The 72,089-nt window shown below is 44.5% G+C and overlaps 1 protein-coding gene across 2 annotated transcripts; it reads left to right on the forward strand.

The window, feature by feature from the left end:
* Positions 1-2,459: 2,459 nt before the first annotated feature.
* Positions 2,460-48,560, forward strand: PIN1 (peptidylprolyl cis/trans isomerase, NIMA-interacting 1). 2 transcript variants are annotated; one of them, XM_084836455.1, is made up of 4 exons: positions 2,460-2,538; positions 13,747-13,947; positions 29,579-29,689; positions 47,044-48,560. In XM_084836455.1, exons 1-4 carry the CDS (start codon positions 2,481-2,483, stop codon positions 47,151-47,153), a joined length of 480 nt encoding a protein of 159 aa, XP_084692581.1. In that variant the 5' UTR covers positions 2,460-2,480; the 3' UTR covers positions 47,154-48,560. The 2 variants fall into 2 exon arrangements, with proteins under 2 accessions (XP_084692581.1, XP_084692582.1); XM_084836456.1 differs by lacking the exon at positions 2,460-2,538 and adding an exon at positions 5,371-5,493 and having other exon boundaries at positions 47,044-48,554.
* Positions 48,561-72,089: the final 23,529 nt, after the last annotated feature.

Here is a 72,089-nt window from a genome sequence, read left to right on the forward strand (position 1 = left end):
CAGATGCTGGAGGCAAAACACAAAACAAGGGATGGCTAGAGCTGTGAAGGCCTGAGAAGCCCATTTCTCTCCCCACCCCCCCTCCCCCCTGGTCATTTCTGGGGGTGGCTGTTGCCTCCATGAGCTTCTACCGGGAAGTAGGAGGCTGCTCTTGGAAGTGGTAGCAGGAGAGTAATTCAGAGCCAGGAGCCTCCATAGCCTATTGTCATAGGAATGATATTTGTACAGGTAATGCCTGAAGCAGTCTGGTATTCAGTAAGAACTTGCTCAGAATTCATTGCTCCCTGCTGGAGCTTCCAGTAAATGTCCTGCTTTATATGGGCCTACTCGCTGATCCGCACTCATCCCTATTGCACCTTTCCTGCTGTCACACTGGTCTTTGCCACAATTTACAAATTCTGCTAAGTTTAGTTATCACATTCAGGATAGTTTGTTCAGTAGAGCATGCAAAACAGCAAGCAACCACAAAGCATGCAAATTTGCAGTCATTTTACTGAGGTGCATAATTTGATGGGCAGCACGTCCGGGTGGGTTTTTTGGGTAATGCAAAGTTGTATCGGCATTGTAATCTACTTCCTACACTTCTGCCCAAGACAGGCCTTTTTGTAACAAGAGCATCATTCTTGGCTCCCCCCTCCCCTTCCAAATGTACTCTACATGTTCTGTGGCCCACAGTAAAGAATGGGATCCAAAGACCTGCCTACAGCATTGTGTGCATATCCAGGCCTTCCCTTCCTACAGCTGCCCCTCTAAAAGCTGGTTCTGAAAGTTGCTGCCTCTGTTTTGTCACACTGGAATGTGGGGCCAGAGGACAGGCAACCACACAATGGTGAAGACAGCAGTAAAGGAAGGCACTGCTTTGTCCTGTTGCTGCCTAGCAGGGGAAGCTGGTACGCTTCTGGCTAGCCACTCAGCTGAAGGAAATTGCAACTGCTCAGCTGCTGATAGTTGTGCTGACCCTCCTTCATTCCCCCCCCCCCCATGAAGGTCTTGTGCACCCACAAAAGCCTAGACCCATCCTTTTGAGACATGCTGCTCTAACAGGAGTAAAGGCTCAAAGTCCAAACAAGCCAGAAACTAAGGTTGTGCAATACTTCTCTCACCACTGTGCAGTAGCCAAAGCCCAGTTTCACACATACACTTGTGGGTCAGGGCTTAACTTGTAGGACTAAAAATTGAGGGCCCCAATTCCCATCAGTCCTAGCCAGTATAGCCAATGGTGAGGGATGCTGAGGTTTGTAGGCCAAAACATCTGGAGGGCCACAAGTCGCTCACTCCTGCTGTAAGAAGGAGATACTGAGCTTCCAAGTCAAAGTATTTCCCAGCGGGGTTGGCCCCTTTTCATGTGAGGGGAGGGCTTATAGAATATGTGCAGAAGGCTCCACCTTCAGGGACAAGTCACAGGGCTGGGGGAAGGTTTTTGCTCCAGTAGACAATACCAGTCCAGAAATGGTCTGATTTGGGACAATACAGCTTCGTATGCTATTTAGCAATGAGCCACTGGGAAGGGAAGATGCTGGGGGCATCAGCCATATTAACCTCTCCTTTTTCATGGTTGCGCAGTGCCCGCCCAGCTGGGATCAGCAAAGGCAAAAAGCTCCAGTGTGTGTTTGCTTTTAAGTGAGCGCCCCCACCCCAGTTCAACAAGGCCTCGTTCAGTCGTGTCCGACTCTTCGTGACCCCATGGACGATAGCACGCCAGGCCTTCCTGTCCTGCGCTCTCTCCCACATAATGGTGCACCAGATTGCAGCCTGAACTGCAGTAAATTCCATTACGCCTGCACTGCAGTATTCGATTTCGTCCTATGTAGTTAGTTCCCTTAGAACACAATCCTATGCATGTTCAGACAGAAAAAAGTACTACCCCCAGCATTCCCTAGCCAGCATGGCTGGTTGGGAAATGCTGGGAGTTAATACGATTTTTTCTCTCTCTAAACACGGATAGAGTTGCACCCTCAACTGTAGCCTGGTCTTCCCAAACTGGTGCCCTTCAGTTTTTTTGGACTACAATTCCCAGCATTCCTGACCATGCTGGCTTGGGCTGATGGGAGTTGTAGTTCAACACGTCTCGGGGGCACCAGGCTGGGGACGGCTGTTCTACACCGCATTACACCCGGACATGTGCGCGCTTTCAATGAATCACAGGTTCTCCGGAGGCTCGTCCCCCCACGGCCACCCTTTTCGTCCCTCCGCGGCCTCCATCCCGCCTTTTCCCTGCCAATAGGTTCAATGAGACTCACCTCGCTGGCGGGTTGGACGCCCCTTCCCTGGGCGGGACTTCCCCCCTCTTTCTTGCCTATAATTTACGAGGCTGGCCAATAGGCGCGCGGCTTCTTCGCCGGAGCGGCCAATCGCGAGAGGAGCGCTACTGCCGCGAGAGACGCCGGTGAAGCCATTGTGCGCGTGCGGAGGCGGTGGCGGCGTTGCCAGGAGAAGTGGGCGTGGCTGGCTCTGCGCTTGCTGCTGTGAGAGGAGGAAAGATGGCGGAGGAGGAGAAGCTCCCCGCGGGCTGGGAGAAGCGCATGAGCCGCAGCTCCGGTACCCGCCGCGGAGGGAAGGGGGCGGGTGGCCGAGTGGGGGTCCCGGACGCTGGGTCGTGGTGGTGTGTGCCTGCCTGGCGTTGAGAGACGAGAGGGAGCCAGGAATGGGAGCCCCGTACGTGGTTTGGGGGTCTGCGAGGCCCCTTCGCCCGAGGGAGTGGCAGCCCTTTTGGACATGAAGAACCCCCGGGCTTTGCGGGCGGCGGGCAGGTCTCTGGTCTCGCACAGGGGATCTAAGGCATTGAGGTCGGGGGGAGGGGGTCCGCTGTGCGAGATCATGAAATAAGGGGGGGCGGCGGGTTGCTTTGAGGCTGCTGCTCCTCATAAAAATACTGCAGTGGGTGTTTTTAATTGCTCTTCTCACTCCCACATTTTATTTATTTCCATGCCATTTTTCTTCTCTCCCTGCACCCCCCACCCCGTGGCCCCCCAAAGCCTGAAGGCCCAGGGCGGCTTACGATGTTCTTTAAAACTTTCTCCCCCTCAGCTTGTTCCATCCTTTTCCTTACTCTTTCTATAACTATGCCTTCCTATCCTTTTGGCAGTTTATTTTTAAACAATAAAGACAAAATTCCAATAAGTGTTCTCCTTATTCATCTCACATGAAGAGAAGAACTCCACATTTAGCCACCCACAACAAGCTCTCCCTCCCCTAAGCCCACCCTCTTCCCATAGACCCAGGATGGGAAACCTGTGGCCCTCCAGGTGATGTTGGACTACAACTCACATCATCCGTACCCATTAGTGATGGTGATTGGGGCTCATGAGAGTTGGAGTCCAGCAACATCTGGAGGTCACTAAGTTGCTTACCCCTGCCATAAACCATTTTCACACATGCCTCTTATTTCCTACAGTACAGCTCCAGGATGTTGCATATGGACGTAACTGCACTTTCTTTTAAGGGTGCAATCCTATACAGGTTTTGACAGAAAAGAGCCTACAACTTCATTATGCTCCATTCAGCCATGGCTGGGGCATGTTGAAAATTGTAGGACTTTTTTTTCTGTCTAAACATGCATGGGATTGCACCTTAAATCTCTTACTTAAATTTTTTGAACTAGAGCTTTTGTGTTGATCTGTGAGGTGGATGGGGGTCAGTGGGCTGCCCTCAAGACCTGCTGGATCAAACCATGGTTCCTTGAGTCCAACACCCTCTTTCTAAAAGGGGTTGGCCAATTGTCTGGGAAGCTCAACAGCAGGGCGTGAAGGCAACAGACTCCCCCCCCCCCCTCCAGCAATTGACATTCATGTAGCATACTTACTCTGAGCATGGAGGTTCTGTTTAGCTACCTTGGCAGATAGCTGCTGATTAATCTGTCTTCCATGAATTAGGCTGGTCCCTTTATAAAGCCATTTTAAGAGTGCAATCCTGTAGGAGTTGTAGGATGTTTTTCCATCTAAACATGCATAGGGTTGTACCATAATACTGTGACCATTGCCACGTCTTGCGACACTGAATCCTGTAAGTTAGGCATTGGGTAAAGTATTTGCTTTTGCTTTTTTTTTTGAATCTACAGCTAATCAATATCATTTGGTGACCTTAAGTTCTAGTATTATGAAAAATGGAAAATGCCTTTCTCCATTTTTTCCACACTACTTGTAGTTTTACAAACCTCTGTTATGTTGCAGAACCCCAGTATTTTTTCCCCTTAAACTAATAACCCTGAAACATTGTAGCCTTTCCTCATAAAGAAGGTGCTGCACACACTTTGGTTGCCTTTTTCCAGCTCTACAATATCCTTTTTGAGCGAAGGAGACTAGAGCTGTATACTGTATTGCAGGTGTGCCTGCACAATAGATTGGTTATAAAGCCTTCATGATACTGGCCCTTTATTTTCAATCCCTTTCCTAATAATTCCTAACATGGTTTTCTCTGTTTATCTACTGCTCTTGCACAGCAAGCTGACTTGTTGAGCTCTCAACCACAACCGGATGGAGTCTTTCTTGGATAGTCACAGCTATTTTTGATCTAATCACTGTATGCAATTGGGTGGCAGCTGTTGGTTTATTTTGCTCCAGCATGCATCATTTTACAATTACTTTAAATCTCATTTTCTTGCCCACTCATCAGTTTGGAGAGACCTCTTTGGAGGTCTTCACATTACATTTGTCACCTTTCTTCCAAGGAGCTCAAGATGGGCTAAATGGTTCTCCTATCATTTTATCTTCACAACAGCCCTGTGAAGTAGGTAAGAGATAGTAATTGACCCAAGGTCACCCAGTGAGCTTCATGTCGGAGTGGAGATTTGCACTTGGGTCTCCCCAATCCTTGTATTGTATTCTAACCACTATAGTATGCTGTCTGGACCCACTTAACTTGTGAGTTTTTAATTTGTCAGTTACATCTAGAACTTCATCTCTTGTCACTTCTATTTGACTTCGTTCTTCAGATGCTCTCTCAGGGAAAAAATTATTAAGGCACAGCTTGACTATGCAACGCGTTCCACAGTGACGACCAATGCAAGGAATGAGTTCACCTTCCCTGTGGTCTCTATTCTTGTTTAGCAATCCATTCACTCTTTTGTCAGCTCGCTGACAAGCCATCTCCTCAACGTCTTTTTGCTTCTGATGTAACTGAAGACATTACTCTTGGTTGTCTTTATTTTTTACCAATATCATTCTTATTAATGGTGACATTTGGGGGTGCATGCTGATTGAAGCCAAAACTGTGCCACCCAGGAAGATGAAGTATCAGCATGCTCATGGGAATCCCAAGGTTTTCAAAAGTAGAAAAAACCCCCTCTTATATGGTAAAACCCTCCCAAAACAGGAAATGGCAAGATTGTGCATGTGTGAGGTCATGTGGAGGAAAGAGGAGGGGAGAAGGAGCAGAGCTGAAATTGAGAAGTGCAGGGCTGCTCAAAGCACAAACCCTCTTCTCAGAGCGCAAGCTGGATTCAAACTGTAGAGGGAGAAAGATTGTGCTGGCTGATGGAGGAGAAGGAAGGAAAAGGTAGGAGGAGGGAGGGAGAAACAGAAAACGGGGTGGGGAAATTGAGCAAGGATTTGGAGGAAGTGAGGGGTTTGTGAGGTAGAAACACGTAAAAGAAAAACGTAAGGGATAACCCTGCCAAAAATCAACCTGATGGGGACTGAGCATGCTGAGTAGCCACAGAATGTTGACTTTCAGTTGGAAAAAAGAAACTGGGGTGGAATGCAGTATTCCGCAAGAGGTCATGGCTGGCTGGTGGGAACCCTGAACAGGAGCACTCCACACTGCAAAGGTTTTGCAGGTCCCGCGTGTGCTCTTTTTTCATTTGCCTTACAGTCAACTTGCATTTGCTTTGCCAGAGTTTGTTCTCCTTTGTGTTCCCCTAATTTGGTTTAGACTTCCACTTTTTAAAGGAAGCCTTTTTTGGGGCTTTTTATAGCTTCTAAGATTTCTCATTAACCACATCAACATCCTCTCAAACTTTTTGGTACTTTCCTTACCTGTGTCATGCATTTGATCTCAGCTTGTATTAAATCATGTTTTAAATACCCTCCATACATCCTGAAGAGTTGACTCCTCCCTAAACAGGTCTGTTGCAGCTGGCTTTTAACTGATGTCTTTATTTTTGTAGGTTTCCACTTTTGAAATTAAATGTGACTGTCACGCTTTCTGTGCAACTTTCCATTTGGTGAATTTTGTAGGCTGCGCGCACGCGCGCACACACACAGACACACACACACACACACACACACACACGTTCACAACCCAGCAATCCTCCTTCCTTGCTGTGAGGGAGTGGCCTTCTCTCCACTTTCCCCCCAGCAATTGTGATGCAGATCTCTCTTTCCTGGTAGCTATTTCCAGGTTCTTAAAAGTGATCTGTACAAAATTGATGGGAAATTGGTGGTGGGGGATTCAGCATGGTCAGGGTACTCCTTCAGGGCTGCACTTAAGGCGTTGGGTGTATGTGTGTGTGTGCGCATGATGGCTTTACACCATCAGCCCTCAATGAGTTATTCCGGATCCAGTACAGATCAGCCTCTTATTAACTTTCCTACAGAAGTCAGCTTAAAAGCTGTGCTGGGACTGTTTTGATTGTGCCAACAGTCTGGTTCCATTGCAGTTCAAGTCAATAGGGTTTGGCTTGTTCCAAAATGTTCCCTACTACTTGATAATGCTTAAACCTTTTTTAAACCTTTCTTCCTGTCACCATCATTGACACATTGAGACCCTGCAGCTCTTCTTGTCTTGCTGCCTTTATGTGTGGAATAGGTAGCATTTCTGAAAATGCTGCCTTGGAGGTCCTAGATTTTAACTTACTATCTTGCAACCTAAATTAGGTTTTCAGATCCTTGTAACTATATTTCTCAATGTTGTTGGTCCCAGTATGTATGTGACCACACCCTCCTCTCTTGTGCCAACTACCATCCTATTTAGAGACAGCATATGATACCTACAACCATTGCATTGGGTGGGGTAAATTGTGATGTACTCAAAATGCCAGTCACAACCAATCTCGGTGTTCCTAATTATTCTGTCTCCCACTGCAAGTGGACTCTCCCTGCCCCTGGGGCAGAGGATATAATTTTAGCACCCAAGAAACCTGTTCCTTCTAACGGACTGTTTCCTGCTTCTGCAGTGCAATGCCTTCTTCCGGAGACCTTTATGTTTTGTGACAGCAGTGGAGCTGTCAGCGGGGGTGGGTCCTGTCTACCATGTCTCTGAAGGTCTTGTCTGTGTACTTCACTGCTTGTCCGGATCTCCTGCCTTAGCCCCAAAGAAACACAGTTCCCAAAGTGTCACTAGTTCACTGCATCAAGCACGCCTTCATGACTTTGGTCAGACAGCAGATAAGCATACATATGTCACTCTGTGGAAAAACACCCCTGCTAGCTTCCTAGTTTTGTGACTGGTTTTATAATTAAGGTTTTTTTAAAGTTACATGTTAAGGAGTTTTTTCTTATTTTTACTGTGGTAAAACTAGGAGGGGTTTTATTTTCTTGACCGTGTCCTTGCTGAAACAGTCTTGTTGCCTTACCTCTTTCTCTATTCTTTGTCACTGGGGCTCCCTCATAGTTGTAGAGGTAGGTTTCCTTATAAACATCCCTAAATATGTATATGTGATAGCTCATCACAATTCCCGTGGGTAAGGGAAAGGAGCACCATCAAAGAGGTGGTGGTGGAATGGAGGAACTAGTGTAGAGTTGAGCCCTACAAGTAGGCCATGTTATTTGTGATGTTTCTGGCTATTTTAATTAGAGGATTGAAGAGGAAGGTAGTTATGAATGTACTCTAAATAAACAAACAAACCTGACTTTATGGATTGAAGGTGGTTTTCAACATGCTTAAATCCAAGTTAGTTTTCAGGGTGTTTCCCCCCCCCCCCCCAAATATGTCAACAGTAATGATAAAAAATAGTAAGTCCTCACTAAATGAAAATGGTCCAATTACCCCCACAAAAACTGGGAACTATGGAGAGTCTGGATCTCCCCATTTCATGTATAAAGGTAGGGCTCTTGGAATATTTGAATCTGGATGGTGTTGTCAGTCTAGTGATCTGACAGTTCGGGGATGGCTTGAGATCTGTAGGTTTTCTTATGGAATATAAAATATGGAAGGGGTGCTTCTTTGTGAGAGGAATTTGGATGTAGTATTGGGAGGGTTTCCTTTGCATAGAGGAATTGCGTTGCCATGAACTAGATTCATATAATCTGTATAGCTCTGTATAGAAACGTTTTACATTATTGAAGAGGATATGTTATCTACCTGCCTTGTATGTGTAGTAAGTCTTTGTGTTTGATCACCACCTCTTCTGTCTCCTTGTTTCCCTTGCCTCCTACACTTATGGAGGGGCCTTGTCGAAAGAATGGTTATTGCCCCAGGCAGCACAAGGAACCCTGTGCTCAGCACTCTGGCTTAAAATTAGGCATGTTAACTGTTCTCAACATTGGGTTTATTCAGCAGTTACTCCAAATTGACAACCCCAATAGTATTTGCAAAAGAGTTTTAACTCTGGATCCAGCTCTCTTGTCTGCAGTGCCTCACCTGCCTAGTATGGAATAGTCTGAGGTTATAAAATAAGAGTAAATAAGTTCATGGAAGGTTCTGATGCAAGATGTTTGGAGACTGCAGTCATGTTCAAGGATGTCTTCCTTTCCTTTATTTCTTTACATGATTGGAGCACTCTTCTACAATTCTTTAGTGTTTGGTGTAGTGGGAATCAACGTCTGGAGAACGAAGGCTGTACATCTCATTTCTGGCAAGTGGCATAAGCCACTGGCTGATGGTAAAGTCATGTCACCACATCATGCGAAGTGGGCAGGCTTTTCTGCCCTGTGTTAGTGGGGCTGTGTTGCGGTGTAGCTCCACTGGCTTTTGACAGCAATCCATTGCCACGTTGCAGGATGTGACCAGGTCATGGCACGATTGAGATGGTAGATGTTGGGTGGCCTTCACTGTGATGCTCTGCTGCTGTTCCCTTCTTTGCCATGCTCAAATTTCATGTGGCTGTTTGTGGTAGTGAGGGGGTTTCTTCCTAAGTGGTGGGCAAAGTTAGGGCACCCATAGAGGTCTCTAGGATGATACGTGGGCCTTGCACGTTAACTTGACTTTTCCAGTTTTGACTTTTCCAGTTTTGACATTTCCACTCCAATTGGCACTCAGACCTAGTTCCAGTATTCCAGATTTCTGGTTTTGTGTTTTTTTTAATCCTTCTGATGGTTCTTGGCCATTATTTCACTTGCTTATAAAGGAGTCCAGCTAGGAAGAACTTAGGGAATAGACCCTTTGATGTCAGTCTTGAGACTCCTGTGTAATGTCTTTAATTCAGCTGCTGGCTTTTCTTAAGTCTGTTTGGACACAGTGGGGAGAATGAGTCGTAAAGTATGAGCTACAGAAACGTGCAGTCTTTTCCTGAGGGATTGAAAAGAGTTAAGGTTACCAAAAAAGGTTGCAAAGCTGTTATCCTTTGTTCTCTTTTAGTTGGGTTTTGCTAAGAACACATTCAGCATTAACAAATTATCCCATACTTTGAATTGAGTGCTCTTCTTGACAGATAGTATGGTCCAAAGCTGCTATGCAGAATGCAGACCTGAGTTCAGTTCACATCCCGCCTGTGAACACTAGTGAACTGGCCTTGGGTGACTAGACCTGCTCCAGAATGAGAGGAGGGCAAGTGAACCGCTATGCTGGCTTACACTTATCTGCCTGCCAGGTGTCAATTGCTGTTTGCCCACAAGCAAGCAGCAGGCTGCATGACTACCATAAGCAGCGACTTTGCATTTCAGAGGAAGCTGCTGTTCTGATATCAGTTGGGACTACTTTTTTGTCTTTCCCTAAGGAAGCTTTAATACATCCCTGTAAACAACCTCATAAATTAGTAGCTCACACATTTTTAATAGCCATCTGCCCACAGAAACTTAAGTTACTTGTTCTTGGCACACTGGCACCTTATAACAAAAAACCATACACATTCCCAACTCTCTTCCATTGTACTTCAGTGCCTCCTTGCCTGAAGGTGATTCCTACTTGCGGCAAGCAGCTGGCAAGCTGCTGTTTATGGGCCTCGTTTAATATAGATCAGAGCTGGGTTAGGAAACTTGCTGGTGCCTGTGGCAAAAAAGTTTTAAAAGCACCACATTTTTGCTGCTTCAGGAACAGGAAGTACTGAAGGAAAGAGAGTAAATATTACAGGAAGGCTGGGATGGACTTAAGTGATTGGCATCAGTCACAAGAGGGCAGCAGGTGAGTTGTCCGCTAGGCCTCTGGAGTAGAAATGAAGCATAGGTGAAAAAGCAGCCTATTCAAGCAGATTTCATGGGGATGCTGATATCGGGCAGCTGTCTATATAAGAGGATGGGAGCCCATACTGGAGCTTTCCACATTGAGGTGGAAGAGAAGGCAGACTCAGAAGATTTTAATATTTCAGAAATCAGCTTTGAGATGCAAATCTGCAGTTGAGAAATAGAAAAGCAGTTCAGATTCCTCAGCATTGACTTGAAAGTCTAAGGGACCCAGGTGCTTTGGACTTCCCCAGCCTCATTCAGGCTGTTCAGCCTTTTTACTTACTAGGTCTGAAGATGACTGTAGTGTGTTTAAAAGGCAGTATCAGTCCTTGCAATATCCAGGCTTCTCATCCTCCCTTCATATGGATTTCTTTGTGACTGATCTCTTTGGGTGAAGGGAAATACAATCTCCCTCTGCTCTGTGCCAGAAAACCCAGCATCCTTCATTGCCAATGCAGGCCTAAAATAGTATTTTCCAAGTGGTGTATTCTGAAAGATGGGCTGTAGTCACATGACCCTAGCAAGCTGCGGATGCACACTCTGCTTTCTCGGGAACCTTCTCCAGGGTTGTGCAGTGGGCATGTCTCCTGTTCCATGGTTTGTGGATTAATGCTGCTCTGCATGTGAGAAGGGCTCTTGATGTCAAGAGTATGGAGTGGAGCTGCTGCTTCCTTGGCCATCTCTGACTGTTAATACCTTTTCATTTGCACAACATGCCAATACCTTTCAAGCACAACATGAGTGCTACAAAGCAACATTATGGTTGCTTCTAAATGCCAAGTTTGAGTAGCTCTGATGCCTTGCATAAACTGAGCTATGTTCTATGTCTGTAGCAATTGCCTAGCAAGTAGCAATTTGGGTTAAGTTAAAGGGTTTGCAGACCTTACTCTGGAGCCAGAAGTAGCTGTGTTAGGGACAGCGACGTGTAAGCATTGTGTGTGTGTGTGTGTGTTCATTTGTTCTTGTGACGGCAGAGAACGAAGCAGTGTGTGTACTGAATGCACCTATGTGCATTGCCATAACTTTGCTGTCTAACAGAATTGTTTCCAGGCTCTGCAGCACTTTTGGATTTTGAGCTGATTTTGCAGCCTCTACCACTTGCAAAATCTGGCATCTTGCAGACTTGCTAGGATAAGCAAGAGGCTAGAAGATTACTTTTAATGACTGATTATGATGAACAGGCCTTGGATAATATTATAGCTAAGTTTTCTTAAGCACTCACTTTGGTTTAACAGGTTTGTTCTCATTGAGAGAGGTAGGAATACCTCTAGTCCAGTGTTTTTCATACTTCCTATATTCAAGGAACGATATTCACAGTCTGTTGTCTGCCACAAAACCCCTATGCATTGCAGAGAATTTTAGGGTACCCAAAGTTTGCATGTGATATTAGACAATCTGTGGGAACTGCTATTGCCCTGTGTGAACTGAGAATGTGGCCTGGAATGGGGGTCCCCAGTGCAGCACCTGGACAGCTTTTCACTCTCTGCCCCCTTCAAAAAAATTGTTTTAATAAAAAATTAAAAAATGTTAGGGTGCCAGGTTCCCCTCCCTGTTCATGAATCTGCACTGACAAGCTGTTCTGCAGGCGGGAAGGGAAAGCAAGGCAAAGGGTAGAGGGGGGAGAGAGAGTGAGGCTAGGAGTGGGGAGAACCAGTGAGGTAAAGAGGCATTTTCGTGTGGGAGAAATAGTGAGGCTAGAGGCTGGGAGTGGAGAGAGAGAGCAAAGGGGGAAGGTCTTATGTGGATCGAAGAAGGTTGGGCACGCCAGGAAGCAACTCTTTCCATTTCCCCCTCCCTCCCAGCCTCTAGCCTTGCTATTTCCCTCCCTCCGCCACACACCTCTTGACCAGCCAGGTCCCCCATGTGTGACTAGCCACATCTTGCATGGGAGCCATTTTGTGGTGGCGCCCAGAGCAGTTTCTCAAATTCCCAGATGTGCCCACAGGTCCAAAATGGCCCAACCAAAGCATGGGTTGTTAGAGAGCTGTGGATGAGGCTGTCTTTAAAAACAGCTCAGCTGGTAACCCGTCCTAGCTGTGTGAAACCTATAACTTAACTTTTTAGACATACTTTTTGTCTGAATGAAATTGGGGAATTATTTGTTTTAATGCTGTCCTGGTTTTTTTTTTTTTTTAAACTGGTGACTTTTAAATTATTGTATCTTATGTATAGAGTTATTACTTTGCTGTTCCCTACTTTAAGAGCTGAAATTTAAACATGGGTTATACATTTTCACATGAAATAGGAAACAGGAGTATGTGATCACCCATGTGAGCTCAGCGGATGATCCTAGTGAGATACAGGCACCTGCATGATCCCTGTGATGATTTGCCAGTTCCCGAGTTCCCACAATAATAAATATCCACCCACTCCAAAGACTTGCAGTCTAATCCTAAACATGTTTCCTTTGAAGTAAGTCCCACTGAGTTCAAGTGGACTTGATCCTGGGTAAGTGTAAATTGCGACTGAGTCACAGTTGTAACGCTTCATCACAGAAGTCAATTATTTACTTCTGTAGCTCTTTTGCTTAGGAAAAAGTGGCTTTACCTGTGTTGGACAAACGGTCATAGATTCAGTTTAAGTAGATTATAAACATAGGCTTAATGTTTGTTCTTAGATTTTAATTTTAAACCAGGCCATTTTTAAAAAGTGACACTTACAATTAAAACATGGTTTTTGGTTTTGTTTAAAAGCAAAACAAAAACTTATTTTGATTATAGTAACTGCAATATGAAGGAGAAAATCAAACCTCTTGTTTCTTTTTAAAAAGCACTGACTTCTATCCATCCTGAGAATTAGTAGCTATTTTTTTAAGTGTGTGAAGTGGAGAGGTAGGCAGAGTTGTTTTGGTGTGCTGGTAGTTAGTCTAAAGCTGCTGGCAATTAGCATTGCCTGTAGTATTGACTATAATCATGTCTGACTCTGCTGAAGCGAAAAAATAGTTTGAGGTTTTTTTTACCTGTGTAGAGTTCCACATCATGCATACATTAGCTCTGTGCATGCTGTCCTAAGAGATAGCTCGCAGAATTGATTTTCTCCCCCAGAAATTGGACGTGCTATATCAGTTTGATAGAGTGCTGCACATTCTTCCTTGTAACCTCTGCCTGAGGGGTATGACCTTGCAAGGCAATGTACACAGGAAGACTGATTGAAAATGATTAGGGCTATATTATTCTGTCATATCCATGTTCATCTTGCATGCGTCGTGACATCAGAACCTAGGCACAGTAGCATTGTGGCTGTATTGCTTGGCACAGTCTTGGGAGGTGCTTGTCCTTGGCTTTGTTGGAGGTGGGAGGGTTGAAAGGAAATAAAACAATATGATGGTGAGGAGAGGGAGAGTGCGCTAAAGTTAGGAAGATTGGCTGATACTAAAATAGCATGCTGGGAAAGGGTGGGTCATAGAGAATTGCTCTTAGGAAGAAGCTGACCTCTTAAGGACCTGCTGTGCCCTGCAACTATAATTTTTGTCTTCTCCTTATCTTGGCAGGACGTGTCTATTATTTCAACCACATCACAAATGCCAGCCAGTGGGAGCGCCCCACTGGGAACAGCAAGAATGGACAAGGGGAGCCGACAAAAGTGCGATGTGCTCATCTCTTGGTGAAACATAATCAGTCTAGGAGACCTGCATCGTGGAGGGAGGATAAGATCACCCGGAGCAAGGAGGAGGCCCTGGAGCTAATTAATGGCAAGTAAAAGCAAAGGAAAGTGAGAGCTTAATGCACTGAAGCCCCCCTTTCCACACCAGACAGTCTAGCACTCCATGCATTCGTTTCCTTTCAGGTTTCTAGTGGAGCCCACTTTTGCCTGTAGAAAACAGGGACCTGTTGCCTCACTCTTCATCCCTCTTGAGCTGGGTATTTCAGTTGCCTGTTGGAGCCATCTGTTCTTCTACCAATTGTGTGCACACACTATCATACAGATTCCAGTATGTTACAGAGATCTTGGATTCCTAAATGTCTTGTTTCTCATTATTTTAGCGTCTCTTGCCCTTAGGATTGTGGGTATACGTTTGGAAATGCTCAATGCCTGTGAAAGGCTGCCCTTTTCAAGCCCTCCATAGCTGTCTGTCGCTACTTCATTGTCACTTACTCACACCTAGCCCATGCCGCTTGGTTACCTCATCCATCACCCCTTGCCAAGCATTTCAAAAGCTGCAAAATGTCTGAAGCATTGCTGAGGTTATGCAAAATGAGTGTATTTGCATAATATAGGGGCTAGGGGCACCAGATATAGATAGCGTTTCGTCTGAAGCATGAACAGTCATGCTTGTAGAGATGGCACCAGTTAGGCTTCTAGGTAAATATTTACCTAGGGTTTAAAGACCAATTTCATACAAACACCAGATGAGGTGATAAAACCTGCTCCTGAACTGTAGCATTTCATACTCTAGATGGGGAAGATTTCAATAGCTAAATTCCCTTGTGCCCTCCAATTGAAAAAAATACATATACAATTCCTTGCACATAAAAATTAGCATAATGATCATTTTAAGGGGGGGGGCTAGGTGAGAACTCTTTTCCCTGGCATCTATGTTTTTTATATGCAGTGAGTCATATGGAGGGGTATCCAATCCTGCCTGCAGTGGCACTGCCCAGGAATAGTTGACCATCTCATCTGCTGTTTGTATGCTCTTTTCCTAAAAATTATGATGATTTAAAATGTTAAAGTAGCAAAGGCTAGTGAAGGAGCCTCCACTTTGGCTAGAACAGAAATAGGACATATATGTTGGAAAATGCTGCCCAGCACACCCTATTTGATCCTCCCCCTGCCCCCCCCATTTGAAACTCATAGCTGAAATCTTCACTCCCTCTAGTGCTGTAGTCAGAATATTGCATGCACTGTGGCTGGAATTGGCTAAAAACAGAGCTATATCAAAACACCTGCAAACCTCCCAACAAAATAAGATGCTTGGTTGGAGAGGGGGAAGCAATGTTGCCACTTGCCTGCCCATGTTTTAGAATTTATAAAGGTCCATAAAAGGACAACCATTGCTGAGGATGCCAGACTTCATTTTAGATCTCAGTTCAGCAAACAAGGAGGGAGGGAACCCTGACTTACTAGTAGCGTGAATGATCTTAGAGTTGAGGATTTGAGAGTGGACTCCCCTGTAGCACAGCTGCTTGGGTAAAAGTCTCAAATCACTGTCAAGTGATTTGGTGACTGAAATATCAGTTACCACAAATTTCAGCTCGTTTCTGTAATTCCACTCTTCAGTACTTTATTTTGTAAAGCCACCTGAGGGTGGGTTTGTGCTTTCTTTGTAAAAATTTGTATTTTTATATTGAAAATTTTGAATTTGAAGACAAAAGCAATGTTCTTTAACACATTCTCATTTATGTTGAATATTCATTTTGGTGGTGGGAGGGAAGCAAGGGGACAATCTAACAGTGGGTAGTTACATGGGCGAATAAGATATTGCAGGCCTTGTGTTACCTTCCATGTGAAGTCTGGTGCAGTGTGTGCTTCTTAAGCATTCTTGGTTTCTGCAGACATCTGATTAAGCTGGTTTAAAAATACTAAAAATGTTCTACTGGAAACACTGGACGTCTGTTTTTTTGTAGTTGACAGTGGTCAAGTTCATCCCCTGGCAGGGTTGGAAAAGTCCAAGGATTCAGCATGGGCAAGTAGAAAAACAATATTAGTGCTTTAGAATCCTATTTCTGCCCTCTAACCTCCATGTTTTCTAGCATCCATGGTACCTTTTTCTGGCAGAGGGGCAGAATATTGATACTTAGTTTTAGACATTTTGCACTGTTTGACATTTTAAGAGGCGAACAGAAACTGTATCATGTTTTTGGGGAAGTGAAAAGTGTATCTAAAATTGGGCCCTTGGATTGCTCAATAGTCTTCTCTCTTTGAATAGCAGTGGTGGCAACATCAGTGCTGTTCTTTGCAAGGTAAAGGGCTTGGGTTCTTTAATTCCAGCATGGTCTCTTGAAGCAGCAGCAACTTGTGTTTGTTGAAGAGAGCTTCGGCTATTGGGTGGTATAGAAATAAATAAATAAATAAATAAATTTATTTGTGTTTGTGGTCCTGGGACACATGCTGTGGCTTTTGTGCAAGATAGTACATTGCCGAGAGATAGGCCTTTCTACTTTCTTTCCTATCCGAGTTAAAGTGGTGTGAGGCAGGAGAACTGGCTGGGCTGGTTAGAAGACTATGTCTTGCACGGAATGTCTTGTTTTTCAGTGCTGTTGCCAGATGTTGGGAAGTTTTCTCACTTTGGAGTTTGGACTTCTGGGTCAGCTAAGGAACGTGGCTGCTTTTGTTTTGAGCTCTCTTTCCTGTGGCTCATCTGGTGGCAGATGCAAGTTGCCCCATCTCTCTTCTGTGGTTCCAGGCGGCATCTCCTTTCCATCTCCCCCAGTATGGCCCATCAGTGTCATCCCTTTGTGATTGAGATGGTGGCACTGTCAATTCAACACCAGGCCTCACTTAGAATGGGCCATGTCTGCCTGCCTTAAGAAGCTTCTAAGTTGATTGCATTGGATTCGGTGAAGTTAAGTGGCTTCCTTGGCATCTTGCCCCTTAAAAACATTTTTTAAAAATAAAACAACCCCGTTCGGTTAGCTGTCCTTACAATACAGAACTGATTGCAAATGTTCAGGATCTGGCATAGGGTTCAGGGTCCAGAGTGAGCAGAGCTGCTGTGTCCTGCATCTCATCACATTTCTCATCACATATATGCACATTTCCAATCACTTAGCTATACCTTTTTTGACCTCCCCTCTCTCTAAGAAAGCATCCAAATTCTTCAAACGTTCAAATACTGAGTCTACCAAGCATATAAATAGGGCATGTTTGGGGGGTTGGGAAGCCCACACAGTCTTCACAGGATTGAAAAAAGGCATCTTGCGGCTACAAAGTTGCAAGGTGCTATGTGGTGTATGGGGGGCAGTTGAAGGGTAGAAGTTGCTGTTTGCAGAGGGGATAATGGGGATATGGAGAGTGGCTGTATCTCATGCTGACATGTGATGTGGCTTCTGGTGGAAGTCATTCTTCTAGCTAGATTGGTAGTCATGGCTTCTAGGATTTCTGGCAAATTCCCCCCCCCCTCCCCGCCCGTTGCATGATGTTAACAGGTGCACAGGAGGAGCTTGATGCCAGAGTGTTTGGGTTAGTAACATAGGTGGCAGAACAGATGCCATTGCCATGTTAACAGCAACTGAGCCACCCCTCCCACACTAACCCACAAAAGTGGCAGGTGGATTTTTTTTTTTTTGTAACACTGCTAATTTGGACATAATCCAGCCCGAGAAAGAAGCAGATTTGTTGTCCTGCTGATCTCAGTGGTAGAGACTTAAGCATGTGCTTAATGCTCCCATTGAAATTGTGGTGAACTTTGGCTGGATTATACCCTTATTTTTATTTTTTTGAGTACAGGCTCTGCTTATGAGAGCTGGAATGCATTCAGTTTGGGGTGACTGATTAAAAGTATGTATACAGTTCTGATTCTGACTTCTCGTCCTAAAAAATAAAGCCACTTCCTTTAAAAAACAAAGATAGATAGACACATAACTGTCATCCAGTAAGATAATGCATATATTCTAGCCAGGGATCCACAAAATCTTCTTGCCAGGTCGCTGGTGGCATCTTGTTCTTGATTTTGTGCTGGGCTTCAAAACCTCAATTCTTTGACCAAGGTACCAGATAAAACTCCTGGAGCCCATGGCAAAAATGCACCAAGCTGCCATGGCTTCTTTTTCTAGGGAGTAGTGGCTTTAGCCCCCTCACATTATGTCCTTTCCCAGGCTTCGGTTGGGGGGTCGATAGGTTGGGACTGGGAAGAGAAGCCTGAGTTTCAGCTGTCTTCAATGTGTGTTCTTGGAGTGTGTGCACCCACAACAGTGTCAATGATGTGGGGCAGAAAATTTTCCAGAAATGTTTTCAGTGCTTTATTTTTTTCCGGTGGAAGATTTTGTGGAACTCACGAAACGAATTTTCTGTTTCGTAAGTTCATTAGTAACAATGAATGGATGCCAACTGCAAAAACGTTATTAGGCAAACTTTGCAATTTCAAAGTTATAATGTTTTTCAGGTGATTATCCCTAGCAAGCATGTGAGAGAGTACATATATGTCACTGAAATACATATGTGGAGCTAATAAGTAGTGACAACGAAACTGAAGGTGCCCCAACAACCATAGTGGAAGAGAGTTGAACTCTGTTGAAAGGGATGAGTGGTTGTCAGTATATCATGCACAATTCTTTGGGTTGCTATAATTAGTGCAGCCCTCCTCAACCTGGTGCCCTCCAGATGTGTTGGACTGCAATTCCCAGCGTTCTGACTGAAGGATGCTGGGAGTTGTAATCCAAAAGATCTGGAGGGCACCAGAATGCTGAGTTAGTGTATTAACAGTTTTCAGTACCTTTGTTTCTTTTTTTTACATTTAAACAATATACGGGAAGTACATGCTATTGCCGTTAATTTTTTTTACAAGTATTCCAGTAAAAATATATAACATTTAAATCATGGTAATTGTGCTTTAATTTTCCCCCTCAAATATTTCAGGTCAAATCCCTGTGGTGTATTGGGACAAAAAATTAACATAGGGTACTTTTTTAGCTTTGTTTTTATTTTACGTGTATTTAGTTGTTGTTTATTCAGTCAGTTGCTTTCGACTCTTCGTGATTTCATGGACCAGCCCACGCCAGAGCTTCTTGTCGGCCGTTGCCACCCCCAGCTCCCGTGTATTTAGTAAACATGCTAAATTAAATCACTGTTTAGTAGTTTTCCGATGCAGACTGAAAATTTTTTGATGCAAATGATCATATGCAAATTAGCCTAATTTTTATTGGAAAATTTTCCAGTTCAAAATTTTCCAGAGAACACACATCGTTGAACAGTGCACGGTTCTTCAGCCCATCAGCCAGAGAATTGAGGCTTAGTAGCCATTAATTCAGTGTGTTCCTGTTATGGCCCTGCTTGCCTTTTCAATATAAACCAATGAGAGCCAAAGAGCAGTTCTTAAGAGGAGGAATGTTGTTGCATACAGACCTCCTCTCATTCTGCAATGAAAGACAGGGTTAACTTCTAATTGTTTTCAAGCTATATATATTGGTGGAGTAAACACCAAAATAGCTTCCCACTTGAAATCTGAACAGAACTTTGTCAAGGTAAAGCAGGAAATTTTGGACCTCCATTAATCTGGCAACCAGTAGCTACAAAAACAATGGGCTAGGTAATATCTCAAATACATTGTTGTACGAAGCTTTACTTTTCTTTCTCATTGAGATTAGCTCTGTGTCTGCAGTTACTGCTGTGCCATTAAAACTGCTGTCCTACCTATTATTGGGTAAGACAAAAAAATCTGGTCAGTTTTTGGAATCACAGCCCTGGGTATAATCAGTGATATTCTTACTCTGTGTTTAATGTGGTGGAGATAGCAATCTTGGACCCAAATAACAAGATTTGCCTAGCCTGGATACCACTGTGGAGTCCTGAAGTCCTATTAAGTCCACTCCTGTGAACATCTAAAGCTGCCTTACACTGAATCAGACCATCTAGTCCAGTGTTGTCTACTCCGACTAGCAATAATTCCTCCCAAGTTCTGAGGCAGAAGTATTTCCTTTCTCAGCCTTGCTCCCTCTGATCCTTTTAACTGGAGATGCCAGGAACTAAACTTGAGACCTTCTGCATGGAACACATGTGTTCTACCACTGGTCTGTGGTTCTTTGGACTAATAAATAGTTTTTTTACACTATAGATCGGCCTTCCCCAAACAGGTGCCTTACAGATGTTTTGGAGTACAACTCCCAACAGGTCATACTGATAGGGGTTGAAGTCTAAAACATCTGGAGTTTATCAGATTGGGGAAGATTGGTAAAGATAATCTTTGTTCTTGTGTGATGAAGGGACTCCCCCCCCACCTGATAGTAAAAAATATCTTAATGTAGGTAGAACCAATGACAATACCAGTGACCAAAAATTGGGAAATCCACCTGGTTTGTATTTTACTAATAATTAAAGAACTTGGAGATGGATACCTTTTGCCCATAAGATCACATCAGGAAAATAAGATGGGCCAAAATGCTGCAGTTCACCTATGCATCAATTCCATGTCATTCACACACTTTCCACAAATGCAGCAGATGCCTTTCTGCAGTTGGATGCATTGTGCATTGCTCTTCTGAAATTGGAATGTGGAAAAACTGGACTTGGCTCTTGAGGGGGAAGAGAAATCTTGATGTGTGTAGTTAGGTCATGAGAGTGGAAAATTTTACTTTGGTGTTTCTGACGTTGACTCCTCCCTTCCCCCCCACACCCACTGAGTAGTTTATCGCTGCATCTTGTGGGTTAGTGGTGATGATTACTGCATATACGTTGTTTAGATTTCTTGTGCATGAAAAAGGTGTACATGTTGAGAAGGCCAGCCTTAACCACTTGAAGATAATGGCTTTCCACGGGTAGACTTTTAAAAAATGTGCACAGCATTCTCATGCATGGCTCCGCCACCTGCTATATGACATTGCCCTAGTTTTGCATGTTTGGGTTAGCCCTACCATTGGCAAAGGAAAGCCTGCCATTACGACTTAATTTGCTTTTGATGTTACCAAAATGTTGCAAGCTAAAAGTGTAGTCATATTCAACTAACACTGCTGCTTGTAAACAGGGTTGATAAACATTGATGACAAAATGTAGGCTTTAAATTTTTTAAATCAAATTTTGGCATAAAAATTCAGTGGGAATTCCCTAAATGCAGCCTGCTTTAAAATGAATCTAATTTTAAAACATACATTTTAAAGCCTGCACATCTCATTCCATTATTTTTCATTCATTCATATATATATATATATATATATATATATATATATGAATGATAAGATAAGATAAGAGCAAAACTTTGGAGGCTGGGTTAGGAATCTCACCTGTGAGGTCAAGCACTATAGGCCAGATGTTGTTGGTTTTCTGCTAGACTCGGGAGTTATGATTCAGGAGGTGTCACTGCCCTGGTATTGCCAAAGCCTCTTGTAAAGGAAGCTTTCATTTCATCAGAACATAAGAAGAGCTATGCTGGATCAGGCCAAAGGCCCATCTGCAGCATTCTGTTCATGCACTAGCCAACCAGCTGCCTGTGTGAAGCTCACAAGTAGGACAGGGGTGCAACAGCACCCTTCCAGTGGGATCTTATAGGTTGGGTTGTGTGTGCACTGTATGCTAAGAAGAACTGAAGCTGTGCATCTGAATTCTGTGAAAAGGAAAGCTGAATTCTGTGAAAAGGAAAGCTGAATTCTGCAATCTGTATACATTATGCAATTCAGCAGTTGCATGACGTTGTTTGCATAGGTCTGTGACTTTTACTAGATATGGAGGTATGTGAAGGAGCTATACAAGGCACTGAATCATAGCATGCAAGCGGTCCTGCTTATAGATTGGGTCTGCCAGCTTTTAAACTTGATACTTTATTTAATATGTTAAAACATTTCATCTAAAGTCTACAATTTATTTGAGTAAAAATGCCTACCCTCAGATTCTTTTCCAGATAAGTATTTTTGCAGCATATGTAGGAGATAAAGGACTGTTATCTCTTGCAGTGTGAACATACCTTATCATACACTCAGCTAATCTTGTAGCTTATCAGTATTTTAAGAGGTTGAGTTTGTGGGAGGGAAAATGACCCTGTGGGTGGTGTAGTCTGTGTTGTAGACAATACTGAGCTAGATGGACCAGTGGTGACTACTGTATAAGGCAACCTCCTAGGTTCCTATCTCCAAAGTTAATCTATTATAGCAGTGTATATGGGGATAGGTACAGGATATGCACCGGTAGCATAATAAAAAGATAACCCATGCTGATACACCATCTTGAGATTTCATCTTCCATTTTTAAATAGCACACCCCTTGTGGATGAAAAACCAGCATGGTTCTTTCAAGCTTCTCAGCACCCAGTGGGATCACACACACACACACATACACACACACACACACACCCCGCAGTCAGGTTTTGGGTCTGTGGTGGGGCCAGAGGTAAGTAGGGCAGTTCAGGGCTGTCATGGGATTGTAGGGTTATGGTGCATGCTTGTTTTACAGATAATAAATCTGTAAGATCAAGTCTACTTCCAAAGTTGGGTCCAAGGAGATAAGGAAGAAAAGTCTCTCACTCTTCAATTGCCCATAAACACATCACAGTTGGAGAACCATGCAAAGGGAAAACTATAATCTACCAGTTGGAGAAAGGTCTTGCTTAATTGAAGATCTCCCACACTTTTAATAGGGAAGACTTTGAGGTTGGGGAAAGGGTGGCCATCCATCTCTTAGACATGGGCCAATTAATGCCTTGCAAGTCACAGTGACAGCAAGAGGAGAACTTATTTTTAAGATGAGTTTTTCAACTTCCTTGCTAATGGAGCCTAATTAAAATTCAGTACTCTTAAATTTTAACCTTCTGCTGAGTCCAGGAAAAACAATATTTTTCATCTCTTCATAGTAGTCTGGCTAACCAGCATGGTGATCCCAAGCAACACTTTAAATGGTGCTGAAGGGTGAATGGCAGCAACTGGGATGAAAAGAGACCAGATCCCAAGATGCTGATAGTTCTAGATTCATTGAGAGCCCAGTGTGTTTCAGCCCCAAAGGCTGCATTCAGAGGCTATTTATAAAAGACAAAACATGATGACATTTTTTTAAAAAGAAGTTTGGAACAATCAAAAACATAGCCAATAAAACAATAAACCAATGAAACATATAACATAAAGAACAAGTGTGATGTAGTGGCTAGGATGTTGGACTGGGAGTTGGGAGATGCAGGTTCTAGTCCCACTTGGCCATGAAGCTCACTGGGGGACTTTGGGCCAACCACTGACTCTCAGGAGAAGAGTTTCAAGATAACACACCTTACCATTCTCCTGATTTGTTCAGCTGCCCCAAACTGTCCAATACAATGTGATCTTTCCCCATAAAATCAACCACTATTGGAGTAATTTCCTTTAAAGAACTAGAAATATAAGATATATTGGTCAGGAGTGAATTTAGGGATAATAAATTCACGAGTCCACTTATTTTACCAAGGGCGATAGTACCTTAGGGGCACCATCCCTGCATTCAGTCCACAGGTATAAAACGACTGATCTTTAGGACTCTTTTAGTGATAATCAGTACCCCTGGAGACTATTCACAACATGTAATACCAATAATGTGTATATCACTAAATGTCTGTGTAAGTAATTTTATGTTAGAAAAACATTTAGGCCTCTTAAAGAACACATAGGTGAGCATCTTTGCAATATTAAAAAGCTGGGTATTCCAATAGTGTAGGGGTGGGCAACTTGTAGCCCTCCAGATGTTTTGCCCTACAGTGCTCATCATAGAATCATTGGGTTGGAAGGGGCCTACAAGACCATCAAGTCCACCCCCCTGCTCAATGCAAGAAGCCTGATTCCCAGGCGGTCTTTCAACCAAGTACTAACCAGGGCTGACCTTGCTTAGCTTCCAAGAACAGATGAGATCGGGCACATCCAGTGCTAGTCATGATCATTGGCTGTGATGGCTAGGGCTGATGGGAGTTGTTGGCCAAAATGAGCAGAGGGTTGGACTTGATGGCCTAAGTAGCCCCTTCCAACTCTTATGATTCCATGATTCTATGTCTGTAGGGTCACAAGTTTCCCACCCATGCAATGGTGGTCATTTGATGGAGAAAGAACATACCGTATCGGACATACGGTTTGGGGCAGTTGAAAAAGTCCATTGGGAATGGTAAGGTCCTACTTTTTTGCTTTCTTTTCATAAGTTACTTTTGCTGCTGCATTTGAGTCATCCTTCAGAGATCTCTGCAAGTATTGTTGAATAATATTTTTAGATTATATGTAAGTATGTACATACTGCTAACTGTAAGGTGTTTTATGTTTTAAACATTTAAAAAAGTTGATATATTTTCTACATTAGTTACATGAGGTGTTTAATTGATTTATTGTTTTATTGGCAATGGTTTTTGGTTGTTCCAAACAATTATTTTACAAATTTCATAGACAACAAATCATGTTTATGATTTTTTTTTTTTGTAGATAGCTCCAGAAGAATGTCTGTTCGGCTGAATTGTGTGGGGCTCAATGAATATAGACATATCAGCATCTGTGTGTTTGTTGCAACAACGATGGACAGAGTGGAAAACTACATTTTGCTTTCTAAATTAGAGGTGGGATTCCTCCCCCTTTTAGACAAAGGCAATGGAATCAAACTTTTAACATGGTAGGCATGTCAACCAAATATACCAGATATTACCAATCATATCTAATAAATGCTCAGGCTTATTACAGCTCCCATAAGCTTAGAGCAGCCTTGATTCTAGTGGTTTGCCATTACAGAATTGAGATTTTCTTAAACTCCTTGAGCGTAGAAAATGGTGTACTATCATACAGGAATAACATTTTGTCATGGTTTCCTTTTATACTGCACAGACTTTGGTATCTTGAGATGGTTTAAAAGTTTAATGTAAATGCAGACCATGAGAGTGCTTATCTGCCAACTGATGTCCCAGAACCATATCTTCAATTAGAAGTTTCAGTACCAGCTTTTCTCTGTATGTTATCTTTCTCAGATAGAAGGCCAAGTAAATGAAAAGGTGTCGCTGGATGCAGTAATGGAAGGTCTCCATCATCTGATAAGGTTATAGAGAGAGACATTTTAATCTTGTTTGGTATGAGATCCAGATGTAATTCTTATATTCAAGTGATGTTTAAAATGTATTAAAGTACCGGCTTGATAGCTCCAGAGATGCAAGTCCGTTTGCTATCGGATAATTTTTGTGTTAGAGCAATCTTCTCTGTCACCTTAAGGACAGAGAGAAAGGTGTGATTAAAACTTATTTCATCTAACTATCCTGCTGTGGGGTTGATAAAACCCGTTAGGAATTCATTCATTCGTCACTTTTATTATCATTGTATTTTTTTTTATTCTCCCAGGTATGAAATGCCATGCTCAGGAGGGGTGGAGGGGGGAATCTATTTTCTGTCAACACCTCCATCTGTCCTTGATAAACACCATTTGCTGTAAAGGTCATAGGAGCTTGCATATAATTATTTAAAACCGGCAGTGTGCACTTTGGCTCGATAAGGGTATAAAGAGAGATTGATACTGTTGACTTGGTGAGAGCAGTCTGTTATTATCTTCCTAAAATGAGCAGGTGAAATTATGAGCAACAGCAACAAAAATCCCACTAAAGAATTTATTGCATGAATGCCCACCTTAGCCTCAATCAAACAGCTGAGCCTCATTGAATTTCTATGAACAGACGTACCATACCTGATGAACATAATTATAGCCCAGAATTGTTTAAATAGATCCCTTGGGGAGCATCAGTTTGACAGGCATATCATCATTGCCTTTCACGTTTTTGTTTACAGAATTTTAACTCTGGTATTGCTGTGGGGTATTTTTTTGTTAAACACCATTGTGAGGGTTGGGAGTTGTCAAAGGGCTTCTGAGTGTGTCTTAGATTTTTAAGGCATTTATCCAGGCTTGTAAATAGCCACTTACCTGGTCAGCTGGGGCAAGTAAGAATCTGTTGCAGGTGACCAGGGATGGAAGGGTTCCTTTTAGGTGATCTGAGTTGCTATAAGTGATTAACTTAGATATGCGTGAGCAGATGGCGAGTGTAAAAGAAAAACACTTTGTGGGCTAGGTTTTCTTTCTTTCTAAGGACTTGTTTGCAAGACTGTAGTCCTATTCACGTGTTTACCACTTGCCAGATTATTTTTATCGTGCTCTTGCCCTATGCATGCAGGATAGGGTATATTTAGAAACAAGCCTATATGTGCCAGAAATCTCCACAGAAAAGCAGTCAGTTAGGGTTAAACTCCCTTCTCTATAGATTTGACAGCCCTTCCTGGGAAGAGTGTCCATCCAAAAGACAGCAGGACTTTAGAGTGGCTTCTGCCTAATGGGGCTACAGCCAGAATAGATGCCTCAGACACACCAAAAACCATTCGTCCCAGTAACAGCTGGCCACTCCTTGCCTTCCTTCATTGGTTGTGAGTGCAAGTGCCACCTCCTCTCTCCACCACAGCGACCTCTCTGACCTTCCTAATCCCCTGTTGAATGAAAGGAAGATCAAACCATGTGACTTAGCAATGAACTAGAGCCTCACCATGATCTCTTCTCTGTTACTTAGTTGATATCCCAAAGAATATGGCAGTGCATCTGGTGGGCAGCGGGCCTGCACCACAGTGGTCTGCTAGTCCTGCATCCTCATCTGCTTAATCCTAGGTAAAATCAGGGCAGGGCTAAGGCCCATGGAGTCACTAGACTTGGGAAACAGCAGAAAAGAGTGTTTGGTATCTGAGCCATTACACTTGTCATGTCAATTTCAGAAATGGGCACAACCTACCCCAGACAGTTGTGGATGATGGCCCTGGTGTAACTCACAGTGGAGACATTAGAGAGGGACATGATAATGAGTGAAGGAGCCTTCTATCTCCCCTGTTAGTAAATGGGGTAGTGGGGGAAGAGAGAATTGCTCCAATGGATGAGTCAAGGTTTGGTACAAGACTAGCCCTAGGCTGGCCAGAGAACAGCACAGTGAGGGAGGTAAGTGGCACCAATGGAGGGATTCCTCAGGATCTTTTGCTTCTTCTGCCCTTCCCATTCTGGCTCCTGCTCAAGAAGGTCCCATATTGGGGCTGAAGGTCATCTTGGGGACATTTGCAGCATGGCTGATGCTGTAGGTAGGACTCCACGCTTTCCACCACCAGTGGAAGGAAAGCAGCTATGCAGCAAGCCACTGCACTAAAGTGGCTTGCTAGTGTCACGCCTTCCTCAGCTTGATGCTAGATGGGATCAAATCAGGTCCCTGGCACTGCACCTTCAGGCCCTATCCATTCTAAAGGGAATAACTTGGTTGTCTCTCAGCCTCCCTTGTCTTAAAAACTGCCTGGAGAATAGAATGGCCCCTGAGAGTACAGAAGGTGGCTCTCGTAGCTCTGAGTCCCATTTGCTGCCGCAGAAGAGCATGTGGCTCTGCAGAGCCCTTGGCCACGTGACCTGCGTGCATTGGTACATGGTCATAAAATGCCTCCCATCTTTCTCAAAACAAGAGTTCTTACTAAACTGAAAATATCACAGTGGAATTTGCTTTCTGGGCAGGCACCGTTGATCTGCGTAAACACTTTTTCACGGCAAGAAAGAAATTGTAGGGGTTGGGGGAAGTGTTTCCAGGTTCGGCTTCTGGACTAGATGAGTGACAAATGTGGCTTGGAAAACCTTGGGGTGGTTACACATTCAGATACTGGGTTTCGGTATTCTTCCATGTATTCTGTCACTGTGCAGATGATGCTTTGATAACATCCACAAGTAGCAGGGTGATGTTTAAAGAATGTTCAGGAGGCATCGGAACCTCCTCTGCACACTTCATCCTCCACTGTGATTAGGGATGTGTGGATTTTGTTAAGTCTGTTCTGTCTGTGTTTCGTGGATTGTCAGGCATGTTTCGTTCCATTGTTCTCATTGATGGAATCAGAATTTTTTAGAGACGTAGAAAAATTTTGTTTGACTTGCACTAATGTGCATTAGCACTAATCTCCCCCCCCCCCCCGTTGCAAATCTGTGCGACTTTGAAAAAGCTGATCCTCTGTGGAATCCGTGGGTTGGGTTCATAGAAATCTGACCTCATTTGAATCCATTACAGATTTCTCCAACATCCCTAACTGTGATGTCGTGGGTGGCATAGATGTAGGCAGGGTTTCTGAGTGTCGATAGGTGGGATGAGATGACAAAGCATAGTTGTGCCCACTTCTGTGGCCTGCCGTATATCGATGGCTGTATGAGCAGAGCTGTGTTCTGTTGTAGTGTGGTTTCAACTGTGAAATGTCTCTGTTTCTGAAATGTGACTTGTACAGTGCAATCCTGTGACTTATACTCAAAAGTAAGCCCCACTGAGTTTGGTGGGGCTTACTCCCAAGTTAGTGTGTATAGCAGGGGTGTTGAACCTCTTTTAGCCTGAGGGCTGAATTCTGTTTCGGAGAAGCTCTCAGGGGCTGGATTTCAGAGGCTGACAGGGCCAAAGGCAAAGAGGGTGGGACTAAACTTCCAAAAATGTCAGCATATTTTAGCTTAAAGCTCTTACGGCCAGTAGCTAAACCTTAGGAGGGGCATTTCAACCATTTAGAATTTGTGTTGAGGCAGTGTAGTGTAATGGTTGGAGTGCTGTACTTGGATCTGGAAGACCTGGGTTCACATCCCTGCTCTGCCACAAAGCTTGCTGTGGGTGACCTTGGGCCAGTCACACACTGAAGTGTGAACCAGGTTTGTACAAAACTTAACACAGTGACAATGGTAGCTGATCATTTAAATTTGTTGTTTTTAAAGTATTTATTTAAGCAATTAGGGTCATGAAGAGTTGGGCACGACTGAACAACAACAACAATTTAAACAATATTTAGGAAATAGAGATGCCAGTGTCCGAAGGACTGCACAACCTGCTTCTGTGCACCCAAGCAGAGTCATATGTCTTGATAAACTGCTCCTCTGTCTTCATGGCAAACAGTTTTTTGCATGTGTGGATTTGCAGTTCAGAGGGTGAAAAAGGGGCCCAGTGGACAGAAATGAGCCCTTGGGCATGTCTAAAGATCCTAACTGATATAAAGAAGATCTAAAAGTAACACACAGCATGAACAGCACTGAGTGAGGTGATCAAAGCAAAATAGGGATATCATCAAGGCAAGACATATTACACTAGATGTAAGCTAAAAGTAACTTAAAACACAACAGTCAAAACTCAGCAACGTTTCATACACGCAAAACCTAATCAGCTGTAACTACTTCAACTGGAATGCATCAGGGTTTGGACATTAAAGCATCCCCCCCCAACACACACAATTACCTTCATGCAAGGGAGAAAGTGGGGATGAGCCCTTTGGCTGGCCCCCTTCCCTTTTGACCCCATCACAATCCCTACAGCCTTCCATGTGTTGGGGCTGAACTTGTGCAGTGGGGAAGCCTTTCTGTTCGAACAGGCTCCCTGCATGCCTTGGAACGCTGGTCTTCTAGGGTTCTAAATTGTGCAGGAAGCCCACACAAGTCCTCTCCCCTGGGGAAAAAAAAAATCCTACATGAAGAAAACGAGCATGTCACAAGGCTTGGTTATAAGTCTTTGACACCTAGTTTTCTATGTAGAGGGATGGTGTGTCGGGGGAGAAAGGAGTATTTAAACCTGCAGTCTGAAGTGGCATACCCAGACATAGGCTTACCATCTCAATGAGAAGTAAGTCTGCCTAGGTGTTAGCTGAAAATATCCACTTTTTGTCATTGTCTGTCTCTCTCTAGCAGAGCTCTTCAACTCTTTGTTCCCTCTCACTAACCTCAGAATTGCTCTCTGTCATCCACAGGGTACATCCAGAAGATTAAATCTGGCGAGGAAGACTTTGAATCCTTAGCGTCACAGTTCAGTGACTGCAGCTCGGCCAAGGCAGGGGGAGACCTGGGTTCTTTTGGAAGGGGTGAGTCAAGTGAGGGTTTTATGTGGCTGCAATCCTACTGCTCCCCGAGGTGGGAATGGGGGGGTTGGGATTGTAGAAAGGGAGGCAGCCAAGCCTTTCCCTCCCTGATGAGAAATTGCTTTTGTGTGGACACCTGCTGAGTAGGAGACGAAATGGGATTCGTGAGAAACGATGCCAGTTGGGTGCCTTGGAATACAGTGCAGGCCCAGTGACAAAAATCTGCGATGGTGCTCAGAACCTCTCTTTCATGTTGTAGGCAAGCCCTGAGACTTTGGATTCTCCTTTTTGAAGAGGTACACAGCGTTGGGGCTTAGCAAAGAGCTATTTCCAAATGCCCATGGATTATGGCTAACAGCAATGCAGGCATCATTGTGTGTTGCTGGTCAGATGGTGCATTATGGAACAGTTTCCCCCTGCACAATTTATCTGGTGTTGACAATAGCACTGAAGAGAGAGGTGCTGGCTTCTCTTTATTTTTCTTGTATGAAATGTAAGTCCCAGTTCCCCCTTTATCCCCCTCCAATGATCTTGAAGGCTGCAGCTCCGGTCTGATGATTAGCTCCGGGGTGTCCTGACATCCCCTCACATCAGCCTCCCCCAACCTGATGTCTTCCAGGTGTTTTTGACTGCTGCTCCCATCACCCCCACCCAGCATGGCTAATGGTCAGGGTTGATGGGAGTTGTAGTCCAAACTGTCTCAAGGGCACCAGGTTGGAGGAGGCTGCCTCAAGCTACAACAGGAAGAGACCCCTTTCATCACCAGCCACAAGTGCTCCATGTCTCTGGGGGCTGCTGCTGCTGTTCCTGTCACTAGATGGTGCCCCACCTTGGTCCATACTTTCCCACTCCTTGCCTGTGTTACAGCAGCTGTAATAGCTTTCCTTCCCCATGTTGCTTGTGGGTGGCACATTGGGGAACGCTCCCACTTCCTTTGACTTGAGTGTTCCAAGAGCGACTAGCAGCAAGATCTCTTGAATCGCATACAATGAAGCTTACTTGTCAGAAACCAAGGGCTGAACCTCTTGAACGCTGCATGGGTGTGAGGTCCTCCTCTTTCCCTCTCAGCTGTTTGATTTGCAGTGACTAAACCAAAGAGCAGTGCACTGACTGAGTTGTTGCGATATGTGTACTCTGCTCAAGGGTTCCTCTCCGGATTGTGTGATCTTGCTGTGTATTTGCTCACTTTTAAGACTGGGAAGAGGGATCCTTGTTAAGTGAATTGTTCATGCACCCTAGGATCTTTGCTCTGGAACAAAATGATCACAGTGTAGATGTGTGTTTTTTAACCTCACGTCCTAGGCTGAGTGCTGTGTCGACGGCACTCTCGTTCCCAAAAGGATCACAGGGTAGCGACTGGTCTTTTCCATCTGTTCCAGCTTAAGGCCTTTCTCTGCTTCATTCCATATTATTAAGCTTTCTGAATACTTTATATCACACCAACTGAGGCATGGCTTCCTCCCCTCCCTCCACTTGGCTTCCACTGTGTGTTTATGTTAAAAGATACCTGCTCTCTAACGATTTCACCACATGAAGGTTGTTCCACCTGCTGTGCTGTACATTTGATTGATCATTTGTCCTAGCCTTTGACAGTGCATAATAGAGCTGGAAGGGGGACTGTGGGTTACCTAGCCTTACCCTGTGGCATGCCTACCTGGATTATTGGATTCTGTGGTTTCATCCTCAAAGTGCAGAAAGCTGGCATCCTCAGTGTATCAGGCTTAATTTTTTTAAAGAAGGTTTTAGTATTCAAGGTTTACAGAGAGATGCATGGGGAAAATAAAGAAAGTGTCCGGAGATGGTCAGGCAGGGTTTCTGTTGCCCCAGAGTTGGACTTCAATACCATGCTTGCCTACCTGTCTTCCATAGTTAGTGTTACTTATCCTTAGGTCTGAGTGTACCTTGTGTTTAAAATTAGGAGCTGTAGCATAATGGCCGTGCATGTAGTTTCCATGGGGAAGTTCCCAGGTTCAGTCCACAGCTGTCTTAAACCTGGGGCTTCTTCTTGCCAGGATCCACACTAAACAGATTTGAAGGTACCAATATGACTCAAGTCCACTTGCATGAAAGAGTGATATAGTTTATTGATAGGAAATGGATACAGATAATAAAAGCAAGGAAAAGCTCACTCACACCCCTCAACTGGTGGTTCACAAACCCCACAATTGGTGTTGCATTGGTTCCCTGGAAGCCACAGGTGGCGTCCCAGGGGCTGATTTCCTCAGCAGGTGTCAGCCTCCCCTCTCAGGTGAAAACAGATAGTGGGCCAATCTGCACAGGATTTTATAGGGCTTGTTTCACTGAATTAAAGACTGTCAAAGGCACATCCACCCCTCTCTCCCTTCACCAAGGAGGAGAAGGGGGGGCTTCATTTCTTGGCAGTAAAGAAAGTTTGTCACCGCAGAGAAAGGAACGTTCTTATCAGAAGGAAAGCACGGACTGTGCAAGACAGCTGCTACGCACTAAGTTCTATTAGTAGCAAAACGTGCTGACCTTCACTGTGCAGCTATGAAAACCAACTTTAACTTCATAATAGTTGCCAACTGCTCTACCAGATAAGTATACATATGCTACGGGACACTGCATATGACTCTGTGTAAGTTCACACTTGACTCCTCGTCCTTCTTCCAAAAGTAAATCCAGTACACCATCTCCAGGGAAGAGAATTGCAGGCAGCAGGTGGTCGAGTAGACCTCTCTCTGCCTGAGACCTTGAGAGCTGCTGCCATAGTAGACAATACTTAGCTAGATGGACTGATGGCCTGGCTTGGTATAAGGCAGCTTTCTATGTTCGTGTATGCTTCAAGACCACCTGAATTCTGCTACTTATATACGTTATAGAAATCAAGCACTTCGGCATGTATTTGCTTATTTTGCTGATGTTACATTCTGCTGCTCATCATGGGGAGGGGCAAAGATCTATCCGGCATGAGGAAGCCCTCCCACTATGCCAGTCCCGACCCAGCTTCTGAATTTCATCTGACATTGCTCATACGCATTCATGCTTAAAGGCTAAAACTTGCTTTTGGTATGAAAATGAAAGCTGAAATCTCCAGGATGCTGAGTGTTGAGCCTGGTGCCATTTTCTGCACACTTGCATAGCTCATTTGCTGGATGCAGGGGTGGGAGAATGGGACATGGCCATGAATGAATGAATGAATTAATTAATGAATGGGACAACACTGGGCAGTTGCAAGGGATTAGGATGAAATTGCAGAGCCAGGGAGTAGCTGAGACAGAACAAGTTCCCCACCCCTGACACTGGACTACATCTATCCTCAGGATCCTTGAGTTCATATCTTGATGTTTTCTTGCACAAAAATGACCCTTTAGAGCCAGAGTACACAACGCATGGCTTTACTGTGGCCTCCACTGCTGCCCTGATCCTCAAATGCCACCAAATCCCCCTTTGGTTTCTCTGTCACCTCTACTCTCTACTCCTTCCCACAGAGATCTTCACACAGATCACTCCCTGCCACTGCTAGCAATGAGGAAAGCACAATTTGTATCGGGATCACTGGGGTATCTATGGCACCTGTGCATATGTGTATGCACACATGTAGCTCTTGGGGTTGAGAAGTTTGCTTTAGAGTTAAAGACACGGTACTTAGAGTCTAATGAACGAGGCTAGCCTGCCCATCAGATGAAAGGAGTACTGCCTAACTGCTTCTCCTCAAGGGGCCACTGAGCTGCCAAATCCTTGGTGCCCCCTCTTTTGCTGCTTTTGTCAGATTTTATGAGATGGGGCAGGAGAGATGATGAAACCAGGCTGCGTGGTTTGTGGCTCTCCAGTGCAATGGTATTTATCTCTTGCAAATGTAGTTGCCCTTGTTCACATGCAGAAAGCTCTTGCATTTAGACATAGTCTTGTTTGGGAGCAAATACAGCAAGGATGTACAACCTATGGGCTGCAGGAGCCCCCCCCCCCCAAGCCCTCGTGTGCAGCTCCCCAGCCGCCACCAGTAATCTGCAGCTCATCTCTGTCTCTTTGCAATTGCAAATGACCATTTTTTGCTCTGGAGGGTGCTCTAGAACTGGGGCTTCTATGGTAGGGACCATAGAGCTTCCAGGAGGATAATCTAGGGCAGGTGTGGGCAATTTGTGGCCCTCCAGGCGTTTGGGCCTATGACTCCCATCAGCCCTAGCCAGCATAGCCAATGGTGAGGGATGACAAAGGTTGTAGGCCATCTGGAGGGCCAGGTGTTGCCCACCCCTTGTCTAGGAACAGTATTTCTATGGCAGGAACGAGTGGCTCCTTTAGCAGCTTATTAACAAGTAAGAGAGCTTCGGCTATTGGGCGGTATAGAAATGAAATAAATAAATAAATGGAGCGGGGGGGCGGGCTGGTAGAGGTTGGGTAAATGTGTGTGTATCAGCAAAGTGGAAGATTGTGTGTGTGTATGTGGGGCAGGGGGAGGGAAGGTGGGCGTACATACTGGGTGTATGTGTGCCACTCCCAGCCCCGCATCTGACAACAGATGTGGCCCTCAGGGGCAAAAAGATTGTGCACTCCAAATTACATATTTATCGCTGTCATTTTTTATGTGTTTCCCTGAGAAGATGGACTCTCCCCTTCTGGCTGACTCTGGAATATGCATGTGGCCTTAGACTCTGAGCCTTTATCAGACAAATTTGAGAATAGTTTCTTATTTGTTAAGAAAAGTGATGGCTGCACCAGCCCCACACATTCCTCTGTCCAGTTTGGAATCCATAAGAAACAGATTAATTTAGTAGAATCTGCTGGCCATTGATCTTGTTTTACAGGAGGGATTCCAGATGAGTGAGTCCTGTGGACCTTGGTACACACTCAGTGGTCGTCTCAGCAGCCAGTGTCCCTCCTGCCCTGGATAGACTCTCCCCACAATACAGCCCCCCTTCACATTATGTACCAGAAGAAGAGGCTGGTGGATTGTGGTGGTGAACAGGTGCTGTGGAGGGACTGATCTGCATCATGAGTGGCATAGCAAGGTCCACGGTGTCCCAGTGTGCTTCTGATGCCATCTTGGAAGTCCCCTGAGGCCAAGAGTTCATTTTGGATTCAGCCCCTTTTTGGGCCTGCAGACTTCATGCAGACTCCAAAATAGAGATGCCCCATTTGTAATTTAAAAGGGGCAGACACACCAACTAGCCACAAGTTGGAAGGAAAATATTGAGCTATATTCCTGTGAGTTTTTTTTTGATGAACCTATCTGTGAATTTGTACTGGCATACAGAATGTCAATTTGCAGATCAGGTGGAGTAAGTGACTTCAACCAGGATACGTTAGCATAGCCATCGCCCCCCCTGCCCCCGATGACAATTTCTATAAAAGCCCTTGCTACTTGAGAGCAGTGATGTGTTTGTTCACCCACTAGCCAAGACACTGCTAACTATATCCAGCCAAAACTTTTGTCATTGGGAATCCAGCTCTTGATTTGCAGTGGAGAAACCATTTTAATTGCTCTCTGTCTTCATTTCCATGCAGTGCTCTGTCTTGCCATCAAATGGCAGCAATTTCTTGCTCAGTCAAATATTTCCTGTTTTTTTTTAAAGGATGGTTGCTAATATTGCCACTTTATGGATTGGGAAGTAATGAAACAGCCATTAATCTTGGGCTGCCAGTGACTGGTAGTTTGGTCTCATTTAAAAACTGTCAGCTCAGCCATGATCCTGGGTGACTTACCGGCAGAGAGGGTTGAGACGAGAGAGCAGCACACAGCAAAGCTGCCAGAGTCCCTTTGTCCACCAGGTGGCACTTGTGGCGCAAGCAGCTACTCAGCTGTTCTCAGTGTTCTGACAACCCGGTCTCCATCTTTTTGCTTGTTTCACTCATTTTGTGGGGCTGCAAACCATAATTTATTAGAACTATGAATCCTGGCTACATTTAGAAGTGAAACAGCTCAAAAATTCCAATTTATCTTCTTCAGAAAAAGAAAAAACTCCAAGTAATTGAAGTTTCCTCTTTTGACTTTACTGAAGAATGGGCAGGGAGTCTAAAGTCGTTTTTCCGCATCCTAAAATGAAGATCTCTTGGCTGGAGACTAAAAATGGCTTTTAAAAGGATCAGCTTGGGGAATTGGGCAGAAGGATGTGTATTTGTAAGAGACTAAAGGAGTACATCTCAGATATGATGGAATAGTCCTGACACTCCAAAGAACAAAACTTGTTAAGTGTGTGCATACGCATCACTGTAGAAGCATTTGTAGGAAATACCCAGGTCCCACACCCTTGTGCACTTTCGTTTCAACCCTATATTAGTATCGCTTCTCCCTGCCAACTCCAATGCACCCTTTTGCCCTGGTACTTCAGGCTGAAGTACCTGGGCCAAGCCCAACACCAATGAATCATGATTTGAGGGAAACCTCAAATTGTAACTTTTAAAACCTATTGCTAATAAAACGTGTGCAGTCATCTCCACTCTTTTCTTCTGGTATCCCATGCCTTTGTAGACCCCCATCTCATACCTTTCCTCCTGCTCTGTGAAACATCATTTTAGACTGAGAGGTTCTTCCTCTCATCCCTAGTGAGGGCCTCTTGAATTTTGCCTCTTCACCTTTGCCACATGAGCTGCTATGGTATTGGTTGGCCAATACAGAAACTTCAGGTCTGTGGGGGAATTGGGCTTCCAGGGCTTGGGGAACAGCAGCACAGAAGATCGTTCCGCTCTTGATCGTTCCCTAAGTCTTTCTGGTTGATTTTATTCATCTATCTTGTATTTGTGTTCATGTTCTGTAATTGCTTGGACACTTAATATCATGGCGAAACGCTGTTCTTGCCAACTCTCCATGCTTCTGGAAAATTCCAGACATTTATCTGAAGGCTAAGTTACCTTGCTCTATGCATGTGTACTGAGAAATCCAATTATTTGGTGCAAACTGATATGTTTTGTTTTATTATAGCAACTAATTAGTATCCATGTTTGTCCAGGAGGTATGTGATTACAAAATGAGAAACTTAATTACAATTAATTATAAACTCAATTACAAAATGAGAAACAATTTAAATCATTGATTTAAATGGATCTCATTCTCTTTTTCTCCCCCCAGCCCATTAGTAGTAATTTAAATTTAATCCTGTTGTCCAGGAATTTTTCTCCGCTCCTTTTTAAAGCCGGTGGCCATCGCCACCTCCTATGGCAGTGAATTCCATAGGCTATGTTTTGTGTGAAGAAGTAGCAAAAGTTATACCCTTATGGGCGAGGGAGGGGGATTTTCCTTTATCCACTGTGTCAACGCTATTCATCATTTTATAAACCTCTCTCTTGCCCTCCTCCCCACTGAATCTTTTCTAAAGTTCCAGATTTAAACTAAGCAGCTCCAAATGCTTTAGCCTTTCCATATAATGGAAGCGGCTCCATTGCCTTGCTCATTTGCCTTGGAAAAGTGCTTTCCCTTTTCTGCCTGTTTGTGAGCTCTAGGATAACCGTCTTGAGATGGGGCAACCAGCAATTTACACTCTATGCAAATGTGGCCACACCTTAGATTTGTATGTAGTCGTAGCCCCGACAGTGTCATGGCTGAGCAAGGGTGGAAGTCCCTGTCTTCCCAGCCCGAAGTCCAGCAACTAGATTTGTGTGGTGTTGGGTTAGCACACTTGTGTGGACAAACAACCATGGCTTCTCTTGTGCAAGCCCAGACAGAACAAAACGGGTTGAACTTCAGCAGTTTGTGGAGCGCTGAACCTGATTTTTATTTACACACAGATGCATGCACTCTGTATCGCTGCTGAGAAAGCATTTCGCATTTTTAGATGCTGTCCATTCTCAAAACTAAAACAAAAAGTCCTATTTCTGTGTACCTACATCAGTTTTTTTTAATCACCTAGGCAACCATGTGCCTGGGATTATTTCGACATTAGCTAGATCTCTTTCTCCCCACCCAGTCGTCTCTTATGATCTAAGGCTTATGGGAAACAACAGGCCAAAGCCATACTGGCTGCTCCTGGAAGAGGATGTTTAGAGCTGCAGCCGGAAGAAAAAGCGCAGGTGGATTTAAAGCTGAAAGTAAAATATATATTCTGCACAGCCTCCTCAGACTTATGATGCATCTGTGATGCGCAGTCCGCAAAGAGATTAGTATATCACCCAAATGTCTCCTCTTTTGAAAAGGAAAAAAAAAGTCCTGGCGGAGATTCATCCGTTATGCCATCTTTAAGCTTTCTGTACTCGTCTCCTACAGCAATGGCTTGCAACTCCTAGACAAGGGTCATAAACTTACATAAGATTTACTCAGGCTTTTCTAGCCTGATCCATGCCGTGTCAGGAATCTCAAGGCAGCAAGTGCTTGCAAAGATTTTCAGTGCTGAGTTCAGGCCACAGAGCTTTGGCTTCCTGTTCTTTTCTTCCTTTTTGACACCTGTTGCTCAAATCACCTGAGAAGATGGTGCCCTTTTGCAATGGTCAAAAGCCTTGTTATTTTGAGCTGGGAACTGCAGACTCCTGGACCTCCTTAAATTGGATGCAGATACCATTTGTCCTTCGGCCTGCCGCAGCAGTTTAGTTGCTGTGTTTTCCCAAGCATTTCTTTAGTTCTGCCTGCGCTTGCAAAACACATTCCCTGGGGTGTTGGGCCAGCTCAAGCATGAGTAGAATCTATAGAATGGTCCTGGTCTAGGTTGAATTTGAGTCCGGAGAGAAGGTGTGTAAGACAGAACCGATCTGGGGCCAAGTGCACAGCCTTGGAGAGAGGCTTGCAGAAGGAACAGGGAAAGAGGAGCAGCTGTAAAGAAAGGAAGGCGCAGGTACCAGGAGGTTCAGATATTTGACTGATTGGTTGCATTGTATTTATATACTGCCAAGGTGGCTTACATTATACAGAAAATCATATTCTGAAAGGGAAATATAGCCCCTCCAAAGAACATTTAGATGCACTTTTGGAACAACCATCACTTTTTGAACAAAATATCCAAGGCAAAGATCTAGGGGGCATGCAATGGTCCCCCCTTGTAGAACTGCACAAAAAGAAGATCAGAACAGTACTGCATGCCTCCACTTTATTAGAATATTATTGGGCACAACAGATTTCACAGGGTCTCAGAATTCTTAAGGAGCCTGGGCTGTTTGCAGATGATCCAGCTTTCATCCAAAAATGATAAACTGAGAACACTGTTTTTTTTTTTTAATATTTTACCTAAGATAAACAAACATTTGTACCTGTCCCCAGGGTGGCCCTTAGTTTCCGGCAGTAATTCAGTCTTGGAGCCTTGGTTCAAATATGTAGATTATTTTTTACAACCATTTATTCCCTTAATGACAACATACATACAAGATTTCACACACTTTATTCAAAAATTGCGAGATAGTACTATAATGAGGGAAAATATATTGATGACACTTGATGTAAAATCCTTATGCACAAGTATACCACAAGAAGAAGCCTTGATTATTGAGGTTAATACTTTACAAAGGCAAGAGGACCCACGTCCACCCACACACTTTATTATGGCTTTAGTACAGATGGCATTAGAGAACAATTATTTTTCCTTTAATAATATGTTCTATTGGCAGAAGAACAGTGTAGTGATGGGCTGTTCCATGGCTCCAGAAATAGTTAATCTCAATATGGCTAATTTTGAGGACACGTTTATGTAAACTACTTCCAACTCTCTTGCCATGGAGAAAATAGAGTGGTGGTGCTATATAGATGACATTTTTTTCTATCTGGCGAGGGACAGAACAGAAATTACAGTTATTTAAGGAATGGATCAGTACGTGTGATCCTCATATACAATTTGATATACAGTACGATTGCTCTAACATTAATGTTTTAGATATTGTAGTTAAAAATGAATTAGAGCAATTACAAAGGATACTTTACCCCACCTGGTGCAGAATGCGGCCACCCGAGTGTTGGTAGGGGCAAGGCGCTTCGATCACATAATGCCTATACTGCGCCAGCTGCACTGGTTACCGGTGTGTTTCCGAGCCCAGTTCACAGTGCTGGTTTTGACCTTTAAAGCCTTAAATGGTTTGTGACCAAGTTACTTGAAGGACTGTCTTCACCCATATCAGCCTGCCCACGCTTTAAGCTCAGAAAGAGAGGCCCTTCTCATTTCCCCACCCATGAGAACAGTCAGATGGGTGATCACATGGGAGAGGGCCTTCTCTGTAGTGGCCCCACACCTGTGGAACAAGCTGCTATCGGAGGTCTGCCGTGCTCTGTCATTGCAAACGTTTAAGAAGGCCTTTAAAACATGTTATTTTACCATGGCCTTCTCTTTATATGACTGCTATTGTTGCTGTTACTGCTATTAACATTGTTGCTGGTTTTATTGTTGGCTTTTATTTTTATGTTTTTATCACTTTTAATATTTTATGTATTTTATGTACATTAAAATATTGTTTTTATGTATTTTATTGCTATAAGCTGCCTTGGGGGGGCTTCTGCCCTGAAGGGCGGCCAAGAAATATTTTAAATAAATAAATAGTATATAGGAAGCCTACAGATAGAAACACCTATGTATCCTATTCCAGTCACCATCCACGTCATTTAAAAAATAACTTGCCATATGGGCAAGTTTTGCATATTAAACAGAATTACTCAATAACATCACATTATAAAAAAGAAGCCAATACATTACAACAACTGAGCAGTAGAGGATATCCTCTTGGTGTTATAGATAAGGCCCAACAAAAGCAGACTGCAGCTCTAGGGAAGAGCTTCTAAAGCACCAGCAACATATTAAAGATCAAAGGGTAGTGTGCAGTCTAACATTTGACCATACTGCCCATCCTATATGGAAAGGTATTCTAAAATATTGGCACATGGTTTGAGATGTGCCTGGGTGTAGCGAAAAACCATTAATAACATAAAAGCGTACCAGAAATCTGAAACATTGGCTGGTACACAGCAACACTTGTGTTGAGACAGTTCCTTGCTAGGGCCAGTTGCGCATTTGGCCGTCATCCATGCGGCCACTGTAGCATATGCAGATATACGAGCAAATACATCAAAATCAGAAATCCTGTGGTTGATAGAATATGTAATTCAAAGTACTTTTCTACCTGTAACTGTTCTTTTGTGGTATACATGATACAGTTTCCCTGTAAGAAAATACATGTGGGAAAAAACCATCAGACCCATAAGGAAGCGGGTGGGGGAACATCGAAGTAACGTCTGAAATAAAAAAAAAGTTATGTACAGCGTGGTCACTCCATTTCAGATTTGTTCTTTTTTTGTTTGGATCAGTCTTCCAATGAACATCTTCTATTAAAGAGAGAAGTTTGCTGGATTTTACAATTGAAGCCCAGTGGACTGAATGAGGAACTGGGACTTGCCGCTTTGGTTTAAAAAAAGTAGATGTCCGAAAACTTCTTTTTTGTGTAACAAGAATGCTCCAATAAAAATAGATAATAATCATCAATATACATTAATTGAATAAGAAAAAGAAAGGCAGTAAAATACTGAGGGTTATCAAAGGAAATGAATATATAACTGCTTGGCAATCTGTCCTATCACATAGGAGGAGGTACTACTTTAAAGTTAAATGGGCTGGATACTGCTTTAGGGACAACAAGATTAGATTACACAGCTGCAATTTTACAGAAAGCAGAAGCATAAGAAGCTCAATCTTAACCAGACCCTTCACAGCTGATAGAACAGACTAGTTCCTACAGAAACAGAAGCAGGCTTGACCAAGAGGTAAATTGTGGTTTAGGACTCAGATGATACCACATAAAAATGGTTTAGGATTGTTTTGCCTGTCATGCATTTTAGAAGTTAATGGTTTGTTTTATAGATGGTTTAATATATAACAGTTATCAGCTACGGTTTGTTGGGAATAGCAACATTATTTCAAATAAGATAGATTTCATTCAGAAGAAAAGCTCACTCTTAATTGGATAATTCACAACTGTTGTCAAAGAAAATTTTACAGTTAGAGAAGACAGTTTGATCAAGGCTAGTTTGCTTTTCTTTTATGTTTATAGCATAAGTATGGTATATTATACATTTGTTTGGAAATAAAATCAGCAAAATATTGATAGTTTAAAAATACAAGAAGAAACAAATGTGTTACATGGCACAATTTGCATAAAGTAGTCAGAGTAAGGATTTGTTATATGATTGCAAATATTAATTTGATATATATTTGGGATAAAGACTAAGCATGCATATTAACTTTATAAGTATTAGATTAATAGAAAGAATATTGTAAGGAAGTATGTCCCCCTTCCTAATAAAGTAGCTCTAAATATCTTGTTAGATAATCAGTTTTTTTTAGATTTTTAGGAATTGTACATGTTAATTTTACTGTACAACAAAAATATGTATTTTATATATGTTAAACAGATTAATTGCTCCTGAAGAAGAGACTTCGTTTCAAAACACATAAAGCAGAGCATTTTAGAGATTAGCACAACAAATAAACAATTATTATAGATCATACTCAGTGGCACTCTGGGATCTTTTTGTTTTTGCACATGGTGTTTTTGCACACAGTGTCTTCCCTTTGTGGACCTGGTCAGCAACAGCCTTTTCCTGCTTTCTTTTGCTACTGTCAGACTGGGACCAATGAGTCCCAGGTAAGCAGAGGAGTATCAGACATTCTTGGTAACCTCAAGACATTTTTTGTTGAAGTCAGCTAAATGGCTGTCATGGGTAGGGCCAGATCATCAGGCTGTTGTGTCAGTTAGAACAGAGTGCTTCTCACTCCAGGGTCAAATGGACCATCCATCCAGCAGAGAGGCACCCCCTCATGTTGTCCATGCAGCTTAACGTTTAGCAGGGGCGTTGTTAAGGGAGGGCTCACCTGGGCACAGGCCCCGGATCTTTTTTGAGGTGTCCTAATTGCCATTTTTTTTACATTTTCCCATTGACTTGCATTGGAAAACAAACATGGCTATAACCCTTTTAGTCTGTATGATACATTCATGAAGTTTGGAGGCTTGGTAGCCCCTGTGGAGCTGATTGAATGTGCCAAATTTCAGACAGTTTGGCCTAGTGGCTTTTGTGCTAGCCACAGGTAAAATCTGTCAAAGTAAAGAGCTATAATTTTTTTGTGCTTCCACATAAATTCATGGAATTTGGGGAACTAGCAGACCCTATGGAGCTGACTGAACCTACCAAATTTCAGAGTGAGGTCCAGTGGTTTTTGCGCTAGCCATGCGTAAAGTTTCCTTTTCTCAAAGTCTAAAGCAAAAAGTAAAAACCAGGGAATTAGAGATCTTAATCAGAAGGTGTTTAAGGTGACCATTAGGTGGTTATCTATCTATCTATCTATCTAAATTAATTTCTTAATCGCCCATCTGGCTGGTCACCCAGCCACTCTGGGCGATGTACAATAATACAACAGTTTAAAACAATAACATTCCACATTGTATTTCTAAAAATTCCCTAACCATCCCCAAATGCCTGCCTGAACAAATCTATCCCACTATCCGTAAACTCTGGTGTAGAGTTTTTCTGAGATGCAAAAAACCTCTCTCTCCTCTACTTTTCTTTTCTGCTCTTAAATGCCCACTGTTGGGAGCTTGCCTGCAATGAAATTTTGAAGAGGGAGAAGGAAGGGAAGAAAGAGCTCCATGTGAAATACTAGTATTTCACATGGCATCTGATTTTACTGCCCCAAACTGGAAACTATGGATTCTGCAGAAGTTTAGTAGCTTCAGTACAGCAAAGGATCCAATCAGCCTCCACAAACTTCTTTCTCCTCCCACACTGTAATTTCTCCTAAATAGCTGTAGGACCCAAAGGGAGGGTTAGGACTGTGTGGCATCATTATCGAGAAATTGCTGGGGCTCTTAAATAGGTTCTACAGTTTTAAAAAAGCTAGAAAAAGCCCTCGGCCACCTCACCTCGTAAAGTTCATTTAAGTACGTGCAATCCTTGCAAACCCTCCACAGCCTCCTAAATTCCTCTGAAGTACAACTTCTCTGAAAGGAGCCATTTGGCTTAGGGAAGTCTCTCTACCCCCCACCCCCGCGCACATTTCCGATTACCATTCTTCTTTTCTTGTTCCCTCCCTCCCTCCCTCCCTCCCTCCCTCCCTCCCTTTCTTTCTTTCTTTCTTTCTTTCTTTCTCTCTCTCTCTCTCTCTCTCTCTCTCTCCTTTATTCCATCCAGAGCATATCTTGTGGAATTCTTAAAGAGAATTCTCTTTGATGAACAAGAGAAGTTCTGAACTGTATTTGACTTTATACAAACAGACAAGAGGGTTGGTTTTTCCCCTTCTCGCTCAAGTCTTTGAGAAGAGTGGGTTCACATGGTTGCAGAGAAACAAATCTGAGGCTGTTTTGTTTGTCAGTTGCCATTATCCAGCAATAGGAAGGGCTGTAGCTCGGTGGTAGAGCACATGCTTGGCATGCAGAAGGTTCCAGGCTCAATCCCCAGCATCTCCAGGTAGGGCTATGAAAGAATCCTTCCTGAAACTCTGGAGAGCTGCTGTGCCTATCAGTGTCAACAATACTGGGTTAGATGGATCCAGGGTCTGACTCAGTATAAGGCAGCTTCCTGTGTTCCTATGAACAGAAATCTTTAATAAAAAATAAGGAGTTTTTGGTTTGTTTGTTTTTTAAGCAGAGGGGAGATAAATATTGCTAATTTATGCAATCCTGTGTATGCCTACTGAGAAGTCCCATTATGTTTAATGAGGCTTACCCTCAGGAAAATGTGCATAGGATTCCAGCACAGCTCCCTCCTTTTGCAGGGAGGTTTGCACCTTGATGTTCTGCATCTTTACTCAGAAATAAGTCCTGAGTTGTGAGCATGGTACTGCAACCTTAATACAAGGTCTACTTAATTCTGTCTAATGAACTGTCTACCCTTTCAGCTCAGTCCTATGCATGCTTTGTCATTTGTGGGGTTTGGGTTGTTTTTTTTTGCATGAACTCTAGCTTCAGTGGTGAGGAAAAGGCACTAGTACACTCAGAGTTTCTCCATAAATGAGCCCTAGTTTTGAAAACAGACTCATTGGCTGAATCCTGGTGAAGTCTTGGCACAAATGAAGTTATGGGGAGGAAGATACAATGACAGCTTGTGCATAACAAGGAGGAGGTAGAGAGGAGTTGCATGAAACAAGACATCTGTTTTTATGAAGAGTTGCTGGAGGGTGGTAGGATGAGGAGGGATGGTTGCATGGAGGGGAATAGAAATGGTAGGGGGAGATGTAAGTGCTCTATGGTGAAAGAAAAACATTCTGCACATGCTCAGAGGCACTCTATATTTAAGAACATAAGAAGAGCCGTGCTGCATCAGACCAAGGTCCATCTAGTCCAGCGTTCTGTTCACAGAGTGGCCAACCAGATGCCTATAGGAAACCCACAAGCAGGACATGAGTGCAATAGCACCTTCCCACCCATGTTCCCCTGCTGCTAACATTGGTGAAATGTAAATAAATTGTAGTAATTCTAAATTTGCATGCATGTATATCCTTCAGAAACTTTGCAGGTTTCTTGCCTGGGGGACACCTCTAATGACCTGTGCATTTCCATACAATTTTACCCAAAAACTATTGGGGAAGGGGTGAATGGAAGGGAAAGCAAATAATTCCTCCCACAAATTGGAGAAGTCCCTTTCCACATGAACTGCTGCACCTATCCTTCTGAAACTTTGCTGGTTTCTTACTTAGGGACAACTGTAGGCAGTCTGTAATTTTCAGAACAATGGTCCACAAGGAACATAGGGAGATAAGTATGTCCTCTTTTGGAGACCTCAATGTCAAGGCCACTGTTGCACAAAAACCCTTGTGGCTAACATTCTGAAATTTGGCAGAGAGAATCTCCTCTGATGGGGCAATGAATCCTGAAATTTTTATCCAGTTCCTCCAAGGAATAAAAATGTTATTGGCAGTTCCCTTTAAAAGAAAATCAAAATATAAGCCCTGCACCTATTTTTCTGACATTGGGCAGAAAACATTGGGCATAGTAGCCTTCTAGGGGGCTACTATGCCTGAAATTATCATCCAGTTCTGACCAAGAGAAAAAGGTTACACGGTTTTTTTCCCTAATTTCCCATGGTAGTCAACAGGAAGCATAAGTACTGCAGAATGACGTGGTAGGGTGGGCTGCACCACTTTTGACTGCAGTTAGGGGGGAGGTTTTTTTAATGCTCCCCTACATTATAAACAACTCTCCACCCCTAATTGTCAGCCATTAAAGAGCGTTATTCATCTTAAAAGCATTGCTCCTCATTGTCTGGTTTTTCAGGATATGGGATGTTACCATAAATGATGAAAATGACTTATTACATAAAAACGAACAGGTTTATTGAGAAATGGAGCATCTTTGTTACATTTTGGAATGAAAAATTCCAGGATAGCATCCTTATTTTCATTGGTTTGAACGTCTGTATTGGAAAGTATGTATTAATAAGATGAGTTGTCATTTATTTTGTATATTATTGTAATAAAAAGAAAAAAACAGCAGCAAACCCTCTCTGCAGTTAGAAAGCCAGCATAGCAAGAAGAGGGTAAAGCTAGAATCTGCTCCCTGCTGTATTAGTTTTCTGCTGGTAGGAAGGCTTTTTTGTGGAGAAGTTTTTTATATGGGGGAGCATTCAAAAGTAGAATACCCCATCTGTTTTCTGAAGTGTTTTATCAACTGTACTACTACTTTTCCCTTCTCATTTTGCTGCATCTGAAGACCCATCCTGATCAATGTATAACAAAGATGGATTGGATAGCAAAGGAGGTGCAAATGAGCATGGACAAGAATGGTTGAGGGCTCTATACTTTACAATACCTAGGAGTTCTTGATTTTGAACCTGGAGGGTTGAAGTACACACCCCGTTTTGGTTTTAACACTATCCTCCTGTCCAATAAATATTTGAGTTTGGCTGAGAATGCACACATTCTAATACACTTCCCTGCCCCCATGCCGGGGAGGTTATTTGAGGTGGAGAATCGTAAGGCTGGTGTATTTAAGGGGGATGGTAGGAAAGCCTACCATTTCAATCCTGGGAGGTCCAAATGTTAGGCGATGTTTGCAGACGTGTGTTTGTGATATTAAAATCAGACTTGTTGAGAGGGAAAACATGCATATTTGTCCAACACTGAAGAAGAAGTAATTGTATGTTATCCCTGATTAAAGCCATCTAGGCTGCCCACAAACTTTTATACCCTTTAACTGTCCCCCCGCCGATAATTAGAGCAAAGGTATGTTCATGTGCATACACGAACACACACCCAGACCATAAATACACATACATCTGAAGGATGAGTATAAAATCCTATGCCATGGTTGGACTAGGGTCCAACCAGCTACCTTCTAATGAATATTTTTGTGTCTGGTTTCCGTATGTTTCTCTGGGTGTACTTGAAGAACCGATGAGGACAAAATCTGCTAGTCTTTAATATGTGCGTTTGTGGCTTGGTCCCAAGTGCTCTTGATAGGGTATCTGTTGCCCTCTACCTGTGTTTAATTTGAATCTTTCTTCCATCTGGCAGGACAAATGCAGAAACCTTTTGAAGATGCCTCATTTGCGCTGAGGACCGGCGAGATGAGCGGGCCAGTATTCACAGATTCAGGGATCCATATCATCCTACGTATGGAGTGAAAGTGCCTTGGCGCGACATGCTTGGAAAGAAAAGGGTGGCGGGAAAAAGGAACAAGAGAACCTTTATTCCAACCCTCTGTGTGCTCTCTATCCCTGAACAAACTTCATATCTAGCTTTTTTATTTTATAAAAACCCCTTGTTTCATATCTCAATACCTTCTTTGACACCTTGATGCAATGTTTTCCCCCACCTGTAGAGATGCATGGTTAGCCGAGGCTGAAAACACAATTGAAACAAGGAGACAGGAGCATCTTGCATAGACACAGCGAGGAGGATGTTTTAAAGAAAAATAAATCCACAGCTGCTTGAGTTTGATATTGATGATTCCTCCAATTCAGGAGATGCGTTTGTGCTACAGGGTCATACTTCAACACTTTTGCTTCACATCCAACATAGAATAGAGTTATTTATTGCAGGGCTCCACTGATGGTGGCAAAACGTAGCGCTTGGTGTTTTAGGTAGAATCAGAATCTCTTCCACTAATGTCCATCCTTGTTTAGGTTAAAAAGTAATATTCTCCCCCTGCCCCCATGCCCCCAGCTCTCTCACCCAGAATTCAATGACATTCAGCTTTATAAATGGCCGATCACTGATAAATTGCTCTTGGATACATTACAAGGGCCATTCTTCTACAGCATAGCCTGACAGACTCCTTTTAAAGTAGCAAACTCAAATGTACAGCACCCTATCTGAGCCACGGTAGTACGCCAACGGAGCCCACTGGGCTTCCCTATTCTCTTCCATAAAGGGGAGGTTTCATGCATGCGAAGGGTCGTGTACCCCCTCTATTGCATTGCTCCTCCTTTGAAGTGAATAGGGGAGACCTGCTTGTGCAGGAATTCAGACAGGGCCGCCGAGCATACCCAGGACTCTGGATCCAGAGGCCTCGTTTTTAACCTTACATGTGTTGGCTTCCGGTATACTTTCATGTTGACTTAAAACTTGAAGATGCCTTTTTAGACAAGCAAAGACGTTAGCCATTTGTACCCTTCCCATGCAACTCCTCCTCCCCTCTCCCAGATTTATACCCATGTAAAATTACATTAGGATAAACTGTATGTTAACCATTCCTGTGTATGGTACTTGATGTTGAAATGCCATCCCAAGGGAGGGCAATTAGATGTAGGCTTCCAGGTTTTTTGTTTTGTTTTATCTCCCCCCCCCCTTTTTTTTTAAGAGGCAGGTCATGATCCATTTGTGGTTTAAGAAAACACTGTAAAGTCACTCTTTCAGTTATGCTGCATTGTTTTCTGTTTAGTAATATCAATAAGATTCCCACCACGTTCCTAGCCTTTTGGTCTGATGCAAGCAAGCTTTGTGTATATATATGTATAGAGAGAGTGTTCCAGTTCTCTTATGCAAGAAAAATAAAAAAACCCTCGCCAATTAACTATCACCAGAGTTTTGACCTTGTTGTTTTTCCCACTTTCTATTACTACTTCATGGTCTTTATCTTGCTTTTTTGTTCCTTTTGCAAGGTTTGATAATAAAAAAAGGGAACTCTTCAGTTATAAATAGGATTTGTTTCAAGTTTTTTGTGCAGGCTGGCACAACTTGTAAGCCACCAAGCCGAATGCAGCTTGCCTGGCCCTGAACTGTAGCCTGCTGAGTGCTTGACAAACCTCCTGTTTTGGGCAGCCCTCCAGTTCGCTAAGACGAGGGCTGCCTTACATGCCCGCTGGGCTGCATTCAGTTTGATGGATCACAAGTTGTGCAGGCCTGCACTTGAAGCTTGATGAGAAGAATTCATTGGAAAGGAGAAGGAAAGATTGCGGCTAAGTATTGTCCTGTGGAATTTCTCAGTGTTGAGCTTTGTTTAGGAAGAGCTAGAGTAAGTGTCCATTGAATAAATGAGATGCTTGTCCCAGGTGTCAAGTAACCATGTCACCAGGATGAAAGTTGGTAGTACCGAAGAGGAGAAAAGGGAGTGAGACAGTACAGATCTTCCAAAGTGACCAAATACCTAGGTTTGGTATGTTTTGTACAATGGTGTAAGTGGACTTCTTAAAGGTGGGTCTATATCTTTCCATGTTCCAGATGATGTTATCAGAAGTGTAATGAGTCTAACATCAGAATGGGCTTGGCTTGGTAAAATATGTATCTTTTTCAGTTTCCTTAAAGTGCATTGTTTTACCTGGGTATATTCCAAATTGAGCTGAGGTGAGCTCACCCATTACTAGTCCTATGGATTCCAAAGTTGGTGGTAAATGATAGGGCTCAAAACAGATATTTTGAGAGGTGGGATTAGATTCCAGTTTCAAATTTGCAAGCAGAAATCTAAGTGTCAAGACTGCATTTTGAAAGATAATCTTGTTTTTAGCACATTTTAAACGTTCAGTGTGGGAGGGCTCAGATTTTGGAAACTTCTGGGTTTTGAATAAATCAGGAATAATCAAGTCCATGTAAGAGAAGTATACATATTGCTCTTCCTACCCAGTCACCTACAGAAACCACAAGGAAGTAAATACTCATCATACCAGTTTTAATGCCCCCCCCATCCCGTTTTTGACACTCTAAAGGCTATTTTCAAAATTTTTGAGAAGTTAAATTTTGGGGAATTCTACATTTTCAACTTACGCATCATTCTTCAGTTCAAGCGAAGAAGATCTTTTGTATGTGCCCATTAATTTTTTTTAAACCTTATTCTGAAGCTTCTGGTATTTTACTGGTAATCTGAGAAGTGGATTAAATTGACAGATTTACCTGGCACTTCACTTGAACTTAATAGAGTTGCACAGCACTCCAAAGTTTATGCATGTTTTTTCTCCAACAGAAATCGGTCCAGTAAAATGGTGCTCAGTTGCTATTTTGGCCAATTTCTACACCATAATAGCATTTTCATTATGCGATGTCAGGGTGTGTTCAGAAGACGAGGAACTGCCTAGTTGCTCGCTGTGGAGACGCCGCTGTGTAGCCAGTAAACCATGTAGGGAAGCAGTTGCCTAGAGCATCCCAACTTATGGTACCCAACAGCGACACCCATTTTCCCATCATCCTTGTGGAAGTTGGGTCTTTAGCTCCTAGCATCCATCTGGCTCCTTCTTCTGGTATGTTGTAAATACCTTTCTGAACACTCACCCCCAACCTTCCCCAATTTGGTGCCCTCCAAATGTTTTGGGCTTTAACTCCCATCATCTCTTACCATTGGCTATACTGGCTGGGGCTTATGGGCATTGTAATCTAAAACATCTGGAAGGCACCAGCTTGGGGAAGGCTGGCTTACCCCTTCCCTCTGGCATTGTCAAGCAGATACTCCTCCTCTTTGCTCTGCTTCCCTCACCCGACTAGTGTCTTTGCCCTGGCTGAACTCAGTCAGTGGAGGACGGGTGCTCCGTTCGCTTTGTAGAAGAGTGGTGAATCCTTCCACTCTGCAGACCGCCTGCTTGTATGAAGTTGGCACTCTGTGTGGAAACCTCCATGCATGATAGCATAATTTGTATTGTTCTCTCAAAATTAGGCCTGCTTGGGGAGAAGTATCTGCTTTGTGCAAAAAGGGGACAGAAGAGACTCAAACTGCCACCACCAGAGCAAAAGCCTTGCCTCTACCCAGGGTTTGAAATGGCTTAAGACTGCAGGCAGGGCCTCTGTCTTATTCTGTTGTATGCACAGTGCCCAGTTACTGGAAGCATTCTAGAAATTTGTAATAGGTCAATACTACTCATGTTTTACAGGAGCAACTGAGCCTCTGTGTGCCTTGCCTAAGGGCACACGCTGAGTTTGTGAGAGGTAAATCCATGTCTATTCACTGCATCAAAATGGCTGTCACTCTAGAGCAATACTGACAAGGCATTTGGAAGAGCAGATAGCTGCAGCGTTCAAGACTATATTGGGTGGTCACCCAAAAACAAGGTGTGTGTGCACACACTAGCCATTTTCACCCCTGCGCTTTGCCTCATGAGCCAAGGCTTCTGGGGAAACAAAAGACCAAGGAATTGGGTGAAAGTTTTTTCTTTGCCATGGCAACACATTGATTTCTTTATTTTTTAAAAATCTCCCAGCTGCAGGGTGACAAGTAGGTGAAACTGGCGGGGGCTGCGGGGGAGAAGGAAAATGTACTCAAATGACCATGGTGTGTTGAGAACAGGATAAAAATGGGGGAAAGGAAAATGGTGGGTAATATTTTCCTTTATAAAGTGTGAACTGACTGAATTAAATTACTGGCAGGGTAATTCCCTGAAGTAGGGTGTATGCCTGGCTTTTTTTTTCTGGAATGAGCTGCCGTCTTTAATATGAGAGAAGTTCTTTGACCGAGGGAAGCTTGGTTCCGGATTTGATTAGCTAAAGTTATCTGGTCAAGCCTGTTTCTGTGGAAATGGAAGGCACAATCAGACAGCAAGGGGTCTACACAATCCTCAATGAAAGGGATGAGAGCTGTGGAAATCCAGTCGCTGTGATGTTGTGACGCTCCCACTGGTTTTTGCAGAGGTTGGGAAGAACTTGTCTTCAGAGGTATCCTGAACCTTCCTCTCAGTTTATTTTGTTTACAAGTGCAATGCTAGAAGGTGGAACTAGTGTCCCTCAGAAGGGCACAAATCTTTTCTGTCACACCTTTCTGTGACTTACCACAGCATCTAGGGCAAGGGTGGGTAAACTGGTGCCCTCCAGATGCTTTGGACCATAATTCCCACAAGCTCCACCCAATGTGGTGGGATTAGGGGAGTTACAGTCCAAAACATCTGGAAGGCACCTGGTTGTCCTCCCTGGGTCTAGTGCAGAGAGTGGTCAACTTGTGGCCCCCAGATGTTTTGGGCTACACTTCCAATCAGCCCTAGCCCACAGAGCTGATGGTGAGAAATGAAGGGAATTGTGGCCTTTCAGATGTTTTGACCTACAAGTTGGCCACCCATGGTCTAGTCTCTTCCATCTGAGCAGCATACAGGACCAGACCCAGTTAGCTATAGCCATAGCACTGTATCATATAGCAGAGCTGGCTAAGATGGTATGAGACCTTGGTGAGCTTCTACCGATCAGACCAGGCAATACTAAGCTAGATAAACCAATAGTCTGACTTGGTATAAGTAGCTTTATTTGTTCATCATTCTCCTAGCCATTTTCCTCACTGCTTCTTAAATAGCGCAAATCTTGCCAAACACCCCAGTTCACCCCCAGCCTAAATATTCATTCAGCCTTTAAAAGCCCCTATCAGATTTGGAACTCTGTTGTTTGAGATAACCATGTGCAAATTTAAAACCTGGTTGATTTGGAGTTGAGAACCTTTCCACCCATGGTGTGTTTGGCTCTAGCACATCCTTCCCTAAACCTGGTGGCCCTGCCCCTGGCCATGTATTTTGGACTACAGCTCCCATTGTCTCCAACCAGCAACTGCCATGCTGGCTGGGGATGGTGGGAGTTGTAGTCTAAAACACATGGCTGGGAGCACCAGGTTGGGGAACGCTGTTCTAGCATATGCTGTGTTGCTCCATGGGTGTAAGCTGCTCTTGGCTGTAGTGAGAACTGGGCTTTATTATAGCTGCAGCACAGGATGAAAAGAATTCATGCCTCCCCCCCCAGTATCAGCATGCTAGCAACTCTTCACAATCCTTCTAGTGAAGCTCTCGCTTTTAGGACTGTTGGCAGATCACCTGGAAACCAAGAGAGAGGAATTCTAAACTTCCATTATGACAGCTACCATCCAAGATTCATCAAGAGGAATTTACCAGCGGGACAACTTCTGCGTTTCAAGCAGAATTGTAGCGAGGAGAATCAGGATGGTTTCCTGCACAATTATTTTTCAGGTCACGTCCATTAAAAGGGTTATCCATCACATATCGTCAAATCCACATTGAACAAGGCTAGAAGATGTATGATTGCCACCTGGGAGTTATTACAGAATTGTGACCTCTGTCTACAGAATTAAGATGAATTGCCATTAGGACTTCCATCTTCCTTCGTAGATGTATAAAGGGCTGTATTATGAGAAAATGGCATTTTCTGTAGTGCAGGGATAGGCAACCTGGTGCCCTCCAAATGTTTTGGACTACAACTCCCATAATCCCTGACCGTTGGCTATGCTGCCTTGGGCTGATGGGAGCTATAATCTAAAGCATCCAGAGGGCACCAGTTTGGCCAAGAGTAAGATGTAACCTGGCTACTTTTGCTTAATTTTAAATAAAGAAAAATATTGGTGCTTTCCTAATAGGTTTAGAGTTTGGGAAAAATAACAGAAGACCTTTGATGCTAGGTCAAAGGGGAAGGTAGGAATACATGAATCTCTCAATTTTTGTTAAAGTCTGCACGAAAATTGATAAGCATTTCTTCTAATATATACATTTTTGTTTGCATTTTTTCTAATCGTATTTTGCAAGCAGTTTCCTATAATATCCAGTTTTGTACATTATTTTCATTTATGTACACATTTTTGTGCCCATATTTCCCAAATACACACATTTTGAATGGGAGAATTGTGCATTGCAAAATTTGGAGAAGTGCAAATAATGGATAACTGTTTCAATTTGAGTATTGGTTTGAGAAGTGCAAATTAAGTAGGTTCACATTTCGATGCAAATTGAATACATTTCTCCCCATCTGTAGCTGTAGCTCAGTAGTTGAGCATATGTTATCCATGCAGCAGGTCACAGCTTCAATTCCTGGTTGGTTCATGTTGCTCCTGTTCTTGTTTGCAACCTGTTTTTGTTTGAATGGGAAAGAGCACATTTTGAACCGGAAAAGTGTTCACTTTCCTCCCATTGACTAATTCTGAAAATGTGTATTTTTTTTAAGTGCACATTTTAAAGCACATATTTTTCAGATGTGATCACAAGTTCAGGAATTTCTGAACTTTTCCCCTGAAAAATGCACTCCTATTTGTGTTCAGGATTACGAATGAGGCAAGTTCAAGTGATTTGTGAACTGAAATGAATTTCTCATACATCCCTATTCTAAAATAGAGGGCTGACCTCTGTAAAGTAGGACCGCTGGCTACCCTAGCTGCAAGTGCTGCTCTCAGTTATTACAACCATTGCGAACTTGGTTAGTTTTTCCCAACTGCTAGCTGTTCTCTGGCTGCTTGACTTCAGCCTTCCAAAGATTTCCCCTGCACATGCATGCATATACGAAGTAGAGTTGCCAACTGATCAAGATAAATCTGGGCCTGCTTTTGTGCCTTTTAACAAACAGCAGCTTGATCTGTAGAAATCAACAGGTGAAGCTTTTCCTCCCCACAACATGGAGATAAACATGGTGTTGCCTCCTGTTCTCAGCCCATCATGCTGCTTAAGGTCTCAAGGGCAGGGACCAATAACAAAGTTGGCAACTTTAGTGGGAACTGATGAGGTATTTATTTCAAAAGCGTCTATCCTAGAGATAGGAGACAAAGGAGCTAAAGTGTACTGCACAGACTTGGATATCTTTACAACCACACCGTGTTTAGGTTATATATTAAAGTAGGGCTGTGCACTGCCTCGTTACGAAGCCCGAACAATGATGCGAAGCAGGCAGATTCGGACCAGCCTTCTTGTGATATGAAGTGGATCAGAGCATAACTGAGGCGTCCCGAGGTGAAGCACCCCCCCCCCCACGAAGCGCCTCCTCCGCCTTGTATATCTGGAGCTCTACTAAATGCCTGAGCGGTCCAGACAGGCTGTCTCCAAAATGTATCAACTTCTGAAAGTTCATGTTGAGGTACAGGAGGGGGGAGGCGGGGAGGCAGGAAGGTGAGCACAGGAGGAGGAGGGAGGGTGCTTTGGCGAATAGGAACTCTTGGCCAGAACCAATGCCAGCAGTCTCCAATCAGAGAGAGTGATGGAGGAGGGGGGTATATACTTCAGGGAAAGGCTGTGTTTGGTTATTGTGCTAGCTGTGTCTTTGGGGGAGGGCTGGTGTATAGTTAGATGATCTGGTGTGTGTGTGTGCGCGCGCACGCACGCACACATGCATTCCTTGCAGTGCCTCCTTCTGTTTCTTTGTTCTTGATCACCATTAGGCTTTCCTTGATATTTAAAAAGAAACAGCTAGGTTGTAGTGCGGTCATTCCCTTGTTCCTTGTGTGAGCGGCCCCTTTGGGACTGTGTCTTTGCACCCATTGCAGACTCCTTCTCCTATTTCTTTCTACTTCCAACTCATTTGTTCTGTGTACTATTCATATTCATCTCTCCTTTCCATATTTTTTCAAACTAACATAGCTTTTCCTTACTCACTGCTGCTACGCTCCCCCCTCCCCTGCCATTCCTGTGTTTGTTTATGTCTCTTTTGGACTCGGGAAAAGGCTGTGTTTGTTGTTTAAGGTCGACCCTCACTTCTGCTTTCTCCATTTTATTTCCTTGTCATTTTTGTCTGTCAACTCTGTCTCTTTTAGATTTTTAAAAACCCAGTCTTATTTCTATTTTTAAAAACAAACATTGACTTCTGGGCATGTCCCCCCCGCCCCGCTTAAGTCATATTCAAGCATTTGTTTTTTCTTGCTTTCTAAATTCTTAAAGAAAGGCATATTATAACAGCTTATGTGTGTAGTGTTTGGTTCCCCCCGCCCCCCAGGTTGAAGTGAACCATCTGTGTCTTCTCTGTGTTGATCCTCCCAAAACAGAAATCACAGAAGGGTTTTTAAAATTATTGATCGCTTGCTCTTGGCTCTTACCTTATTGCCTCCGCTGTTGTCCTGTATTTCTTGAAGTTAACCTGCCTTCCATAAAAGAACATGAAATATTAATAAATTAAAGAAACATGTTATTTGCTTAGGTAGTTCTGCTTTTCTTTTGTTCTTGTGTGTCTGTGTCCGTATCTGCACGCGTGTGTGTGCATGCACTAGGTTGTTGTTCCACCAACACTATACGTCCAAATTTCAAGACAGTGTTGAAAAAGCATGAGACACATAGTATTTAAATTAATTACCTTCTTATTCCAATAACACTCCACTGTGTGGCAAAGCAGTCTGGCATAATGAGGCATCTTAGGGGTGTTGGCCAGGGCAGAGGTGGTTGAGGTGCTGCTGTCACTAGCAGCACCATTAGGCCAGCTGTCTGTCCCCTAGTCCAGACAGTGCATCCTGGTGCAGTAGGGCAGCAGAGCACGGAGGCCAGTTGCAGTGTGTGGAGGTCACTGCTCGAGGAGGCTGGCATGAACAGGTGCAGTAGTCTCACTCTTGCCCAAGGCGGAGCAGCATCTCCTTCTGTAGTGGACGAGGGGAGCCACTGATGGATGTTACATCAGAGGTGTCTGACGTCCTCAGCATAGTGGAGGACGAAGAGGAGGAGATCCTCCAGGGTGTGTTGGAGGAGGAGCAGCAGGAAGAGGCTCCAGCACCCGATCCCTCTTCCATTGTTCCCCCGCTCATGTGGTTCCCCCCCCCCCCAAGTCGAGGCAGGCAGTCTACATCTCCTCCTCCCCCAAAAGGTCAGGGCAGCATCATCTGGGCCCACTTTGAGGTGGGAGTGGATCCCGCACTGCTGTCTGCTGCCACTGCAAGGCATCTCTGAGCAGGGGGAAGCAGCCAGGGCACTACAGCAACAGCAGCTTGGCCCTACACTCAAGGAGGCAGCACCAATCGGTCTTGTTCGGGGAAGGGGCCCCTACATCCCAGCAGGCCGCCAGCAGGAGCAAGCAGAAGGCTGGTAGTGCCAGAATTGCTGGAAGCTCTCTGTCTCTCACCCCCAAGAGACTTAGGCAGGCCACCAAGGAGGAGATGGGGTGGGGGAAGGATGGGTCCACCAGGTGGAGGTTTCCAGCATTCAAAAACCAGTGGCCCTCCTGGGCTAGGCACCGAGCACGTTCAAAGCTCAGTGGCCCTTCTGGGCTAGGCACCGACCACATTCAAAAATTAGTGGCCCTTCAGGGCTAGGCACTGACCATGTTCATTCAAGATACATTCAAAATACTCATTTAGTGTGTGCTAGAAATAAACAATAGCAGACACACACGCAAAAACCTCTGCCAGCCTGCCTGTCAGGGAATGTGTGTATTCAGCCATAAAGAGGCTGAGCTGGTGATTCTTCTGAATAAGGGTTGTTTTGCACTTCAAAGAAACTTGCAGCAGAGTTTAGGGACAGTGACCTCTGCTTCAACACACTTTCCCTCCTGAGTTTGGTTTGAGTTTCATGGAATCTTAAATTCAACCTGTGCCTAGCACACAAGCCAGTGGGCCAAATTGCCTTGACTCTGGCAAGTGGGATGCCCTTGAGGGTGGCTGGGAGGAGCTCAGGTTTCACACACGTCTGTGGAAACAGAGAGAAGCTATAGCTCTTTGCTTTGGGAGTTTTGGTGGAAAACATCAAATTTCACCTGCACCTACCACTAAAACCCAGTGGGCCAAATGGCCTGGAATTTGGCAAGTGGGATGCCCTTGAGAGGGGCTGCAAGGTTCCCAAATTTCATGTCTGTATCCTAAAAACGGAAAAGGTTATGACCGTTTGTGTTTTCCCATGGAAGTCAATGGGAAAACGCCAAAAACAGGTGATCCGGATATCTGAATTACACTTCGGATTTGCATCTGAGTCGAAGCGGAGGGGGTCTGAATCAGTCCAAGGCAAATAGGGGTCACTAAGGAGTATCGGAGGCAACATCAGAAGCAGAGCGGAGGGGTCCGTGCACAGCCCTACATTAAAGCCTTAAATGCTATCTGTGTCTCTGGTAATGTATAAGAAACAAATTGAACCAGCAATCTGGGAGAACAATAATTAAGCACAGTGGAAAAATATGCTCTTTGTTCAAAGTCCCAGAGAACCCTCTTTAACTAACGGAAAGAATAGCTTTAGAGGAACAACAATACAATTTTCACATTGTTTTCTTGCAAACAAGTCAGCGCATGGCACAAGGCAGAAACTCCCAAACTGTATGCCCTGAGAGGGCTTTTAGTGTGCTTTTACATAATTAAAAGTTTTCTGCAAGCCTAAAGTATCCACCCAAAGAGTAAGCCGCTGTTTGCATCTCTATGTGATTGGCCACTCCTGCCTTGCCGCCTCTTAGTCGGCTTCAGTTGGAGGTGCGCTGGGCTGATTATGGTGTGTGTCTGCATCGGGCATCATTAGATCTTTCACTCCTGGTGTAGAGGCACACCAGGACTACCAGCTCTCAAAGGAGGTTGCCCATTGCATCTCTGTTTGAGTCACTGAAACATGCCCAGGACAGTGACTGAGGTAGAGACATGGGAAGTGGGTTGTCTTGAGGGCAGTGCTTTAGTGGAGCCAGGGCTCACAGGGACGCACCACTAGCACTTTTTTATTAGCAGGGCCGCTGATGTGATCTCACCCCCCTCACAATTCCTCTTTCTCTCTGAGTTTAGCTGTAATCCTCAGAGTACCTAGAGGGAAATGAGGTCCCCCCCCTATTGTTCTAGTGCAAAGTATGTTGAAGTGGTTTGGTCTTGAATGGGCAGTTAAGACCCATTAGCTTTTAACAAAAGACCAGATTCCTGGTGCAGATTCAAACTGGTAGAATGGTTTTGTTGATATGGATTAACACAGCTGCCTGTGTTTTTGGACTCTCCTTGGGGGCATGGCAACAGAGACTTTCATGATGAGTATCTGAACTTCACTGCTTGAGTTTGACTAAATCTCACTTTGATTTTTAGGGCTGAGATGAAACAGCTTCCCCAACCCCACCCCACCTCAATTTGGAAGGTGGTGAATTGGGGAAGCCATTTTGATTATTTGGGGAGGAAAGGGAAGGGTGGTGCAACAGCTTCCTCCCTCCCTTTAAAAGCCACCATATCTGGTGGTGGGGGACAGGCTTTCACTCCTCTCCCCTTGTTTAAAACAAAAGCCATGGCAGCCAGAGTAACAGCTCCGGCCATCACTGTATTTCCCTCTGCCCTTGGTCCAGGGGTATACTCAGATTGGGGAAACATGGTGGCAGCCAAATCCTTTGCTCCAGTTGTCAAGACTTTAGTTTTAAATGGGAGGGAGGAAAGAAAGCTTGCTGCCTCCCTTACAGGATGGTGGGGGGAGGAAAGGAGTCACTGCTCTGGTAAGTGGCCATCCTGAAACCAGACAAACTGGTTCAGGACCCCACCCTCCAAAGTCATGTCTCAGTTTTGTGAAATTGACCCTCGAAACTTGGGGTGAACCCTGAAACTGGGCAAATCTAGGCTAGTCCTGATTTTAACACAACCTAAGGGAGTAATCCTTTGGGGGGCACAAAAGGCAAGTGTTTCCCCAATTTTAATAGACAGAAGAAGCGCCTCTGCTATCAAAGGTCTGGGAAACACTGCCCGAAGGAAATCTTTCAGTTTCTTCACAGCACTAGCTTTTGCAAGAAGAGCTGGAATAATTTGTTTCTAACAAAGAGCATTCCCCACCTACAAGTGACTCTTGGTTAGACAGGAGTGGAAAATCTGTAGCCCTCCAGATGTTAAACTACAGCTCTCACAATCCCTGACCAGTAGCCATTGGGACTGGGTCTGATGGGCGTAGGAGTTCAACAACATCTGGAGGGCCACAGGTTCTCCATGCCTGCATTAGGACCTGGTTTCCAATTTCTTGTAAGCTGTTTCATGATAACCAAACCAGTAACTTCTATCTTTAGGACAGCCTGGGTCACAGAATTTAACATCAGTTGTAATATGAATATTTGGCAGATGGAGGTAAATCCAGTTTCATAACAGATAAATCCTCAAGATCATAGAAGTTATTAATTGCATCATTTTGATAACTGTAACCCCAAAAGTGCAGTACATGTGATCCTCTGCATTTGTCAGTTTTATGCAGGCAAAACAAGATGACCACTTAGGGTCTGAATAATGGAACATAAAAGTAAAGTTAGAAATTGAATAATTGATGTTCTGCTCACACAACATTTTCTAGATCACAACCACATTATATGGGTGATTTTCAGCTTTTTGCTGCTAAGAGAATCAGTGCCCATAAGTACCATTGGAGAGTCCTCCATCTGATACTATCAGAACCAAAGGCCTTTTGGGCACAGAAAGGCAGTGCAACCTTGTTGTCTCCACGAGGGGAACTGTGAGGTAAGGTAAGCAGTCCTGGGTTCAAATGTCTCTTCTGCCATGAACTCTCTGATTGTCTTAGGCCAGGGATAGGCAACCTGGTTCCCTCCAGATGTTTTGGACTACAACACCCATCAGCCCCAGACAGCATAGCCAATGATAAGGGATCATGGGATCGTAGTCCAAACCATCTGGAGGGCATCAGGCTGCCTATCCCTGTTAGGCAGGGCAAACTGCTTTCTCTCAGTCTCCATCTTCATCCCCATATCTACATTATGGAGGTGATTGATACTGGTCTACCTTAGAGGACGGTTTATAAGGTGAGATAAATGAAAGATTTTGAATGCTAATGTGCGACATAAATGTTACATAAATATATGGTGGAGGTGGTGGTGGTGGTGGTGGTGATGATGATGATGATCATAGAATTGTAGGGTGGGAAGGGGCCCACAAGACCATTGAGTCCAACCCCCTGCCCAGTGCAGGAAGCCTGATTCCCAGGCGGTCTCCCATCCAAGGACTAACCAGGGCTGCCCCTGCTTAGCTTCCGAGATCAGACGAGATCAGGCACATCCATCCCTTTGGACATCTGAATCCCCCTCCCGCTCCCCGCAACATGTCAGCTAGCCCCCAGCTCCTTACGTGGGGCCCTTAGGCTTGTTCCATGGGGGTGGGGCTGCTGCCGGGGGAGGCGCCACCAGGACAGCCAGCGCCGACACTGCCACCAGTGCTGCCAGGGGAGCCGCTGCCACCTCTGCCAGCTTCGAGGACCTCTGGACAGTGGACATGTGCCAGCTTGTTGTTCTGGAGGAGGGGGGATTTTTAAAATGTTGACTCCCTGTATTTCCAGAAATACTTTAAAAATGGCTCCCCCCCTCCAGAACAACAACAACAAGGCAGCTGATGATTGTTACCACCTCCATGGGATCTTCCCTATATAACGAAATGTAAAATGTGTTTTTACAATTTAACAGATGGGATCCAAAGAGCTACTTCAGGTGCATGCAAGAACTTATTTTAAGAACTTATCTTAAGGAGCGCCTCCAGCAACACCAGACAGGCTGCTTAACAAGATCAGCCTCGGATGGCCTTCTCTTTGTCCCATCAGCCAGGAAAGCTAGGCTGGTGAGGATGAGGGAGAGGGCCTTCTCTGTGGTGGCCCCCACTCTGTGGAACTCCCCCCCAGGGAACTCTGCCATGACCCCTCTTTATTGAGCTTCCGCCACACATTAAAATCGTGGTTGTTCAGGCAGGCATTTGGGGTGGGTTAGGGTATTTTTAGAAATAGGTTTTAAAGTAGAATTTTATTGTTTTAAAACTGTTTGTATTGCTGTACATCGCCCAGAGTGGCTGGGTGACGGGCCAGATGATTGAATTAAGAAATTCAATCAATCAATCAATCAATCAGTCAATCAAAATTTAAAGTTTAAAGTTTTTCAGTTTCTGCACTGAAACTCCACTGTAGCTAGGCCTACATTTTATTCTAGACCATACATAGGCTACTGAAATTCAGCTTGGCTTGTCAGCAGGAAGGATATCTCAATTTTCCCTCATGGCTAATATATATATATATGTATGTATGTATATGTATATGTATATATATGTGTGTGTGTGTATGTGTGTGTGTGTATATGTGTGTGTGTGTGTGTATATATATATATATATATACACACATACACACACACACGCATACATCATAAAAGCAAATTATTTGTCTGCTCTGCCACATCTGTTCTGGAGAAGAGGCTTTTCCATTTAAATATCCATGGTCACAAAAGTAATTGAGGGATGGTTGCTGTGTACCTTTGAGCCCAGACCTCTCCTTCTGGCAGAGGTGGAACGGAAGCTCCTCCTCCATTCATGATCTCTAATGGCTCAAACGTCACAGTTGCTGAGATAACTGGTGCGTCAGCAGCCCCAATTTATTCGAGGAGGAGGGGCTGGTCCAGTAACCCAGTTCGAAGATTTTGTCAACCTTCCTCCTCCTAAAGCGGCAGAGCAGTCCGCCACTTCAAACTGCAGGTGGAGAAGTCACACGTTTGAATGCTCCCTAGAGTTAAGAGTTCCGTGCATAAAACTGACCCTGCAGGGAGTGGGCAGAACTAGATTTCTCCTTGTCCCAGATATGCTCATTGTCATTGTTATATGTGGGAGGGAGCTCTCTTTTGTTTGTTTTTTGATGCGTGGGAGCATTCAACAGTGGCGTTTCCCTCCCTCCCACACAGTTGGAAGTGGTGCAGTCCACTCTACATCTATTGCTGGGATCTCCAACATGGTGCCCCTGGGCCCCAATGTCTCCACGGACACCTTTGTTGGTGCCCACCAGGCTCCCTGTCCCTGCTGATGTTTATTTTATTTCTCAAGTTAAATTTTTATTCCATTTTACTGGGCATGCTGCAACATCAAGTGCTGCCTGCCAGCACCATCTTTATTTCAGTTCCAAAGTGTGGTTCTGTGTTTTGAAGCTCAGACCCCCTCCCCCACCTCTGCCTTTGTTAGGTTGTTGGACAAGTTACTTTTCTTTTAGTCTCACCAGGTTGCCTTCTGGGAATTGGCCAAGCCCACCATGGTAGCCGTTGGTTGGATCCAGATTTGTGCTAGCAGAGTACTGCTGGTGTTGGAGGAAGGGGGCAAGGCAGCCATTTTCTCTGATCTCCTCTTTCCCCTGCAGTCTCCAGCAGCACCTCCCATGTTGTTCTGGAGGGTTGGGGAGTCCTCTGGTACAGAATGGGAGGTGCTGCTAGGGGCTGAAAGAGGGAATGGAGACATTCACCATCAGACCCCCTTCCTCAATTTTTTAATTTATTTTTTATTTCATTACATTTATATCCCACCTTTTTTCCTCCTTAAGGGATCCAAGGCGGTGTACATAACCCTCCTCCTCCATTTTATCCTCACAACAACAACCCTGTGAGGTGGGTTGGGCTGAGAGTCTGTGATTGGCCCAAAGTCGCCCAGTGAGCTTCCATGGCTGAGTGGGGACTAGAACCCGGATCTCCTGACTCTCAGTCCAACACTCTAGCCACTACACCACACTGGCTCTAGCAGGAAGTCTCCATTGAATCCTGGTTCCCTCTGAGAATGGAAGGAGCCCTTCCATTCATGGAGGGGCATGTCTGGATCCCACCCAATATTTGTGGATTATTGTCAGCCCTAGCCATTCTTTATCTAATTTCCAAGTCACCAAAAGTAACCATAATGTTTTAGGTTTTTGTCCACAACAATGAGGACTAGCAACCCATACTCAATTTTTGACTGAAAGTTCAGATAAGCAAATGGTGCACTGGATGGTTCTGTTCTCCCCCAGCCACATGCTCTGCAGCACAGTTGCAACGATACAGATTTCTAGAACCACCAATTCTGAATGAACATTGTTAAAGGATAGGCATATTGGAAGATGCTCAATCCATGCAGATGTCGACATTTCTTGGATCGAAGCCCACGTTCTCATGAATGTGAGAGCCAAGGCCTTTGCTCATCTTTACCATGCAAGCGTTTTCTTTCCTAATGGCTTATGACCAGCTGCAGCCCCATGATTGATCTCTGTGGATGTGACAGTCTGTTCCTGTGGGGCTTGGATAAAAATGAGAATCAATTCTGTAAACAATCCTTCCAGAGAAGTGAAGGCTGTGGACATGATGTGGTCAAGAAACATTATGATTTCTGTCAACAAATTGAGTTCAAGGGCATTCTGGGATCCTAGCGCTAGCCCGTGATCTCTGCACTGCACAACCCCAGAGCTCAGCGTAGCTAGGGGAAGCAGCCTAGAGATCAGCCAAGAAGAAGTGATGTCATATAGACCTAGGATATCCCAAAGGTAAGAACGGGCAGCCTCCCTTCAAATAAACGAACCCTGATTTTGTTCTTTGCTGTTTGCTTTGTGTACAAATTGATCAGGACAGATGGGGCCCAGAGCCAGAGCCAGGGCAGCTGCCAAAAAGACCTGGTGAATTTTGTTTTTGGCTTCGGCCTGTTCCCAAAGGAGCAAACACTGGAAAAGTTTGACACTCTACCAAGGCCAGGGTTTTGCTTTTTTTTTATTTTTCTCCCAGCAACCCAGGAGATCCCCCCAAAAGTAAATTGCATTTTCAGTTTTTCTGTCAAAGGCCATCCAGGCCAAAACAAACAACACATTACCTAAGTAATACAGGAATTAATGAGGGAAATTGTATAAAACAACAGTAAATTGAAAAAGTTTTGGCAACTGCTTTGGCCTAAAAGGGCCCCGTCCTGGCATATGGTCTCCCTAATTTTCCAGATGTTAGCAATAAAATTAGCAGCTCTTACAGGAATTGGTTCAGGGCACAATCCTATGCATGTTTAGACAGAAAAAAATGACTTGCAACTCCCAGCATGCCCCAGCCAGCCATGCTGCTTGAGGCATACTGGGGATTGTAGGTAGGGATGTGCAAAGCCACCCCATTTGGCTTCTCCAGGTGCCCACCTAGCCCCTGCCCCTGTTCACCAGTCCCTGGACTGTGCTTGAGCCATTCCCATGCTCGGTGAGCAGCCCGCCACTCACCCCGGTGGCCTCATCAAGCTCTGCTGTCACCATTTTTTGAAAAATAAAATTACTATCGCAAAAATGTGCATATTTGGGTATGCGTGGAAATGCGCATGTTCATGCAGGTGCATTTTTGTGATTGCCATTTTATTTTTCCAGAAATGACAACCTCAGAGCTCTACAAGGCTGTCGGGGTGAGTGCAGGCCACTTGCTGAGTGCAGGCAGGGGCGAACGGGGGCAGGGGCTCGGTGAGTGGGGTGTGGGCAGGGGGGTTCTGCTGGATTCCCGGACCGAATCAGGCGCCTGTGCTATCCCTAGTTGTAGGACATGTTTCTGTCTAAACATTTAGCAGGGGCCAAGAATGCAGTGTGTTTTTTCTTTCTGTTATCCATTGTTCTGCAGCCTCCCAGGCTGCCTGCACTTCCTGATCCAAAGAAGCCCTAGGGGAGGAATTACCTCATGATGTCTTCGCCTGGGTGGGAAGTGTGGGAAGCAAAGGAGGCTACAGGCTGCCAGAGAGATGCATGAACAGTGAAAGACAGGACACTCATACTCACAGTTTGGCCACCTCATAAGTAAGATAAGCACAAGGACACTGAACCCACCCCATCAGAATTTCTCTGAAATTTTCTTCTCCTTTGAATTTCTTTTCGAAAGCAATTTCTTTTCTATTAAATTGAATAATGGTAAAAAAAAAAAAATGTGGGATAAATTTTCAGTATAGCACTACCTATTTCCCAGCAGGTAACTTGTGATATGCTGAAAAGGGTGTCCTGGGATCTTATCCAGGGAGTGGTTGGAACAAGGAATTCCCAGTAGAGTGGCTGTGTGTCCTACTTTTCAGAGGGTGGCCATTTATGAATTGCCAATTTATCTCCACAAAATTTGCATCTGATAATTTATTTGTATAGTTGCGAATTTAGGCATCATTGTTATACATTTAAATAGGAATACAATCCCTGTCACCATCGTTTGGTAGACTGTGACCAGGTGACCTGTGTGCCTGCCCACCCAGCCCACTGCCCAGGTGCTAGGTGTGGGTGGGCAACAGACCTTATGGTTCTTTATACTGGAATTGGACTGGGCAGCCCTTCCAAGAGAGGACACCAACACCTTTGCTGATGCTTCGGGCGGAGGCTTGGCTGCTCTCAGCAGCCCAGCAGTGTTTACTTTGTAATCTGGGACTAGGGATGGCAGAGAATTCCTCCACGGACCCCAATGAGCCTAGCCTAGGCTAGCCTATCGCATGAAAAAACAGGGACGCAAATGGTGTAGTGGATGCCATTTGCGGCCGTAAAGCTGTTAGATTAACCTAAATGCAGCCATAAATGGCTGCATTTAGGTTAACCTAACAGCTTTACATAGTAACGTATGGCTGTGAGAGCTGGACTATAAGGAAGGCTGAGCGCCGAAGAATTGATGCGTTCAAACTGTGGTGCTGGAGAAGACTCTTACGAGTCCCCTGGACTGCAAGGAGGTCAAATCAGTCAATCCTGAAGGAAATCAGCCCTGAGTGCTCATTGGAAGGACAGATACTGAAGCTGAAGCTCCAATATTTTGGCCACCTAATGCGAAGAGAGAACTCCCTAGAAAAGACCCTGATGCTGGGAAAGACTGAAGGCAAAAGGAGAAGGGGACAGCAGAGGATGAGAAGGCTAGATAGCATCACCGATGCAATGAATATGAATTTGAGCACACTCTGGGAGAGAGCGGAGAACAGGAAGGCCTGGCGTGCTATGGTCCATGGGGTCACGAAGAGTCAGACACGTGAACAACAACAACAAACAGCTTTACGGCCTCAAATGGCATAGTGGACACAATTTGCAGCCGGAGTTAGCCCAGCAATACGGCACGGCAATGGCGGCCGGCCGTATCGCCAGCGATGCAGACCCAGTGGCAGGCTCAGCAGGATTGCCGCAGAGCGGAGCTGACCAGGACAGATTCTGGGGGGAGGGACGGATTGCCTCCCCCCAAGGGAGGATTCCCACGCGGACCAGCAGGTAGGGAATCCGCCCATCCCTATCTGGGACAGAATTCCCCATGCAGCCATATCCCCCCCCCCTTAAGGATGTCTTTGGGAACAATGTTGCATCATAGCATAGTGCCGTTTCTGCTAGGGGCAGCCAAGCAACCACTTGAAGTCGTGACAAAACCCCTTTCTGTTGTAAACGTAAACCAACTAACCAAACAAAAAGCCTTGGCCATTTTGTCTTTAGGGTGAGCCCATGCCCACCGAAAAGTACTTTGAATTTGTCCACCCCCTGAAAGTGGCTAATATCCCCACCACCACCACTTCGCTGGGGGATGTTTGACCTGGCCCTACCCGAGTCCTTTGTTTAAAAGGAAGGTTACAGCGGCTGGGTTTGCATGATCGCAGGGGTGAAAGAACCCATTGTTGGTTCTTTCCCCACCCCCGTGTGTGCTGGTCACATGACCGCGTTCTACATAATTACCTGCGATGCAGTGCAGGTTGCCATGTTGTCCGAACCCGACACATGGTGCAGTGCGAGTGGCTTGGTACCCTCCCCACAACCCCTACCGAAAGTCGTGGATTGTAGAGTGGGTACGAAGTGACCCACGCCACACGCTGGGTTCGGACAACATGGCAACCTGCGCAGCATCGCGGGTAATTGGGTAAAACGTGGTCATGCCCGTTATGCGTGGAGGTGGAGAAATAACCAATGATGGGCTCTTTCGCCCCACAACCATGCGAACCTAGCCAGTGTAATTCTTTACATGTCTGCTCAGAAGCAAATGTTATTGAGTTCTTTGGGACTTTCTCCTAGGTAAGCATATATAGGATTGCAGCCTTAACCTGAAACATCCTTAGGCTCCATAGATGTGGGGAGTGGCCCAAACAACACCGAGGGCCTTCACACTGAGGGGTATGGGTCTGAGTCCGAATGGAAGGATTTAGACTCCACTATTGCACTGAAAACTAGGGCCGTGCAATGCTTCGGCGTGAAGCCCAAGCTCCGAGTTGAAGCGGGGTGCTTTGGGCTGCTTCGGGCTGCCTCCAAGGTGAGGCAGAGGGGGCCCAAAGTGACCCGAGGTGAATTGGGTTGTTCCAAAGCGCTTTGGTGCACTTCGGTGTGATCTGGAAGCCCAGCCGCCATGCTGCCACCACTACAGCTGCCACCCAGCCCCCAGCTCCTTACCCGGGTCCTATGGAAGCATGCCAGCAGCTGTCCTGTTGTGCTGGAGGGGGTGAGCCATTTTTAAAATGGCGACTCCCTGTATTTCCAGAAATACAGGGAGTCAACATTTTAAAAATGCCCCCCTCCTCCAGAACAACAAGACAGCTGCTGGCCCTGGTTAGTACTTGGATGGGAGACTGCCTGGGAATCAGGCTTCCTGCACTGGGCAGGGGGTTGGACTCAATGGTCTTGTAGGCCCCTTCCAACCCTATGATTCTATGATTCTATAAATCCCACTGGCTTTGTAGGCCTAGTTGAGCCCCCACCCCCGAATCAGCCCAAGCCAAATCGGGCCTGCCTTGGAAGCCCCAAAGCACCTTCCGATTCGGATCGGGGGATCCATGCACAGCCCTAGTGGAAACCTCATGGCCTGGGAACCTGGCTCAGCCTGACTCTGCAACAGATTACATGACAAGAGGGTGTGTAACTAGATCTGCCCCAGCTGCAAGGTAAGGCTTCATGTCACACCCTTGATTTATTGCCCAAGTCACTGGGAACTGGAGAATGAGGGGATTCTGAGGAGGAGGAGGGATGGGGTATGTCACCCAGGGTGAGATGTTAAAATCTAGAGGGAGGAGCAGCAATGGCCGCTGTGACATTCTCTGCATTTATGGGCTAAATGTTCAGGTAGGGAATGGCGGTGAGAAGAAGGGTGTGTTAACTAGGCCTACCCTGGTATTTAAAGTAGGCCCAAGCTGACGAGACCCCGTTGAGAGCAACGTCTTTAATGCTTGGATATCTACCAACTCTGAATTTGCTTGATCACTCTAGGAAATCTTGTTCATGATACTTTGGTATCGAGTTTGTGTATGTCAACCTTTTGCTGGGAACTACGACACTGAAAGGATTTTAGCTTAAATTTGTCTCTCCCCCACCCCCAAGTCTGGTTGAGGGCCCCCTGCTGTGAAGAAGCCAGTTGTTAGTGGTGGGGACTTTGAGTGCTGAAAGCTATTTCACAAGTCTTTGGAATGCATATCTGAGTAGCCTGATCTATGGAAATCAAAGCCTGAATGCAAGAAGGGCTCTAGTGTTGAATTGCCTGAGGGGGCCAGGTAGCCTAGCTGTGACAATAAATGGATTTCAGAAAACCCACATGGATGTATGGTTTTCTGTACCCTATGTTGCCAAGACCTTGCTCTCAAACATCTCCTCCAAACACAGCATTGAGTTTCATTCAAATGCCATTTAAGCCAATATATCTCGGAAATACTGAGCTTCCTGGAGATTGGTTTATATTCATCTCCAGCTTCTTTAAGGCCCCAGGACCTGAAGGAGGAGCTGCTAAAATAAAAAGTAAGGTCTATGGCGCCATCACGCCATCAATACAGTTGCAATGTACATGGCAGCCTGAGTTGATGTCCCCTCTCCCATTGGTAAAGTCACACTGTGTCATGCAAATTTGATCCATGTCACAATGTCTGCATGACTGGCTAGATCTCCCATGGGTGGATGTAACTGGGAATAATTCACAGTTGACAAGAGTCTGACTCTCAAGTGGATACCCTCCAGTTAAAGGAATGCCCGAGAATGGAACACTCTCCTTCAGGAGTCACCGAGGAATAGGATGGCCATGAATGAATTGCCCCCAAAGAGGAAATGCATCACCAAAAAAGAGGTCAAAAAGAAGATATCGATTTGCCTAACATTTGCAGATACTGATTCCTATGTACAGATGCAAATGTTGATGATGAGGACATTCAAATAGGAATATACTATAGTACCTCCCACCATAATGTGGTAGGCTGTGACCAGGCGATCCGTGTGCCTGCCCAGTCCTGCTAACTTGCTGATGAACAACAAGGCCCCTTGTCTCCCTTCTTATGGTTCCTAATCTTTAAACTGAATTGGACAGGACTGCCCTTCTAATCCATGATGCCTTCAAAGAGAGGGCGGTCCTCTGGCAGCTCTTCAAATAGAGGACTGAGCTCTGTAAAGAGGACACCTGGCCACCTCATACTGGTGAGACAGGGAGAAAGTCTCTCTTGAGGCTCTTATACCTGTCAGACTATTTGTCCATCTAGCTTGGTATTGTCTCCCCTGGACATGGTTCTCCATGGTCTGAGGCCGAAGTCTTTTCCATCACCTTCTCCCTGAATCTTTCATCTGGAGGAGGGAGAGATTGAATCTTGGACCACTACCTTTTTTCTTTCCCAACGTAATAGTCCCCTGCACAGCAATTTTCCTGCATAGTGGAAGTCTCTCTCCAGTTAATGGGATATTGTTTTTGCCCTTCTTGCTTCTGTTTTGCATTGCAACAGCTGTGACAGTACCATTAAACCCACTTCACAGGAACAGGCATTTACAAACCTTTTGGAAGCCATTCTCAGTTTGCTGGCACTGTCAGTACAACCACCCACTAACTTCACTCCAAATGCGTGGCAGTTAATGGAGCCATCTTAGTCTTAAATGGACAGTATTACGATGCACTTGGAGGTTATTATTTCTTTAACTGTCAGTCAGCAGAGCCATTGCTAGTTTGGGGAATTTATGAGATCCAATTAATTCCTTTTGAGTTCAGATGTGGAGACATGAGCAATCAAGACTGATGGTGAGTATATACCAGAATCTACTGGTTGATATAAATGAAAAAGAAAACAAACACATTAAGAAATACTTATCTCCTTTTTGAAGCAGTACAGAGCAGGAGAAAAGAGTTGCCAACTGGCCAGGAAGCAAGCAAGAAGACATCCATCCATATACACAGCCTGGGTTTCTTTACATCAAAGGGTAAAGTACATGCTTTGCATGCAGAAGTCCCCAGGTTCAATTCTGGGCATCTCCAGTTAAAAGGATCAAGTAACAGCTGATGGAAAAGACCTCTGCCAGTCAGAGTAAAGAATACTGGATTAGATAGACCAATGTCTAGGGGTGTACGGATTCCCCACCATCTGTTCTGGTGGGGAATCCACGGGGGGGGGGCGATCCATTCCTCGCCCCCGGAATCCTCCAGAGCGGCTCTGCTCCACAAGGATTCTGGGGGGGGGGAACCGGCTTGGGGGCTGCTTACCTGCCAGCCAGAGCCATTCGCCTCCTCCCTGTCCCTGCCGGTTGCCATGTCTTTTCTTTTTTTCTTTAAAAAAAAGGCGTTTGGCAGGATGTGCCCATAGACTTAGATGCAAAATAGAGCCGTGAATCTTGCGTATAAGCCTATGGACACATAGACGTAGATGCAAGATTCATGACTCTCTTTGCGTCTAAGTCTATGGGCACATCCTGCCAATTGTCTTTTTTTTTTTTTTTTTTAAGAAAAGACATGGAGATAGGCAGGGACAGGGAGGAGGTGAATGGTTCTGGCTGACAAGAAGCAGCTGAGTGCCGTTCTGCCTCCAGTCCTCCTGGAGCGGAGGTAAGTGGTCCCGATCCACTGCGGATTCCTGAGGCCAGATTCTCTGGAATTTGAATCCGCAGCAGATTTCTCTGACATCTCTACCAATGGCCTGCCTCGGTATAAGGCAGCTTCAGATCTTGTCACCTTTCAGGGCCAGATCTTCTGTCATATCGATACAATCCCATCATGGTGATGCTATATCCCTCTTAGGGCTGTGCACAGACCACCCAACCTGCTTTGGAGGCCGATTTGAACCCGGTCTGACTTGCTTCGTTCTCTGGATCTGAAGTGAGATTTGGACATCTGAATTGGGCTGCTGAGCTGAGTAAGCCCCCTTCTCCTTACCTGAACCCATTGTGAGCACCTGCAGCCATCATCCTCTTCAAGGGAGTTGCCATTTTCTTTTAAAATGGTGACTTGTCTTTTCTGTAAATCAAATGTTATGCAAATGGCAGCCGTAAGGCCATTTATGTCTGTAATATTGCATACCTGTTGCCCTTATGGCCACCATTTGCATAAGACTTGATTTCCGGAAACAAACGAGCCACCATTTTTTTTTTAAGGCAACTCCCTTGAAGAGGGCAACAGCTGTGGGTGCTAGTTTCAGGTCCAGGTAAGTAGCAGGGGGCTCATGCGGCTCGGCGAGCGTGTCCGGGGGTGTGTGTGAGCGGGGATTCAGAATGTCTGGATTGATCTAAAGTGGTTCAGATCGATTTGACCCACTTTGGACCGATCTGGACTTGCTTTGGATCTGGACCGACTTGGTCCGAATCGGTTCGCTTCGGCTCAGAATTTGGATCCGGATCCGAAGCAGTGCACAACCTTAATCCCTCTTATGCAATTATACCTTGTAGCACACACCATGATACCTGTTGCGTTATTTTGGATAATATGGAATAAAAAGCAGGAAATAATGCTAGAAAAGTGGTAGAACAATGTGACCCAACAGTTATCAGAGCACTTCAATACTGATAAAAAGCACCAGTATAGATCTAGCCCAGGTCAGTTATGAGAAAAGCAAGGGGACAAGG

Source organism: Heloderma suspectum, chromosome 2 (genome assembly GCF_057233095.1).
Source record: "Heloderma suspectum isolate Gila_16-S chromosome 2, 16-S_ref, whole genome shotgun sequence".
Lineage (NCBI taxonomy): Eukaryota > Metazoa > Chordata > Lepidosauria > Squamata > Helodermatidae > Heloderma > Heloderma suspectum.

Bases quoted from the DNA above. Each gene is read 5' to 3' on its own strand.
- PIN1 (XM_084836455.1), top strand. From the start codon at position 2,481: ATGGCGGAGGAGGAGAAGCTCCCCGCGGGCTGGGAGAAGCGCATGAGC. The intron at 13,948-29,578 runs GCAAGTAAAAGC...TGTCATCCACAG, and splicing joins GGCCCTGGAGCTAATTAATG to GGTACATCCAGAAGATTAAA. The intron at 29,690-47,043 runs GTGAGTCAAGTG...TCCATCTGGCAG, and splicing joins CCTGGGTTCTTTTGGAAGGG to GACAAATGCAGAAACCTTTT.